The sequence below is a fragment of the Lissotriton vulgaris genome, chromosome 1_1 (genome assembly GCF_964263255.1).
Source record: "Lissotriton vulgaris chromosome 1_1, aLisVul1.2, whole genome shotgun sequence".
Classification (NCBI taxonomy): domain Eukaryota; kingdom Metazoa; phylum Chordata; class Amphibia; order Caudata; family Salamandridae; genus Lissotriton; species Lissotriton vulgaris.
In genome coordinates, this window is record NC_141685.1 from 463,731,141 (window position 1) to 463,803,229 (window position 72,089).

Sequence of the window (72,089 nt, forward strand, 5' to 3'; positions counted from 1 at the left end):
GTTCAAGCCTGAACAAAGCTTGTCTGGTCATGGCTGGTTGGGACTCAAGCACTAACCATTGGATGCTATCAGCAGGGTGATTATGTAGTTGGTAATGTTCATAAAGTCTCGTGTGGGTCTTTGAGCATCGTATGTTGCTTTTATGCTCCGTTATTCTGAGCTTCACCTGTCTCATGGTCATCCCTGCATAGAATTTGCCACAAGGACAGATAAGAAGGTAAACACACTTAGAGCTGTTACAATTAGTATGTCTATTCAGTTTCCATGTGAAAGAATCTGTTAGCTTAATTTGTTTGCACTGTATAGATTGGGGACAGACCGCACAGCCTCCACAGGGGTAGTGTCCAATAACGGGTGGGAGGTCCCACACTGTCCGTTGTCCAGCACCTGGTGGTTTCTTAGGACGTGTGTGTATCAAGGAGTCTTTTAGGTTAGTTGTCCGTTTAAATGCGAACCTAGGCTTGGGTAAATCAGTACCCCTTGAGTTGAGAATGCCCCAGTGCTTATTCACAGTTTTTTTAATGAAGTTAGAGTTTCTGGTGAAACTGGTGACACATGTTATTAGGTCATCGTGTTCTTTTTGATGTACTTCAAGCAGGGCCTCCCTATGGTTGTTAAGGGCTCTCTTACTAGAGTCTCGTATCAATTTGGTGGGGTACCCTCTGTCATGTAGTTTGCGTTGTAGGGTGTTAGCTTCCTGCCTGTAGTCATCCCTTGAGGAGCAATTTCTACGTACCCTCAAGAATTGGCCAAAGGAAAGATTTTCACGTTGTGCTCTGGGGTGATGGCTGTTAAACAAAGGAGGCTGTTTCTGTCCGTCTCCTTACGGAACAGAGTGGTGCTCAGACCGGCTGGTCCCAGCAGTATCGTGAGGTCAAGAAAGGGCAGGGCTGTCTCTGACATGGTACCTGTAAATTTCAAGTAGGGATTCTGTTGGTTGATCCAGGTGCAGAACTGATTGCAGCTCTCTCGGTCCCCCCTCCATAGTACCTGAATGTGGTCGATATAACGACGCCATAGTGTTAGATGTTGTCTGAAGGGGTTAGAGTCGGGATAGATAATCTGGTTCTCAAAGGCCGCCATGTAAATGCAGGCAATGCTAGGGGCAAAAGTCGAACCCATAGAGGTACCCCTGATTTGATGGTACATCTGTGAACCATATTGGAAGAAGTTTTCTGTCAGGGCGATACTCGCGCAGGCCATGATGAGTGATATAGGGGTAGGCGAGGACCATTCTTGCTGCATAAGGGCAGATTCCACGGCCTCTAGTGTGGCTGCTTGGGGAATATTAGTGTATAAGGCTTCCACATCAAGCGTAAGAAGTAGGTCCACCTCTTCTCTACCTTCGATCGACTCAATGAGGCGCAAGGCATCTCTTGTGTCTTGTAGGAAGGAGGGTATTTCCTTTACAATGGGTTGAAGGAATACGTCACAGAACTTTGATAAAGGTTCTAATAATGAGCCAATGCCCGAGACGATGGGTCTCCCTGGGACTGGGCTGGTCTCTTTATGAATTTTGGGCAGCGTGTAAAAATAGGGGACCACTGGGTCCTTCGTCAGAAGGAACTCTGCCTCATGTTTCGAGATCCAGCCATTGGCTTCGCCTTCAATGATAAGGCTAGAGATGTCTGTGATTAGTCTATTGGTTGGATCTGCTGGAAGGGGTCTATAGTGGGTAGTGTTAGCCAGTTGGCGCTTACACTCCGTGTCATAATCGATGGCGTCTTGTATGACAGTTGCTCCCCCTTTATCGGTATCAAAACAACAATGGTCCTAGACCTATTAATTGTACAGATTGACGCGTCCACGGAACAGGCGAGGTCTGACCGGCTGCACCGGCAGACAGTGTATAGAATCTCGAACCGAGGAATAGGCACCCCCACTTTGAGCACGCCAATGCGCTGACAAGCTACCTGACCCAACCACTGGAGCTATCTAGAGTCTGCGAATTATCCCAATTCTCTAAGGTAACTTTTACCATGGTGCTTATATGAAACTTTGAATCCTCATCGAGATGTGGTGACAATGGAATCCACATAATAAGGAGTACTGATAGGAAAGTTGGAATTCAGGACCACTTCTTCTTGTTTTTCATCCTATTGAAGGGGTTATTATTATCCCTTGGTTGCCCACGTTCATTCTCCAGTCCTGATGAAGACTTGCACTCCCAAGGTTCAAATCACCGGTTGGGCATAAGACGAGTCGAAACGTCGACAGTATCCCTAATTACCCTTGGACCAACTTAAGAACTGTATAAAGTGCAAAATATCTTTCAGATATACGTCTAACTAAAAAATGCTCTAAAAACCTCCAAAACAGTTGGCCAGGGTCCAAATATGACTGAGCAGAAAGTCTGTTATTGCTTTGTAAATAATGTGAATAGTTTTTTCTACACTCTTTAATTTTGCTTTCTTTTCCGTTCACTTGCTTTCACACTTCTGATCACCTCTTTCGCACAAATCTTCTCTCGGGCAACCTTTGTGTTTTTATCAATTTGGAAATGAAATGAAATATCTGTGTATAATATGAACTGTAAAAACTCAAAAAATATCCTGAAAAATGATGAATGAGTTAATAAATCAAAAGTAATCTCTTGTTGGTGGTTTAGGTTTTTGTGTGGTACAAAAAAGTTTTTTTCTAGTACAATAGAGCAGATGGACTGTGGTTGCTCTACCTAAAAATTGTTGAGACTATTGATTTAAGTCAATCTGTACAATTAATAGGTCTAGGACCATTGTTGTTTTGATACCATTAAATACCCAGGTCCATACCTTATGGGTTACCCCATTGTCTTAATGGCTCCCCCTTTATCGGCTTGTTTTATGACGATGGAAGTGTCATTGCCAAGGGATAAAACTGCTTGTCTGTCAGCTCTGCTCAGATTATTGTAACTATTGGAATTTGGTTTATTCTCCAAGGACTTAAGTACAGCCTTCTCAAATGTCAACACCTCTGGGGGCACCATCCCATCTGTGGGGGTAAATGTGGAGGGGTTGCGTAGCCCCATATCAGTCTTTTCAGTGGATGGCTGGTCCTGGAAGTAAGCCCTAAGGCGTACTTTGCGAAAGAGTTGTTTGATCTCGCACATTTCTGTAAAGCTGTCCGGGATGGGGGTAGGGACAAACCCTAAACCCTTTTCAAGAGTAGCCATTTCAATGGGAGTAAGGATTCTATTGGAGAGGTTGACTACTAGACTCTTCTCCCCCTCGCTGCACTCCTGGTTTCCATCGGGGCGGATGTCGATGGCTGGCCTTGCCACTGTACCCCTCTTGTGCCGCTCCGTTTGCGCCCTTTTCCTCTGCCCCAACCTCTGTCGTGAAAAGGGTTCTGGGGGTAGAATTGTGGGGGTCCTTGCGGGTAGAAGGGATATTGCCAAAAAAAATAAAGTAAAAGACCCTACAAACCATTTCACCATTACAGAAGGTTTTTGCTTTGTTCTTTGAGTTACCTCTTCCTGTGATAAGAACCTGGGATTTCTTGGCATTTACTTTCAAGTCAGGTTCTGCATAAAGGTACCAAAAGCATTCAGCAGTCTTTGTAGGCCTACCCCGGTTTGCGACAAGAGAACCGCGTCGTCCGCGTATAGGAGAACTGGTATAACCATTTTCCCCACACGCGGAATGTCTGAGGGAACCTCCCCCAGGGTTTGTTCTAGGGCATTTATATAAAGTGTGAACAGCAAGGGTGCTAAAATACACCCCTGCCTAACGCCCCTGTCTGACCCAAACTGCTTAGTACATCTTCTATCAGTGTTCACTCTGATTTTAGCCGTAAGGTTTGAGTGCAGATCTGCTATAAAGTGCACTAAGGGTGCATCTACCCCCATTTCGAGCAGGATGTTCCACAGTTTGGATCTATTTACAAGGTCAAATGCCGAGGAGAGGTCCATGAACCCCATATACATGGATTTGTGTGTCTATTTCACAAGTTATTACCCTGTGGGCCAAGCCACGTTCCATAAACTTCTCTTATAGTTTTTTCTATCGACATTGGAGAACAACATGCAACTCCTGTCAGTGGGTATGCTTCTGGTGCCAATGTCAATCACATTTAACTCTGCTAGGTCTTTCAACAGGATTTGTGAACACTCAACACGAGTTACCAGCTGACCTAAACAGCCTATAGTTGGTTGTAAAGCGGTATTAAAATCCTGTCCCAGTAGCAATCAACCCAGTACATGAACTGAGATGAGGGGAACCAAATCTAAAAAAACTTATCCTTGGAACTGTTTGGAGGATATATGTTGACTATTGTTATGTCTTTATTGTTCAGTTTGCCTGAAATCATTAAATAACGCTTTGAAGTGTCTCAAAAGGTTACAGTTGGAAACAAAGAAACACCCCTTTTACAGAGTATGGATACTCCCGTTGTTTTCATTTGGGCTGAAGAGTGAAACTGAACTGGGTATAACAGGAACTACAACCTACACTTGAGCCGGGTCAGCTAGCATGTCTCTTCTAATATTGCTAAATGTAGCTCTTGGGTATTTAGCCATTATAACAGTGATTTTTACTTTAACAGATAATTGAGACCTTGTGTATTTAAGGTTAATAATGTTAGCTGAGCCATTCAAGATCCAAAGCCCACTCTGCGTGTTGCTTAGTATGACCACCAGTTAGATTCAAAATGTAATTGATTCATTTGGATGCAAAATGCCTGCCTAAAGGGAAAGTTCCCTGAAGAATGTTACTTTTTCCTGTACCTGTAAGGAGAAGAGGGTAAAACTGAACATACAGTTAAAGAAACTACTATAACCAACGGTATAAAGAAACAGTAAAATGGTGTGCTATAAAGCCTAAGGGAAAAGCTACCTGTCCATCTGCCCAGACCCCACCAATGAGCATTAGAAATCTATCCTTTTATGGCATGTGTACATCAACACACTATCAATGACTATTTTAACGCGCAGTCGGTGTTCTAAGTAAAACGTTTAACATAGAAAGGCAAGCTTAAACTGTTAACTTTAGACCATAATGAAATATCTTTTTTTTTTGTCAAACACATCGCTTTATTGGTGTTTAGCATATTTTTTGTATAGTACATTAAAAGCAGTAGCCAGGCCTTAATACAAAGCATCGCATTGTTAGAAATAACAAAGTTGAATTTGTATGTTCAGATCAAGTCCAAGCGTAACAAACCTAGAGGAGAAAGTACAATGTCTAGTAATATAAAGGCATGGGGTGTCCACACCTTAAGGATACATATGTTCAACCTGTCTTTCTTTTACGACAGGATTTTACTTTAAACCTTCCAACTGGGAAGGTACCACTAAAATAAAAACGAAAACCCACCCCCCTCCCAATAAACAACATGGGTGGTGGCGGCTGTGTGGAAAAGGGGAGTTTCATGGTCCATTCAGGCGGTATACATTTAAAATTGAAAGAGAAGCATACCCCCAACTGAGGGCGGACAAACGGCCAGAGGCAACCTTCGTGTAAAAAAAAGCAACCAGAGGGAATTATATCTTTTTTAACCCAATAAGTGATTAATAAAACTTGTTATAGTAAATGTTAGACCAAGCATCCTTGGCGCAGTTCTCCTTAACATTTTGTCTTCAATTCTCCCGTTTTGCTGACCTCGTTTTTGCTGGCTTTAGGAATCTGCACGCTTTATCACTGCTAACCACTGCCTAAGTGCTTGTGCTCTCTCCATAAAACATGGTAGAATTTGCTTTAACCCAAATTTGCCTATTTAATTTACAGTAGGTCCCTAGAAAAGTGGCACTACATGCGCCCAGGGCCTGTGAATTAAATGGTACTAGTGGGCTTGCAGCACTGATGTGCCACCCACTTAAGTAGCCCTTCAAAAATGTCTTGGGTCTGCCATTGAAGCCTGTGCGTGCAGTTATAAAACTGTCATTTCGACCTGCCAAAATACACCCTTTTCAAGGCCAAACCTTCCTTTTTTAGTACATATCAGTCACCCCTATGTTAGACCCTGAACAGCCCAGAGGGCAGGGTGCAGTGTATTTACAAGCTTGCACATGTCCTTTTAAGTTTTACATGTCCTGGTATTTGAAAAACTCTTGAATACATTTTTCACTATTGCAAGATCTACCTCTCCCATAGGGTAACATTCCAGTTACTTGCTGTTACTTCCAATTTGGAGGTGGTCGACAAGTCATGTTTGGTGTTTGAAGAGTTGTAATTAAAAGCCCTCTTTAATGGTAAAGTCTGAATTTTAGTCACAATTTTGAAAATGCCACTTTTAGAAAGTTGCCATTTTCTTGTCCTATTTGGTGGCTGTTGCCTGATTCACATAACTAGGTGCAGCTGGTAGTGGGTCTTTGTGTATTGCTCCTGGACAGTGAGACAAAGGGAAGATATGTGTTGGCAGGATAGGTCACTCTGAGTTAACGAGGGGAGCTGTTGCCCACCACACTTTGCCTGAGCACTCTCACAAAGGGGTTGCCTCTGCCCCTTTGGGACCCCAAACAAGCTGGAGCCAGGAATGTGAGGAGGAGGATGCCTGAAGCCTGCGGGGGGGGCTTCCTCCATTACATAATGAGCAGCAGGTATAAATAGTGAACCTCAGACAACTCTTCATGTTTCGACCTGTGACCTCTGCCAGGAAGGACTGCTGTACTGCTGAAAAGTCTGCCACTCTGCATACTGCTACCCTGAAAGACTGCTGCCCTACTGTGCTGACCTGCTGCTCTGCTGCCCTCTTGCCTCGATGAGTAGGACTGGACCTACATCTCTAAACCCAGGACACCAGAGTGACTCCAGGAGTTAGTTGGCTGGGCTGCCGATCAGAACCTTAGGGACATAACAGGCTTCCAACAACCTTGACCAAGGCACATGGATTCTGCCATCTGTGAGTCCTGCCTATCCAAGTCATGCCACCCCATTTTGGTACCCTTGAAAGCAGGATAAACGCATCCCCGCACCTAGGCGTGGCGCATCTCCTGCAGAACCGGCAAATGACCTTTGTTATTCGATGCATCGACCTCGGAACTGACCCATTGCCTGCTGTGTGAACTTCCCTGAAGCAAGGACTTCGCATCCCCATCGCAGGCCCTCGGAGTCGACACATCTCCATGCAAGGACATCATCTCACCCAACGAAGCCCATCAGATCCGCTGCTGTGTGACACATCTCCAGGAATGGCACTGACAATTTTCAGCTCCTGGAAATGCTGCTGTGCAACACCTCTCATCCAGACATCACATTGTCTTTTCTGTATGGCACGCATCCTCAATATGGATTTCAAATAAAACCTTTTTTTTAAATTGCGTATCTCAGATTCCACTGATTGGATTTTCTATGGTTCTAATTTGGTGTAGGATTTCTCTTGTGATGTCTTTTTCCGTTATTACTCTTTGAAGTGTTGCAAAAATACTTTACAGATTACCTCTAAGACTGCTCTATGCCAAGGTACTAGAGAGCTGAGCACAGGTTAATTTGGGGTTTGCTTGTAACTTCTCCCTAACAAGGATGTGGTTGCTGCTTGATTAGTTTTTCACTACCCCCCAACCAGTAACCCAATTTCTTACATTGGTGATCAGCGGTGAGGATTAGGACTTGTGTTTGTGCTGTGCCATATATTGTGTTTCAGAAAAAATCCCAAATAAATAATCTGAGACCAAATTAAGATTTAAATTTTTCCTCGATTGTCCTTTTTAAATTTTTCCAAATTGACCCTCATTCTACTTGAAAACACACTTGCAAGAATAAAGTTTGAGCTGGCCAACATGGATGCCTACATGGTGGCCCAGTTCAAGCAGTTCTGCAAGGAGAATGGACTTCCAGCCAAGAGCAATACCCGAAACATGGAACAACAAAAGGCACTTAGAGCCTTGGGGGGAAGTCTGCCAGTCACTGGCTACAACAACAGAAGGAGATGATCATGTGGAAAGGCAAGGAAAGAACCTGGATACCAGTCCTGAGATGCAGTAGTCAGCAGAGGAGAATGACTGGTCTCCCAAGTTGGAACTCCCCGCCAGAGCGGATAGCAGTCTATCTTCTAATGGCATGTCCTCAGAGGAGCTGGTGGACAGTAAGGCCAGAAGGGAGTCTAGGTTGCAGATGGCCCAGTTAAAAATGGAGGAAAAGAAACTGCCCATGGAGGAAAAGAGGCTAAAAGAGCCTTGGAGAAAATCACCTGTCCACAAGAGGAGCCTCAGAGAGCTGGTGTAAGAGGTAGGCAGGAAGAGTCCGCCATGTTGGTGGCAGCGTAACAACAGTGCCCTTTGGAGACAAGAAGGCCCACATTCCTAAAGGTCTGGTGGCTGCTTTTGTCGTGAAGAATGACATTGACAAATTGTTTAACACATAGGAAGTAGCACTGCAGATGCATAGGATCCCTGAGGTGGATTAGGGGTTAGCCTCTGCAAGAACATATCCAGTGAAGGGAGGGACACCCTACTGGCCCTAGAAAAGGGGTACAGGATGAGGTATTCCCCATGAAGGGACATCCTTGTCAGGAAATATGGTCTTACCCCTGAAAAGAATAGCTAGACGTTTAAGGTGAGCCAGAACATGGCCCATCAGTCATGGGTGGATTGTGTAGATTCCTTAATTTAATTTAATTTAATTTTTTAAAATGTATAAAGCGCACGTTCACAATGCAGTTTCATGGCGCTAGAGGAGTACCTGGGCATGATGAGAGGGGAGGGTTATAGGCCGAACGCCTACTGGAACAGGAAAGTCTTGAGGGCCCTACGAAACTCCATGTAGTTGGAAGAGAGTCTAATGTGGAGAGGGAGAGTGTTCCAGAAAGTGGGCGCAAGAACCGTGAATTTCTGGCCTCCTGATCTAGATTTCTTAAAACGGGGGATGACTAGTAAGGATTTGGTAGATGAGCGAAGATCTCTAGTAGGGCAATAGTTAGTGATGGCAGAATTGATAAATGTAGGAGCCGTGCCAATCCCAGCTTGGAAACTAAGGCAGCCAAGTTTGAAGAGGGCCCTTTGTTTGATGGGAAGCCAATGGAGGGAAATGAGGAGGGGTGACGAGTGATGAAATTTTGAAAGGCCATGTACCAGGCGGGCTGCCTGGTTCTGCACCAGCTGGAGGCGTTGAAGTGCGTAGGCGGGAGCACCATTATAAATGATGTTCCCGTAGTCGGTTTTGGATAAGACCATGGCCATAACAATAAGTTTAAGTGCAGAAGGGGAGAAAAAACGAGATACTTTCCTAATGGTGCGAAGCGTGAAGAAACAGTAAGACACCACAGAACTAATATGGGAATGCAGAGTCAATTGATGATTAAGTGTGATGCTGAGAGTCTTAACGGAATAGGATGGAGTAGGGGGTAGACCAAGAGGGGGGGGGCAGAATGAATGGGGACCAAGGGTTGCCACTGCCTCCAGTCAAGATCAGCTCAGTTTTATCCGGGTTGAGTTTCAGATGGTTAGCATTCATCCAATCCCGGATAAAAAGCATGACCGACTGGTAGGCAGTGACACCGGATGAGGGAGAAGAAAAATTAAAAATGAGTTGGAGGTCATCAGCGTAGTTGTAGACTGTGACCTCCATTTGCTATAGTGCAAAAATAAGAGGGAAGATGTAAAGATTGAATAAAAGGGGGGAAAGAGAGGAGCCTTGGGGGACACCGCATTGCACCCTGCGCGGTGGGGCAGTAAATTCTGCTAAATGAACGGCCTGGGTGCTGTCTGCTAGGAAGGAGCCTATCCAGGTCAATGCTTTCCCTCCTATGCCCGCCGCCTCGACACGGGACAAAAGGATGGAGTGGTCCACCGTGTCGAAGGCGGCGGACAAATCAAGGAGGACAAGGGCCTGGGGGTATTAGTATCGAGCCCCTCCCTAAGTTGGTCCATGACCGAGATGACCACCTTCTCGGTGGAATGGCGGGGGCGAAAGGTAGTTGCTGTCCTCAAGAAGGCGCTGAGTGCCTGAGTGGCATGGGACTCAGCTACCTTGCCCAGTTAGGGGAGGAGGGAGATCGGAAGATAGTTTGCCGGGGAGGAGGAGTCAGCCCCCATTTTTTTTAGAATGGGGAGAATAATGGCGGTCTTGAAAGTAGCAGGGACGGAGCTGTGCGTAAAACAATCATTGAGAAGAGTGAGAGCAGGAGATGAGCATTGGAGAAAGATCTGGCAAAGAATGCGTGCCGGGCAGATGTCAGCTGGAGAGCCCGACTTAACGCGACTGAGTAAAGGGGGCAAGGATTCACTGGTGAGTGCAGGGATGGAAGTGAGGGACGCATTATTTCCAGGCACTTCATGGCTGGGCAAAGGGCAGTGATGTGAAGGATTATTAGGGGTTGTATAACTTGATTGCAAGTGAGCACATGTTCAATCTTTGTCTGGCAGATCTCCGCCAACAACTGATTGATAGTACGCTTTCTGTCCGCAGGGAGTTGCTAAGAAGGCAGACCGCTGGCTCAGTACCAGGGTCCACAAGAAGGTGTCTGGGGGGGGAGCACTACAAAAGCAAACCAGGGAAGGGTTCTGTAGAGCACAACACGAATGCCCTACTTTGGAGGGCCAATAGCAGCAGGTCAATGCCCAGGCAGGTGGTGACACATCTGGTGATCACCTGATCTATTGGGAGAATGTTCTCCAGTGGTACAGGACCTTCCTACCGGAGCTGGCTCTGGCAGGCCTGCTAGGGCTGAATAAGACCTTAAAATAGGCTGCTCACCCACTTTTATTGACCCCGAAGGAGGATGGCTTCAGATACGCTCTGCAGGTCATGCCCCACTTGGCAGGCCAGGAGTATCTCAGGAAGGAAGCGCAAGGCTACCCTGCAGCCACTTCCAGTTATTGCTCCCCCCCTTCAAAAGAGTGGGCATCGACATTTTTGGGCCTCCAAACCTCAAGACAGCCCTGGGCAACAGGTTCATCCTGGTCGACCATGCAACCCAGTACCCGGAGATTATACCTCTGCGGACAGTGACTGTGTCTGCAGTGGCCAGGGCACTCACAGGGATCTTTACCTGTGTAGGGTTCCCCAATGAGGTAGTATCGAGTCCTGGTACCAACTTCATGTCTGTAAACATGAAGTCCATGTGGAAGGAGTATAGGTAACCTATAGGTTTTCCACACACTACCACCCACAAATGAACAGGCTTGTTGAGAGGTTCAACAAGACCCTGAAGGTTATGATTATGGATATATCTGAGCCCCTGAGGCGGAGGTGGGACGTTCTCCTGCCATACGTTTTTTTGTGTACAGATATGTACCACATATGAGGGTTGGATTCAGCCCCTCTGAACTTCTACACTGACACCATGTGAGGGCCTCTCAGCCTGGTGAAGGAGGGATGGGAGCAAGCTCCGAGGAAAGCCCCCCACCCCCCCCCCGCCAGGATATGTGGTAAGATACATGCCGCACTCTATATCCAAATGAAACGCTTCTGGAAGAAGGCCAAGGAAAATCTAGAAGCCAGCCAGGAGGTCATGAAATAGTGGTATAACCAGAAGGCAACTCTGGTTGAGTTTCAGCCTGACCAAAAAAGTGTGGGTGATGGAGCCGGAGGAGCCCAAGGCCATGAAAGACTACTGGATTGGGCCCCACAGGGTGGAAGAATTCAAGAGTTAGGATGGCAACCTGGTGTACCTCAAGACCTCCACAAACCCTTCGGAGGTTTACATGTCAATCACCTCAAATCCCACTTTGAGAGGTCTCAGGTAACCATGCTCCTGATCACAGATGATGGGGTGGAGCAGGACATCAAACCTCTCCATGATCTCCTTTCGTCCAAAGAGCAATACAAGATGGACTGCAGTCAATTGTTGAGACAGTTCACCTCTCTTTTCTCCCTTACCCAAGGACTCATTACATGGTGTCCATAATATTAATACTGGGGACAGTATGCTTGTGATGAGTAAAATCTACACACTATCTGCTGAAGTGGTAGCCAGCAAAAAGAAGGAAGTCTCTAAAATGCTGGAGAATGTGGTCACGCTTCGCCTCCAGGTACCACCCCTGAGTTCCGGTTCTACGTGGATTGTTTGGAGCTCAATGCTGTCACCAAGACTGGCGCAGGCCCTATCCCCTTAGCTGATGAGCTCATAGATCGGTTGGAAGCTTCCAAGATCCTCAGCATGTTTAATTTAATGTCTGGTACTAGCAGACTGCTTTGACAAAGGGGGCTACATAGAGGTCTGCATTCTCTACCCCCAGAAGGCCACTTCCAGGTCTGCGTGATGCCCTTTGGCTTGAAGAATGCCCTTTGCCACCTTCCGGACATTGGTCAACCTGGTCCTGGCTGGATTAGAGAACTTCAGTGCCGCCTACCTAGATGACATTGCAGTCTTCAGTTCTAACTGGTAGGACGACGTGCGTCACCTCTGGGAAGTTGTTCAGGCTCTGGAGAAAGCAGGGCCGACTATCAAGGCCAATAAGTGCCAGATAGGTCAAGGTTCAGTGCTCTACATGGGAAACCAAGTGAGAGGAGGCAAAGCGCAGTCCCTCCAGGAAAAATCCAAACCATTCTGGTATGGGAAACCCCCAAAACCCAGACAGAGGTGATGGCCTTCAAGGCCTCAAGGTTGTTGGAAGTATGTTATGTCCCCGAGGCTTCTGATCAGGAGGCCAGCCAACTAGCCCTTGGAGTCACTCTGGGGTCCTTAGTTTAAATGTGCAGATCCAGTCCTTCTCACTCAGGCAAGAGGCTGCAGAGCAGCAGGTCAGTGAAGCAGGACAACAGTCTTTCAGGGCTGCAGTCCCGAAGAGGCTTTCCTTCACAGATTCCCTATGCCTTTAGCAAAGCTGCCAGCCATGGCCAGTGCTCTTTTTGCTGCACTATTTTTATGGGTATCAATGCCAGTTTCCAAAGACCATTTGAATTTATTATAAACACCATGTATTTTGTTTTCTCTGGACCCTTTGCTGTTCGAAGAATGTTGATTTATTATCTTGTCATAATGATTTGTTTTAGCAAGTAGGACAGTGCCACAGGCCTGGAAACATGCCATGGTCCGAGCATTGTTAAAAAAAAACACTCTTGATACGACAAATTTTAATAACTATCGTCTGATATCACTTCTCCCCTGGGTAACCAAGATCTTAGAGAAACATATTAACATCATTGTAACTCAGTTCTTCGAGCACAACCATCTGCTCAACGTTTCCCAGACAGGCTTCCGCCGAAAAAACACGGCACGGAGACTGCCTTGCTGGCTGTGACAGAAGAGACAAGGCGGATACTCGATCAGGGAGGGTCAGTGGCAGTGATCCTCCTTGATCTGAGTGCCGCCTTTGATACGGTTAATCATAAAATACTCTTAAACCGTCTCCTCGACATGGGAATATCGGGAGAAGCCCTGGCTTGGTTCAGGTCTTTTTTAAGTGATCCAACCTTCCAGGTCTTCGAAGGTACATCGGTCTCATCTAGCAAGCGACTGGGATGTGGGGTGCCGCAGGGCTCTTCCCTGAGCCCTACGCTCTTTAATGCTTACATGAAACCGCTGGCTGGGATTGTGCGTCCGCATGGTATTAACATCATTACCTATGCGGACGACACCCAGCTAGTGGTCTCTCTTGTGCAAAATAGCAACCCACTACCGCAGTCCAACTTAACAACATGCCTGGAACAGGTCGAGAGTTGGATGACAAAGTCCTGTCTGAAGCTCAATGACGATAAAACGGAGCTTATGCTCCTAGGCCCCCCAACTCCTTCCACCTTAGAGTTGTTATGGCCTCTGAGCATGGGCACAGCCCCCACCCCTAGAGACAACTTCAAAAGCCTTGGGGTGTGGATGGACAAATCATTGACCTTCGACACGCAGGCAACCAAAGTCTCAGCGACCTGTTTTGGCCTCCTGAGGATGGTTAAAAGAATCCTTCCACTTCTTCCCTTTGAGGCCAGACAGACAGTTATACAAGGCTTAATTCAATCTCGCCTTGATTTCAACAATGCTCTGTACCTGGGGGCGCCGGAGTACACTTTACAAAAACTGCAGCGCATCCAAAACTGTGCAGCTCGCACATTGCTTGGTACCCCTCGCAGAACCTCAATAAAATCTGGCTTAAGAGCGCCGCATTGGCTCCCCATTAGAGAGAGAGTCAAGTTTAAATCTATGTGCATTGCACATCAGGCCTACTGGAAATCAGGCCCAGAAATCAGCCACCCCTTGGTATTGCCATACCAACCCACCAAAGTCCTCAGCTCCTCACATGCCTTCCTAGCCCAAGTCCCGATGATTCACAGAGCGAGGGCTGGAGGTCGATCCTTTGCTTACAAAGCCCCGAAACTATGGAACACCCTACCCCTCAATCTTAGAGCTGACTCCAACCTGTTGAGTTTTCGCAAGCAGCTCAAAAACTTTCTTTTCAATAGGGTCCCCCTTGCTCTTTTTTTCCTGAAAGCGTTGGTGGTAGTCTTAGCGCCTGGACGCCTCAGGGCAGCTGTTAGCGCTTAATAAAACTGGTTTTCATTCATTTTCATTTCGTTTTCTTCGTTGTATGATGTAAAATTGTTCCACATGGTTGCCCACATCCTTTAATGTTTCTGATGGAGAGGGGCTGATGGGGGCGTGGCTAAGGCGCCGATGTAGGTGGAAGCGGGACTCCGGAACTCCTCCGCGCCCGCCTCGCACCACCACATATCCTACACCCCGGCTCGGACCCCGAGCCCACGAAAGTATCCAGGAGGGTATCAGGAGCACGTAAGGGGAACCTGGAGGTCTGGGGGCCCATGTAACTGCCCTCACAGAACTTTTGACGGAGAGCGAGGCACCCGGAGACACGAGCGCCCAAAATGGCGGCCGCCGACCCGGCCTGAAACGCCTGGCGGCGGAGCACCTGGAAGCGATGAGGAGCCCTGGGACGCTGCGACAGCTGGCCGTTTGCCAGCGGAGGCCCCCTTGCACCCATCGGAGGTGAGGAGCACTGGCTGGCGCCACAGTGTAAGCGGGACCGGAGGGCGAGGGACGGCCGGTTTGCCTGACCCCAAGATGGCGCCGCCTGAGTGCCAGTGACTGCCCTGGCTGCCGATTGCGGAGTCCCTGGGGCCTCGTGGGGTACTGAGCTCACCCTCCAGACGGTGGGATAGTCCGGGGGCCCCCCCGCTGGGGGAAGCGCGGAGCCCACATCACCAGCAGGCCAGTGGCGCACGGACAGCGACGGTGAGGAGAGTAGAAGCGGAGGCACAGGCTGCCTACTCCTAAGAGGCACCTGGTCTGCAGGCGGGAAGAGGCGGCTGCCTGACCAGAGACGCCCGCGTATCGAGAACCACACCGGGGCTAGTACTTGCAGGCGTGAAGTCAGCCTGGGATACCCAGACGGGGGAGACCTCACCAAGCGATCGAACGCAGAGCACTGGTACCCCACAGTCCTGGTGGAGCGGGACCTGATCCTTGGGCTGCTTGTTGACCTGGACCTCGCCTGACGCGGGCCCAGAGGCACGCAAGAGCTGAGGGCCTGTGACGGAATTGGGGTGGAGAGCGGGAGCACCGGCGGCCACCGCAGGGGCACAAGAAGCTAGCTGCCCGCCAGCATGGTGCGGGGAGGCAGAAAGAAGGGCTTTGAAGCCCTGAAGCTGGATGACCCAGGCCACCTCGTGGAAGAAGATACACCGGGGCCTGGCGCGGGGAGCTCGGCCTGCCTACGGGATCCTTCCCTGGGGGACATCATGCAGGTGATCGTGGCGTCGCGGGAAGCCCTCGAAAAGCGCATGGATACCATCAGATCGGACCTGACCTTGCTGAAGGACGACCATAGGAAGCTGAAGGAGCGAGTGGCGACCTCGGAGGTAACCCTGAAAAGTCTGCCTGGGGACGTAGCTGCTCTAAAGGCATCATTGGCGGAGATGGCGCAGATGGTACGAGTGCTGGAGCTCAGGGCTGAGGACAGCGAAGGGCGCTCTCGGCGCAATAACCTCCGCCTCGTGGGGGACCCCGAAAAAGTGGAGGGGCAGGATGCGGTCTCCTACCTGGAGGGCTGGCTGCAGACTGAGGTAACCCCAGAAGGACTTTCCCCGTTCTTTGCCATTGAGCGGGCACACAGAGTCCCTGCGCGCCCCCCCAAGCCGGGGAGGCCGCCGCGTCCGATAGTACTGCGTCTCCTGCACTTCAGAGACAGGGACCACATCCTGCGGAGGGTGAGAGACCTCCCGGACCTGAGAGTCGACAATAGCAGGGTCATGGTCTTCCCGGACTTCACTAGGGACGTGCAAAAACAAAGGGCCTCCTTCCTGGCGGTCAAGTGGAAACTGAGGTCGCTGCAGCTGCCCTATGCTATGCTGTTCCCGGCGCGGCTGAGGGTAATTGCTGGGGAGCGCACCCACTTTTTCCTAACACCACAGGAGGCTTGGAGCTGGTTGGATGCCAGAGGGGAGTCGTGCACAGATCCCCGCCGGAGACCTCACCCAGGAGACGTTCCACGGAAACGACGCCGACACGACGATCTGGCTCCCCGTTAGGATGGCAGCAGGAACGAGCTAAGGCGGTGCTGGCAGTGGCGGCCATCAGCCAGGGAGATGCCAACCCCTCCAGTAGCGCATCGGAGCAGTCGAAGGTCAGTGCTTCCAGCCCTGGCTCCAGCAGTGGGCACGAGCTCTCAGAGACGGACCTGCCGGTGGTGACTCCCCAAACAGCAGACGGAATTCTTGGCTGATCTAGATCGCAGGACACTGGCCGCATATGTAAGGTACTGTGGTGTGGATGGGGGCCGCTTCCGGACGCTATGCAGTGAGGTGCGGATACCCCCTGGGACTTAACACTGAGATCTTGGGGGAGGGAAGAGTCGGGAGACCTCTCCTGAGTGTTTTTGGGGGGGGTGGGGGGCTTCGGGCCTGTCTGGGGTCGGCGTCACGGCCACCCTAGCCCTATTCTACTGTGATCCACTTTTGCTACTTGAGTTTGGATGGGGTTTCCATGTTGGTTATCTGTCCTGGGGTGTGGGAGTTGGGGTAGTTTGATTACACAGGTTAGGGGGGGGACGGGGTGGGGCTTGGGCGTGCTGGGGGGGTCACTGAGGGGGTAGATAGAACACAGTGGACTCTGCAATGGGATCCGACTTAGGCTACAAATGTCTCACATGGAACGTAAGGGGGATGCATTTGATGCATAGGCGACACAAGATCCACTCCTATTTAGTCAGGCGGGGCATTCACATCGCCTTCCTCCAGGAAACACATCTGCTAGCTAAGGAAGGGAAGGCGCTGCAACGACGTTGGAGGGGGCAAGTCTACCACACTGGCTACTCTGCTTATGCTAGGGGGGTGGCCATTTGGATACGGGCGGGGGTACCTTTCCAGTGCACACAACAGGTAATTGACCCGGAGGGGAGATACATAATGGTACGAGGCAAACTAGATGGGAGGGACCTTAATTTGGGTTGTTTGTACGCCCCGAATGTGGACCAGCCTGCATTTCTCTCCCTGCTGTCCAACAAACTGGCCCCGTTCTTAGTGGAACCCTTGCTCCTGGGCGGCGACTTTAATAGTGTGACTGACACTGCCCTAGACAGATCCCACCCTCCCCCTACCGAATGCACCAGCTGGCAAATTGGCACTTGCGCACTCCGCCTGGCAACGCCAGTGGGGGCTGGTCGACTCGAGGAGGGCTAACCACCCGTCGGACAGGGACTACTTGTTCTTCTCCGCTCTCCATGAATTGCACGTCTGCATAGATGCCTTCCTGTGTTCCCAGGACGTGCATGCAGAGGTGTGCCACAGTGGGTATCTCACGCGCTCGATCTCTGACCATAACCCGCTTCTCGTGCGGATGCGCTGGTCGCAATACCGCCCGAGGATCCCAGCCTGGAAACTCCGCCCGAGGCGCTAGACGACCAGCTCTTCCGAACCACAATAGCCTACTTCCAGGTAAACGCGGGCACGGTGGGCTCAGCCGCGACGGAATGGGGCGCCTTCAAAACTGTGATGCGGGGTCAATGCATTGCGACGACATCGGGGGTGCGGAGAACGCTACTGGAGGATATCGCGAGGGAGGACGAGAAATTACGGGGGCTGGAGAGGGCAAGGCCCGAACGTCCAACACACACAAGGCCCTGCTGGAGGCGCGCGAGGCGGTGGCGGCGACAGTGGAGCGCCTCCGGTGCTTTGACTACAAGGCCTACCTTACATGCGTGCACTCGGAACGCGACAAGTCAGGAGCTCTTCTGGCCTGGCTGGCCAATCCGACTCGCCGGAGCTCGGTCATCCTTGAGCTCCGGGACCACGCGGGGGCGGCGCGATTTGATCAACAGGGGATCAATGAGTTATTCTATGATTACTACACGGAGCTTTACCGCAGCAGGGTCCTCCCATCGCTGGAGGAATTCCAGGCCTTTATGGAGGATCTTGAGCTGCCGGAGCTGGGCGAGGAGGTCGCGAAGCGGCTCGGGGACAAGATCGAGGAGAGAGAGGTGCGAGTCGCCATCAAGAGCATGGCGAGGAACAAGACGCAGGGCACCGATGGATTCCCAACGGAATTTTATCTCACCTATGTTGATCTCCTTGCGCCCCGGCTGACGTGGCTATACAACGAGTCAAAGCGGCTGGGTCGCCTACCTGCGACCACTGGTGAGGCGCTGATTGTCCCCCTGCTGAAACCGGGCAAGCAACCATGGGAAAGAACGGCGTATCGCCCACTATCCATGCTCAACCTAGACTACAAGATTTTAAGTAAAATCTTGGCGACGCGTTTGCTCCCCCACATGCCCATGCTGGTTCACGCGCACCAGTCGGGCTTCATCCCGACCCGCAACACGGCACTTAACGTACGGCGACTCCTACATGTACTGGAGGCTGACACCTATGACGGAGACGAGGCAGTGGTGTTTGCTGTCGATATGGAGAAGGCCTTTGACAGCCTAGAATGGCCTTATCTCTTCCATGTCCTGCGCGCGCTGGGCCTTGGCGAGGGCTTCGTGAAATGGACAATGCTGCTCTACCAGAACGCGACGGCGAGGGTCAGAACTGGGAGGGTTATCTCTGAGATGTGTGTGGTGGGCAGGGGCACCCGTCAGGGATCTCCTCTCTCCCCCCTACTGTTCGCCCTGGCTGTCGAACCCCTTGCGGCGCGAGCCTGGCTGGGCCGGGCGTTTCGGGGACTGGACGTCTATGGACAGGTGCACCACATCGCATTGTACGCAGATGATCTGCTGATGTTCTTGGCGGACTCGGCTGACTCCCTGCGTGGAGCTAAGACCCTCCTACAATCGTTGAGCAGAGTATCGGGCCTCCGAGTGAACTGGGCGAAGTCCCACCTATTCCTAGCCCGCCCACGGAGAATATGCCCACAAACCACAGAGGGTGTGATGTGGGAGGAGAGGAGCCTGCGATACCTTGGTACCTCGATCTTCCATGACAGGGCGGATATCCTTGAGGGAAATATTGGGTCGGCAATCAGGCACACTAAAGGGAACTTTGACTTTTGGAGCACGCTCCCATTGTCACTCATGGGAAGAGTGGCGCTACTCAAGATGGTGACCTTGCCACGACTGCTTTACTTCTTCGGGACCCTCCTGATCTGGATCCCGGCGAGCTACTTTTGGCGGCGGCGGACGATGGTTATTGGCTTTCTGTGGGGGGCGGGCAGGCGCAGTGTGGCGCATGACACGCTTCTCCGCCCTCGGGCGGATGGGGGGTTGGCAGTGCCAGACTATGAGCTCTACTACCTATCGGCGCAACTGCAATGGCTGACGCAATGGGTGGCAAGAGCCAGAAGAGGGGAAGACGGATCAGGAGAACCGGCGGGCCCGGTCCAGGTGTTGTCCCGGATTGTCCTGGGACTCCCGATGGGAGATTTCCACCTCACTCAGGAATTCGCAACAGCCCGAAAATGCTGGAACAGATATCGCCGAAGGGGCGGTATTACGGTTCCGTATGCACCTGAGATTCCACTCAAACTCTGCGGGGCACTACCGCACGGAGGCTCGTGGCGCGGGCTGGACGGTTGGGACCTGCAGGGGCTGTCGTCCATGGGTGACCTTTACGAAAACGGGGTGCTGTTGCCCTTCGACCTCCTGAAGGACCGCTTTGAGTTGGCGGGGGGACTTCCTCCTTCACGCGGCGCTAACGGCGGCGATCGGCAAACATTGGAAGACGGGCATGATGGAGCCGCCACTGTCTCTGGGCTGCTGTAAGGATTGCAAGAGAGTTCCACAGGAGCGTCAGGAATCCGAAGAATAATCCACAGCCCTCCCCTACGGCCTCCCGACTCTATCAAACACTAGAGTACGAGAGACACGCCAGGGGAACACAGGGAGACAAAACAAGGGAAGATGATGAAGAATAAATGATGTGTTGGTACTCTTCTGGATAATCTGCGTGGTACATCAATTGGGGAACTGACAACAGGCAGCCTGCAAAGAAAAGCAAGTAAGCAACTAGCTATTGGTACCCTACAAAGAAAACATTAGCACTCCTACAAATAGAAACAACACGTACCGGAATCCTTACTCTTTGTAGAACATGTCTATATACGACGTCTAGATATGGAACATCATCTGGCTCTGTGACAAGGATAATGTAAGGTGTTAGTGAGTATGCATGAAACTCAATAGTGATTCTATGATCTAAGCAATACACTTCTTACTTTAGCTGTTTTGTGGACTTCATGAAGCATTAGGCACTAACGAGTGATATGTAAGAAAACCTTTAGCCACCTCTTCTGATGCAGGGTATCTCTAGATGAAAAGCAATACAACATGCATAAATTATATGTATAACTAGATTAGCATAAGTATTAAAGAGCGCAAAAGCGCTGTTACCGTGATTCCCTGTAGAGAAGCTGCAGATAGTACCCACTTGGATCCACGCAAGAGTTACTCCAAACACAAAGGCAATGAATCAGAAGTATAATAAGGTTGGGAAGATTAAATAATGAAGGGGGCAAAAATTGAACGAAGATAATCTAGCTATCTAGCTAAAGGGAAAGGGGGAAAGGAAAATGTAATGTCCAAAAAGGAACAACAGTGATCCAGGCTGGTTGTCCGGTAAAGCGCCTTTAATTCAGGCACAACGGAGAACAACCGGAAAGGCAGGAAAAAAAACCCCTGCCGCCGGAACACAACTTCAAGGGCAAATTTAGGAAGGGTTCACGAAGAACGTGAACTCAGGACACTAGGATTACGAGGCGCCAAGCCTGAACGCCCGTAAAACTAATCGCCACTGCTTCGAAAACGCGGGGGCCGGTAAGACAGACTGCCGACCAGCGCTCCAAACAGGAAATCCCAAAAGCAAAATACGGACGTCAGGCAAAGAAGGTCAAGACGGAAGCAAACACGAAGGGAGCTTGACGCAAGAACGTGAAGCGTCTCTCCCAGCTTCCTGATGCTCTAAATAGCATTCGTCTTAAAGGGACAGTGTCTTTTGGGAATCTCGAAGCATGACAGCTGCCAGTATGTAGTGATGATGGCGGGGACGGTCAAGGCTGTCACATGCCTGTATCGGCGCATGGTCTCGGAGTCCATCGCCCCACTGCTGGCCTTGAAGGCGAAATGGGAGGCTGATCTGGCGACTGAAATCCCTGAGGAGGCATGGAATGGCATACTGGAAAGGGCCCGAAACGGGACCCGCAACGCAAGGTTCCAGCTGGTGCACTTTTATGTCCTACACAGGGCCTACCTGACCCCTGACAAACTGCATAAATACTTCCCAGCCCACCCGGCGTCCTGCCCACGTTGCCCGGCGGATTTCGCCGATTTCCAACACATGTTCTGGTCCTGCCCTGAGCTGGGTTCCTTCTGGAGAGAGGTAGTGGATGTTCTGAGGGAGGTAACGGAGAGGGACTTACAACTCACCATGGCACACTGCATCCTACACTGGTTCCCACACACATCAAAGAACAAGGTTACTAGCAAATTTCTGGACCTGGGGCTCCTCCTGACGAAGCGGGCCATTACGTCCCAATGGAAGGCGACCAGGGGCCCCACGGTAGAGCGGTGGAAGGTTGAGCTACATAAATGGGCCCGGTGTGAGGGAGAGCTTCGTCTGCAGGCCGCACTCAGGGCAGGCAATGACGTGGCTCTGAAGAGGGCAAGGGCATGGGTGGGGCTGGTCCTGGACCTCACGCTTTTGGACATGGACGAGGAGGACACCCCAGCGCATAGCCCGGCTCCGGCGGAGTGCCCGCCTGATGTGGGGATGACTTAGGCCCCCTCTTTTGCTCCCCTATTTCTATTGTGACGACTGACAGATGGTTGTTGATAACTCCTGGTGGTTTACTTCGGATTTGGTTTAGCCGGGAGGGTTGAGGACTCGGATTAGTGGTACTCTAGCACCCCTGGGGGGGTGGGGGGTGCGGGTGGGGGCGGGGGGGCGGTTCTGGGCAGGGGAAGGGGGGTAGGCGGGGATGGGAGAGTTGGGGGGGATAGGGGGGCTGGTTGATCAGTAATGGTAAAGAGTGACTCTTGGTTCTATTGGACATGGGGCACAGAGGAGGGAGCGTGAGGACTGAAAAGCAGCACTGCCATTTCCCAAACACCTGGTAGTTATTGACCAACGCAGTATTCTCCAGCGCAGCTCTTTCCCCATGATATTGCCGCTCAACCTCCGGGGTGTGAGCTGAATGGCTGTGTGGCACGGGTGTGGGGAAGTTGCATATTAATTGAGCGCCAACGGAAATGGCATGAATGCACTGAATGTATCACTTACCTTGCTGCAATAAAAAGATATTTACAAAAAAAATGGAGAGGGGCTGATCACTGTTAGCACAATTCTTGTCACTCAATTTATTTTCAGACTGGTGAACATAGGTGGATATTGTTCTGGTTTTGGTAAAGTAAATGCAATGCCCCAGGTTTCAAGTATCCTTCAAATGGCTATAAAGTTTTGTAATTAAACTGGCTTCCTCAAAGTGAATTTTATATTTTATATTTTATCACCTGCTTGTGCAGGCAAATATACCACATTTGCTAACAAATCATTAGATAATTTATTTTGGCTGGGCAAAAGATTTTATTAGTTTTAGTATGCCCCTGCAATTCAGGTAGTCCTGAGGTTCTCTAGATGTGTAGTAGGTTCCTAAGGTTTTAAAAACAGTGGTAGAATGTTTTTGATTTTGATCGTATGGGTTGTTCACTATCTAATTCCTAGTTGCAAAAAATACCTGGTGCAGACAAATTAGGATATTTTGTGTCACTTGATTGATGTTGCTCTGTGATTTCTTTGTCATGAGCTGTACTTGCAGTAGCGGCTGGTGTGGGGGCAGGATGGCGTTTGGGATGAAGGAGAGCTGGAGAGGACAGAGGGAAAATGGGCAACAAATATTCATTTTTAAAAAAATACAAAGAACTTTTCTGTGTCCTCGCTGCAGTGCAGGCTCTGGATGCAGTATCCTTCTTCCTCTCGGTGCTCTCCTTGGCGCTTAGTCAGGTGAAAATGGAAGGACTTCCACCCTAGCACAACAGAAAACCCACAAATCCTGGACCTGCACTGCAGCTTCAGGATTGGTTGGAGCAGGCAAACCCAGTACTCATTTTGAGGATGGGGGACTGTGGCTGCAATCCATAAGCTGTTTTTCAGCCTTGGGATTGCAGGCTTTGAAGTGAGCAGGTCTGATTGGTTGCCTGTAGGCAGCCGGCCAATCGGACCTACGCACTGGCAGGGTGCTGTAATAATTGTGCAATTGCACTAATCAGCCCGCCCCTTGCCATCATGCTGTAACAGTGCGAGCCTGGGACACATTAATAAAATTGTTTCTATTACCATTTCCATAAAGGAGGAGCCAGCGCTGTGTACTTGGGCAATAACCATCTAATCCAGGAATGCTATATTTTGTCTCTGTAAAAAGTACGATTGGAAACCTGGTGTTTTTAGTAGAAATATACTGGTTTACCCCTCATTTAAAAAAAGCACGACAAGATCTTAAGAAAGCAGAAAGAGCATGGAGGCGATCTTATGATCATACTGAGAGGCTAAATTTCAAGACGCTGACTCGAGCCTACCATAAATCCATTTGGGAAGGTAAAAAATCCTATCTGGAATCTAGAATAAATGAAGCGGAGCATTCTTGCAAGGAAATTTTCAGGGTGGTAAAAGATTTCACTTCTCCTTCTGCTTATACTCCGACCCATGCTCACTCTGAAGCTTGGCTGAAGGAATTGGCTGTCTATTTTGTACAGAAAATTACCACTATTCAAGAATCTCTCCAGGCCACTTTTCAGCAGCATACGATGAGTCTGGGGTGTCCCTTGCCAGACCATGGTCCCTTCCTGTGTGATTTTCCCCCATTAGATCATGAGAGTTCTCTTGATATCTTGGCAAGTCTTAAATCCGGATCTCCACAGGATCCTTGCCCTGCCAAGTGTCTAGCAAATATGGCACCTGTTCTAAATGACATGGTAAATCCCATCTTGAATCTGTCGCTCTCTTCCGGGGTAGTTCCCAAAGCTTGGAAGAGCGCCATGATCCTGCCACTCATTAAAAAACCAGCGCTCGACCCTTCAGTCCGTGCGAATTATAGACCCATCTCCCTACTCCCTGCTCTGGCGAAAGTGACTGAGAGGTTTGTTCACAGATCTATTTCTAATTTCATCGAGGAAAAGGGTCTGTTGCATAGCACTCAATCTGGCTTTCGTGCAAATTTCAGCACGGAGACCGCGCTCCTTGAAGTCACAGATGCCATCAGGGAGGAGTTGGATGTTAGAAAAAAAGTGGTACTGATTATGCTAGACCTGTCGGCGGCTTTCAACACCGTTCCCCACGCACTTCTTCTTTCCAGACTCTGGGACTTTGGTCTGCGGGGAACGGTGTGGAATTGGCTTAAATCCTTCTTAGCCGACCGCCGGCAGACAATCTGGGCGCCTCCCTACTCCGCCGAAATGTCACCGCTTGAAGTGGGGGTTCCTCAAGGTTCCATCCCGAGCCCCCTCCTTTTTAACATCTTTATGGCCCCCCTGGCGGTGACGGCGGAGTCTTTCGGCGCCCGGATTGTCACCTATGCTGATGACACCCAGCTCCTCTTTGTAAGCAACAAGGATGGCCTGTTTGACAGTGCCCAGGTCAAGGGCTGTTTGAGCGCTGTTTTTGAGTGGTTTGGACGTCATGGGCTGAAGTGCAACTCCAACAAGTCGGAGTTGCTCTTCTTTGGCTGTACCTCTGAGCCTAATTGGAAACCCTGGTGGCCGCAAGATATGTTTCCTCCCACTAGTTCGTCTTTGAAAGCCAAAAATTTGGGAGTTATGATTGACAACGATCTATCTTTCGGACCGCATATTTCATCTCTTACTGGGAAATGTTTCGGCATCCTTCGGATGCTTCGTAAATTCCTCCCTCTAGTCTCTATTCAGCACAGAAAAATCATTGTCCAGGCACTGATTGGCTCTAGGCTGGACTATGCTAATGTTTTGTTTCTGGGACTTCCCAAATATCTGGTCAGGCGTCTGCAAATCGCCCAGAATTCTGCAGCCCGAGTCATCTTTGGTCTTCCAAGAAAAGCCAGAGCCACTGATCTTCTCTCAACACTACACTGGCTTCCAATTGCTAAAAGGATTCTGTTTAAACTTTGACCACGACTTTCAAGGCCCTACATGGCATAGGCCCCAAATATATTTCCAAACGATTGTCCTGGTATAACCCCCCCAGATCTCTCAGATCTTCGTCCCTATCAAAAATGAGTGTTCCCATTATCAAGCGTGCTAGAGCAGGAGGACGGTCTTTTCGCTACTTAGCTCCTCATGCTTGGAATGACCTCCCAATCTCTTTGAGACAGACTTCTAGCCTTCTGTCCTTCCGAAAGGCCCTTAAGACATGGCTTTTCCCTTAATTTGATGCTGCTTCCTGTGTCTGCACGTCCTCTTAGTGTTATGTTCTCCCTTCTTCGGTTGGGTTTCCTTCGATAAAGCGCCGGGATACTCCGTGGAGTGGCCGTGCGCTATAGAAGTATAAAAATAACATAACATAACATAACATAACATAACAAATATAGGAATTTGTAGTTGTGTTGGAAATCACTGTATCATATTTTGTTCAACTTGATTATTTTTAGTTGCTTATTAAGAGTTATATGTCTTCTTTTGGTTTTTCCTACATGAACTGACTGGTTTACTGGGTCCCAATGTTTTAATATCCATATCTTGTTTGGGCATGTTTACTGATTTGTCATAGTTTCTCTTAAATAGTGAAGGTGTCATTGATATTTGAAAATTAATGTCAAGTGTCCCTGGAATTTCGTTGATGCTCATTATTAGTCTTTTTTATCTTACCACCTGGGGGAATATTGTCTAGGTGTAGTTTAGAAACTTGTTTTAATTGGTACCAATGATAGTCTGCTATCTTGAATTTGTCCCGTGGTTGCCTTGCTCAACAAGTATAAGCTAAATGTTATTGGTTTCTCGCTTGCTGAACAAAGAATGGATAGTTGAGTGATACATTTTTTTAGGTTGGTGAGTTTTGCTCATCTTGAATCTTTAAGGTTTTATTGAGCTCCTTTAATTTTTTGTGTTTTTTTATAGCCAGTGGATGGTTTCTAAGCATACTTGGATCCATTTGCTATGTTCAGTCTATTGCCTAATGAGTATTGGCAATTGTTTTTGCCTCTCATATTGATGTTAATGCGTTTGGTTGATTGGGACGTGATGGGCCATTAAAATAAATAATTGCAGTTGTGATAATATTATGTGTTTTTATATGCTGGTGTTTGAGGGCCTTGTACACTAGGTGATGGGGTTTTGTGATTAACTGATTTTTTAAGGTCTTCCACCAATAATTTTAGAATGATTGGTACATTTGATAATTGGTCAAGTAGGGGCACAGGCACATGCACTTTTGTGTGATTCACTGTGCCCTGTTTCCATTTTACCAAGGTATTTAAGTTTATGGCAGGACCGGAGGCAAGGATTATGCTCTACTTTCTTGATTTCCAAACTCCAGCAGCTTTAAACATAAAAACTATCTTTCCCATGGATCCTAGGGAAAGGTCAACAATAAGGTGAACCAATCAATCCCGAGCTCCTTGAAAGGCACTGGGCTTCTGTGATAATTCCTCTTTCTTTCTAGCTCTCCGGCAGTTAAGTAACAAATGTTTTCTCAATTATACATTGATGTTTAGCAATCTATTTCTTCTGGAATAGTGATTGTGCTTGTAGTACTGTTGCGTGGCGATTCGCAGCAATAGCCTGTGCCACGGGAGCACCTCTCATCGCTCTATTTGCGGCACCTCCTCAAGCCCCGGGGCAAAGTGGTATCGGTCGGTGGCCGTTAGAGGGTGCGCGAACAGCGCGAGCTATGTCTCGTCGGTCCGCGGGGGACGCGTGCTTCCTGTCAGTTTCAGATCTGACAGCGTGCGCCCCCGCCAACCCTCTGCCCGAGCTGCCTTGAAGTCTCTACGCCCGTATTACCGGGTATGTATTAAATCAGGCAGCCGACGCCTGTGTCTGAAGCGGGTCAGTAGTTATATTGCCTCATTTCCAATCGGAGCAAGATGATCCCAGCAGGGTAGTGTCTGCCTCCCTTAGGCTGCCACCGGGGCCCAGCCCAGGCGTCCAGAATACCCACACTAAGGGTGAGTCCGCCCTGTGGGAGCTTGTGTGCCCCAATATTTGCGCTTGTACGACCAAACTTAGGGCTTTACACAGCCGCCCAATAATTAAGAGCCTGCGGCTCGCGAAACTAGTCAGCAGCGTGGACACTATTGAGGTCCATTCCTTCTTGTCATTGGTTAACTGGAGGCCCCTTGCAAAGTAATGGATGGTGATTATGTCGAAGAGGAGTCCCTACAGGTTTCCCGTTAGATGACGAATTCTGTGAGGCAGTGGATATCTCCATCCATCAGGCGGTCACGGTGGCCGTGGACCCCTTTGAACGATGCTTCGTGGAAATCGCCTATGCAATACGGCTACAAACCCCCTCCAAGGGGCACCCCCTCCCTTACCCGTGCCCCCAAGCGTAAATCTGAGTCAGCCATCGACCTTGGCGCCTTTGAACACCTTAAAAAGGCTTTCCTCGCAAGCCCTTCTCTTGATCCCCCTGATGCACTGAGCGAGGTTTCCCCTTGTCCCCAAAGGGCGGGGGAAGAAGGGTAAGAGTCTTCCCGTTAGTACACAGATGAAGACAGCCCCTCTAGGCCCTGGCACCCTCCTGTGAGCGGCGCAGAAGCCCCTTCAGACATGCTGGTCCCTGAGTACCTTCTGTACGCACAATCCACGGAATGGATCCCTGGAGATAAAGTCGCCCAATTTGTGGCAAGTAGTCTCAGGAAACCCCTGGAAAAAGAGCCTGCCATAAGGCGGAATGCCCACGTCCCGCCCTCCCGAGTAAGGTGGCGTTACGCCGGAGATAGATCCCGGAATGGCCACGTTACTGCAAATACATCTGTGACCCCAAGAAAGGGATAGATAGGTCCTGGAGGGTGTGCCAGGATAAATTCCTGGATGCCTGTGGCCCACTTACCAAGTTTCTGGACTCACTGTGCCATAGTGTTTCTGGGCAACGCTAATTGCGCCCCCTCATAGGAGAGGCGGCACTCCCTACTGTTAAAGGTTAACCCTAAACTTGGGGATCTCGCTTTCTCAGAGGCAGGCGCACTGGCTCAGGGGACGCTCTTTGGGGGCCGTTTGTCAAGGAATTGAGCAAATTCGTGGCCACGTTTACTACCTTAGACAAGGCACAGGCCTCGATACAAAGGGTCTTCTACCAAAGGTTTTTGTAGGGGCCGGTCGTGGCAGGGGGCATTCGTCCGGCAGCTTCTACACCAAAGCTCCCACCAGGAGCTTCAAGAAAACGCAGGAGCAGCCCAAGCAGGGAGAGTTCTTCCAATCCAGAGGAATATACTGGAGTCGAGGCTCCATGGGCAACGCCAGTGGTCACTTCCAGACCCAATCAGGTAAGAATCTACCTTTCCCCTCAGTTGCATGTAAGGGGCAGGTTGGCATTATTTGTGCACAATTTGGAGGCTATTACCTCAGATTTATGTGTTCTCCAAACCCTCCGTATAGAATTCTATGGGTGCCTGGTTCAGGAGGTTGCCAAGCCCTCTCGTTGTCTTCGCTGAAACACAAACCGGCCAGGTGGACAAAGAGGTGGTGGACCTACTGCACAAAGGGGCGATAGCCCACGCCTCCCTCCACCCACAAGGTTTCCTAAGTAACCTCTTTTTGATGGACAAGTCAGATGGGGGTCAGCGCCCGGTCATAAATCTAAAGAATTCAACAGCTAATTTGTTTACTGCCATTTCAAAATGGAGGGAATCCATCTGCCGCGCGAACTCCTGCGCCCAGACGATTGGATGGTGTGTCTAGACCTAAAAGACACATACGTGGTGGTCCTGATCTTCCCCCCTCACTGCCAGTTTCTTAAATTCCTGTGAAAGGGCCAGGTATACGAGTACACTACCCTCCCTTTCGGGCTAGCCTTTGCGCCTTGGTGCTTCACCAAGGTCCTCAAACTAGTGGTGGAGTACCTCCGAACTCAAAGGTTCTGCCTCATCGTATACCTCGATGACCTACTCCTCTTAGCTCAAACCCCGACGTTGCTGGAAGAGCAATTACAGAAGGCGGTAGCCTTGTTGCAAGGCCTGGATTTCGTTATCAACAAATAGAAGTCCCTCCTTACACCAGAAACGCAAACTACCTTTCTCGGGTTCGTCATAGACTTAAGTTCACCCGCCAGGAAGATCTCAAAGATTCAACTGGAGCTCAGAAGAACCTTAGCCCGGCCTACTACTTCTCTCCGACAGGTAGCCAGAATAGTGGGGCTCCTGTCATCCTCCATTCAGGCCATCTTCCTGGGCGCTCTACACTACAGGGCCCTCTAAAGACTCAAAGCCTCCCACCTGAGGAAGAGTCTACAGCAGAGGTCTTCAAACTGTGGGGCGCGCCCCCCTGGGGGGGCGTGGATGGCTTCCCAGGGGGGCGCGAATGACTTTGCATTTGCATGTAAATGAAGATGGCCTGGAAGTGCGGCGATGTTTATTTGCTGTATTTCCAGGCTGTCTTCATTTACTTCGAGGTTATGTACAAAAGTGGTTCTGTTGGGTAAGACAAATCACTTTGAAAAGCCACTAAGTGCAACTCAAACGTTTAGAAAAAACGTTTAGAAAGAACTATCTGAAACACACATGCGCTGAGGACATAAATACTCAAGCAATCTACCAAAAAACTTCATACAGACAAGGCATTGATTTCATGCGATTGTTTTATATATCCGAATTCATTCATGTTACATCCGAATTAGTTAATTGAATGATGACATTAGATTCATAAGGAAAGACCGTCAAACAATGGTGAAAATTATGTGACAATTGGTGAAAAGTGCTTGGTGCATGAAGCAATGTACAGTGAAATCAAGTAATATATATATATATATATATATATATATATATATATATATATATATATATATATATATATATATATATATTACCTACTGGCGGTCGCCAGTAGGTGTATATAGTTAGGATTTTTTTCCTATGGGAATTCTGAAAATTCTATGTCAAATAACTTTGGCGTTTTTGGACGGAATTGGCTGAAATTGTCAGGAAAATGGCACATTTTGTTTCTGAGCAGCTGAGAAAAAAGGGGGGTCCCAAAACGCAATTTTCCCATTCATTTTTCCATAGGGCGGTTGGAATCACTTTTAGCTTGAACGGCTGAATGGATTTACACGAAACTTGGCAAAATTGTAGATATGGTTTGCCCGACGTGCCTTTGCTATGTCTCAATATATGTGCTCCAGTGGATTTTGAGAAATTAATGTTTTAAAAAACAGATATATCTGTAACAGCGCTCCGGTTAGCGCTCCGGTTCGCGTACCTGACTTGTAACGGAACTTCGCGAAGCGAAGCTGATTGGCTCTCCGGTGTCTGTCAACATTCTAAACAGTCCGGAACGGCCGCCATCTTGTCTCTCGGTAGGATCGAGAGACAAGAGGTGGAGAAAAACGAAGGGGGAATTTAATGAAAGGGGTCAAGGTAGATCCCTCCTGACCCCCTAGGATTGATGAGGGGGATATTAAAGTGCCCCGCGGGGCAAAAAAAAAAACAATGTTTTGCGATTTTTCGCCGTAGAGGCGCGTCCTGGTACGCGAACCGGGTAGCTTACCGGTAGCGTAACGGGAGTTCGCCATTTTGTGTTTTGGACAAATTTTATCACAAGGAATAACAATGTGGGAAATGGGTGTAAGGGGGCACGGGAGACGTATCTTGACCCCCTAGGTTTTCGGAGGGTAGCTGAGAAGGCTCATATATGTCGGGAATTTTTTTATTTTTTTTATTTTTCCGCGCGGTTAGCTGCCGGTACGCGAACCGGGAAGCGAACATAAGTGAAAATTAGTGAAAAAAGGTACATTTGAAATTTTTAAAAAGTAATTATAGTTAAGGTAGCTCTGAAAAGAGCTTTTGCGTTCTGTGTAAGTTCTAGGTACTTATAAGTAGATACCAATACACAGTCTTAAATTTTGTATGAAAACTCTGTTTCCCTCATCTGAGAAGTGCACACCATCTCCTCTGTAGATATCTTGCATGTAATACCGCAAGTTATTGTTGTAGATGGCACCCATTCCATGGTCTCTCATTTAAGCTGAAACAGACTTATTTACATGCTTCCTCGCTTTCTCAATTTGTGGACAAATTTGATTGGACCACCTCCATTTCTGTCTTTGGCATATATTGGAATATACCAAGGCAGTTTTTTTTTTTTTTTTTGAAAACCTTTATTTATCGTAAGCATAGTACACAGCGTCTGCCTACAACCACTGCGGGCCGGCCGCTATGACAATGAACAACATTTCAGGCCACCTTGCGCTGCGGAAAAAGTCAGAAATAACAACACTACCGTGTATTGGCATGGGACTTCAGGAAAAGGATAACGTAGGTTTCATTTTATGATTTTGTTGAAGTGTCCTATAGTCAGACCAGGTAGCTGAGAGGGCGAGTCACATAACAGGATATCCACAAGTGGAACAGCAATAATCGGGATACTGGCGTAAGACATTGCAAACAGGATACACAAGCACTGAATTGCATTTCGCCCCAGTCAGTGCCTGCCCAATCGGTATATCACCTCAGGAGTTGCAGTCTAGCTTGTCCGTGGTATAGCAGGATGTGAGAGGGTTCATTCTATAGCATAAATGGAAGGATCCAGTGACATACAATAAAGCAAGTCTTACGTGGAACAAGTCGTAAACAGGATATTCGCCCTCAAATAGAAGTATGGGTGGGAAGGAAAAGCAGGATATGTAATCATTCAGTGGCTATGTATTAAAATCGATATCTTATCCATAGAATCAATAAACAATGCGAAAAAACATGAGCACAAAGCGCAAAATTCGTCCCAGAAAGAACAAAACCCTGACCCCCCCGTCTGACCCAAGATATATAAGAAATAAGAAAGAGATACAAGAGAAAGAAAAAGAAAAAGGCCATAGAAACAAAAAGAAACGAAAATCAAGCCCCAGCCCTCAACCCCCCACCCTGCATACCAGCGGAAGGCTACGGCCTACCCCCCCCCCATAGGCATGCCTGTCGCCCCAGCAAAAGAACCCCGAATATGGGAAAAGGAGGAGGGCCTTCGCGCCGGCCCCCAATCCCCCCCCCCTCCCCACTCCGTCGCATCACAAAAATAAGTGGAAGCCCACCAGGATGGGAAGCGGGCATCATTGTACGTCCATTTCAACCCCCCCAAAATCACAGTAGCTGAGTCCTGCATCTCCACCGAGACCATTTACACAGTACAAGAATCAGTCAGTGCACATCCCTGGCCAGTTCGAACAGAAGTAAACAAACTCCCCGACCCAATAGTTCCAGAAGCAGATAAGCCTGGTGAGCAATTCTGCCTTGTATGAGCCACCCAGGCGCACAGCAAAGGAAGCAACACAGTATTGTCACCTCTACTCCAGGGTATGCTTTCCATCATCGGAAGTACATGGCGTTGTTGTGTGATAAGTGGCACACTATACGTGAAAATATAGAGATCAGCAATCGCGCAAACCCGGCCGATGAGTTCATTAGTCACATCATCCAACACTGTGTGCCCCTGGGAGTCTCCGATGTCAAAGGAGTGGGCATAGCCATGCGCCAGGTCGAGAGTATCCTCATCTGCTCCTGCAGGTCTCATTTCAGGAGCAATGGCCGCCAGTGAGTCGTGGACAGTCAGTCCTCGGTGGGTCAGGGAGGAGCGAAAGTCGTGGATAGCCAAAAGGACATCTCTCAGCGTGAGCTCCATTGCTGCGCTGCCGGTATAAGCCGAGCTCCTTGTCTCTGGGGACCCCTCGGATGGAATTGAGTACATCGGATCAGGTAGACGGGATACGTTTGTGTGCTTGTGGTGTACGGGTGGGTTACGGCGGAGCACACCAAAAAGCTTTCAATCGTGCTTTAGCGCCCACCCCATACGGGCCGTATCCAGGAGAAGGAACACATCTAGACGCCTGGTATAGCTGATGAGCGATCACTCCGAGGCCCAGGTCACCCCCGGACAGCCCGCAAAGAATGTCCGTCACAGGCGGAGGGCTTATCTTCGATCTCCGGGACAGCCACTACAGAGGGAGTCAGCAAAATGAATGCGGCAAGCATCCGGGTTATTGCACCGTGCACAGCCTGTGTCTGCCCTTCAAATCAGGGAGCTGTGATTTTCGTCCAGATTCACCGGTCCTCTTTGTCCGGCCAGGGTTGCTGTTGATCACCTCCTCACCGGCCGCGCCAACACTCGGGGTCCCGGCTTATGACCGGCTCAGGCCGCGATCTTCGCGACGACGTTTCTCAGCCATCCGGGGCGGCCGCCAGCCCGGAGTTACACGGCCAGGCACCGCACCATCTCAGCTATATGGGGGTGCGGTTGAAATGCAGGATGGGCGTCAGGATGCTAGGGAAGGCGAGGGCGAGCGGCGGAGCCGAGCGCTTAGGCGGCCATCTTAGTCGTCGCCGTGGCTCCTCCTCCATACCAAGGCAGTTTGAGGGAAAAGTGCCATTAATTGCTGAAATGTGTCCTTTAAGAGCATTTCCAGACCTACCCCAGTCAAAGTGCCCAAATCATTTCCTCCACAGTGCACTATTATGAGGTCAGGGTTTGGCAAATGTAAAAAGGTTTTCACTAATGGTATCAATTGGTGAGATCTCAATCCTCTTTGGCCAATCCATTTGATTTCCACATTTTGTAAATTGAGGTTGTGTAAATTTCTGTTTTCAGCATACCTGTGAGCCCAGTGAATGTAACTATGTCCAACAATCCAGACAAAAAACATGGTGAGAGGAGGTTCTGCTGCAGTCAGATGAAGTGTGGGAATGAAATGGCAGTTGAAACAGTAGGAGTTTGTAAAGAAAAAAAATGTGGAGTTTGTGTGCTAATGATTCAGTAGCAGTGATTGGTGGATTTCCATTGCTGAAAACAGAAGGTTAGGGTGCATGGATGTGTTCTTTGAAACATGTAATTTGAATGGTTAAGAAAACATGATTTTAAGAAACATTGCAGTGAATTAGCAGGTGTACTGAGAGTTCAGAGTTCATTTGAAACATTGTTGTGTGAACTTGTAAACATGAGAGGTCTGGCAGGAGGTAGTTGCTATGGAAAAAGGCCAGAAAGGGCAGAGGGGGGAAGGGTGTTGATTTGAAAAATTGAGGGAAGAGTTTTGATTGGGTCACATGAGAGATATGTGTGATGAATTTCAGCATTTCAGTGCCTTTGTTGGTTGCAGCCTCTGGAGTGCATACCTTTTGCTCTGGTAAAGAAAAATTGGTGTGTTTCTGAGACTGTTTTGAAATTCAAAAAGCATTTGCTAAGGTAAGAAAAAAATCATTTAATTTAGATAGAGAGTAGTATAGTTTATTGAGAAAATAAGGAAGTTAGCTGTACATTTAAAATGTTGTTTTGTGTCAAGTGTTTTCATTATTTTTTCCAAAAAGATTTTGCTTCTTTGACAAATTATAATTAAAGATAATGTGAAGTATTAGTACTGACAGGGTGTGCTTGTACATAGGAGGTGTGCTGTGTTTTCAAATTATGACCAGAAAATCGTTTTTTAAGAAAAAGACAAGCTTTTTTCATTTATGAGAACGATAACATGGGGTGTGCTTTTTTAAATAAATATTTCACTTCCCAACATGAATATGGGAGAATTATTTGCTTGTTTCTTGGTTTAAAAACTCGTTTCTTGAAGTCATTTAGGTTTCACAATATGTTTTGCAAGAGTTACATAGTCAACATGGGGGCATATTTACAAGGCTTATGAGGCACATTCACGTCATTTTCCCCATTTTAAAAGTGACTTTTAAGGTGGTGCAAGGTTCTTGTAAATACACCCTCATGTGTGCTTTGCAAATTTAAGTCATTTTCCCCTGGTACATGTGCCTTGTAAATACGCCCCTATGTGTGCTAGACAATTTTAAGGTAGTTCGCCCAGGAATCTGGGAGGCTAATTTCCTTACATGATGTGTTTAAAAATCGTGCTAAGGTGAGAAAAAATTCCTTTAATTTAGAAGGAGATTAGTATGCTTTTTGGAGAAAATAAGGAAGCCAGCTAGGGTGTGCTTGTACATAGGAGCTGTTTTGTGTTTTGAAATTATGACCAGAAAATCGTTTTTTAAAAAAAAGAAATACTTTTCACATTTATGAGAAGGACAAGGGGTTTGCTTTTTTAAATAAATATTTTATTTCTCAACATGAATATGGGAGAATAATTTGCTTGTTTGATGGTTTAAAAAGTCGTTTCTTGAAGTCATTTAGGTTTCACAATATGTACTGGTAGAGTTTCATAGTCTCTATGATAATTATGATATACATTTAGGACTGTTTAGGGGGCATGGATATGCTGAGGCTTCTGTAATTGTCATTGGAGGAGAATTATGTACATTGCACTGCTGCATACAGTCCTCACCTTCTGCGTACTCTTGGATATGCTAGACTATATCTGCCCAATGAGATACCTAAGCTGAGGAAACATAGGTGATGTGATTGTGAAATGAGCAAAAATATTTGCACCTTTTTCAATTACATCACCTGTGTTTCCTAACATTACTAATCACATTGTGCTGATGAAGTTTAGGCCTGTCCAGGGAGACAGAGGAGGTCTGGTCTTTGTTGAAGTGTGCAGTGGTCATGACTCACTTCATCTGTTGGCCTGCACATGTATTATGTCCTCTGTACTCTTCAATAAGCCAAAATTTCATCTGCAACGCTGAGTAGGCCTCACCTCAAACAAACTTTTGTGACTGCCAGACCTGCCTTTTTGCTCCTAGATATTTCTTGGTTTTACCATGGCAGACAGACAATTCAGCATACTTCTGCATAGGCCACACCTTATGGTGGTGCAAGGGCCTTGTAAATACGCCCTCATGTGTGCTTGGTAATTTTAAGTCACTTCCCCCTGATGCAAGGGTCCTGTAAATACACCCTCATGTGTGCTTGGCCATTTCAAGTCACTTCCTCCTGGTGCAAGGGCCTTGTAAATACGCCATCATGTGTGCTTGGCAATTTTAACTCACTTCCCCCTGGTGCATGGGTGTGGTAAATACGCCCTCATGTCTGCTTGGCAATTTTAAGTCACTTCTCCCTGGTGCATGGGTGTGGTAAATACGCCGTCATGTCTGCTTGGCAATTTTAAGTCACTTCCTGCTGGTGCAAGAGCCTTTTAAATACGACCTCATGTGTGCTTGGCAATTTTAACTCACTTCCCCCTGGTGCATGGGTGTGGTAAATATGCCCTCATGTCTGCTTTGTAATTTTAAGTCACTTCCCCCTGGTGCAAGGGCCTTGTAAATACTCTCATGTGTGCTTGGCCATTTCAAGTCACTTCTTTCTGGTGCAATGGACTTGTAAATACGCTCTCATGAGTGCTTGGCAATTTTAATTAACTTCCCTCTGGTGCATGGGTGTGGTAAATACGCCCTCATGTCTGCTTGGCAATTTTAAGTCACTTTCCCCTGGTGCAAGGTCCTTGTAAATACGCCATCATGTGTGCTTGGCAATTTTAACTCACTTCCCCCTGGTGCATGGGTGTGGTAAATACGCCCTCATGTCTGCTTGGCAATTTTAAGTCACTTCTCCCTGGTGCATGGGTGTGGTAAATACGCCGTCATGTCTGCTTGGCAATTTTAAGTCACTTCCTGCTGGTGCAAGGTCCTTGTAAATACGACCCTATGTGTTCTTGGAAATTTAACTCATTTCCCCCATGGTGCAAGTGCCTTGTAAATATGCCCCCTTTGTCTATGTTGTTAAATTACTGTAGATGGAATTGACATATAGTGTGTTAATTGTTTGCCTACTGTTATTGGTTTACTGTTTGGTAATAGTGGTTAATATCAATTTTTTAAATATTTTTCCACAGATTTAACTGAAGATCTTTAGAAAACTTTAAAAATGCCCTCAAGGCAGCGAAAACTAAAAGAAGCAAAGCGACTTACACTCCATGTTGGTAAAGATTTGGAACAGTCCTGTAATATGAAATTGTATCAAGTTGCCAAAAAAGCACCGGGTAAGAAAAGAAAATCATTTTTAAAAACAATTTGTAGACAAAAAAATAGCAGTATTGAACATGTTTTAGTGCATAAGAAGAGAGACAATTTAAAGGAAAAGGAAAGGCCCGTAAAAAAAGTTTCTGCTAGAGCAGGAGATAAGTCTGTGCATGCCAGTAGAAGGGAAAATCGATTTAAGGACATTCGTAGGCGAATGTTCCGCAACAGGATAATTGTCAATTTGTTAAAAAATTTTAAGAAAGGCCAACAGAAAGTGACATTTTATAAGAAAAAGAAAAATGTAGAGAAAATTATTGATCAGGCTTTCGAAATTAAGCGAAAGTTATTTATTTTGGTAATCAATAGAATTAGGAAACTAAACAACGTAATTTCTGATTTCAAATCAAATAGTAGATGGAAGAGAGTAGTTAATCAAAGTCATTTTTGTGAAGTATTCTCAGGAGAATGGATGCATAGTTCAAGTTGTGAGGCATTTTTCAATGAGGAGAGTTACTATCAGGACAATGATTTGGTGCATGCAGTTGACACCAGTGGTCGAGCATATGAGGTAAAAGATGGTTGTCCGGTTGAAAAAGAAAAACTTGTGTCTGCAGATGCAGAAAAGGTGTTAGGTGATGAGATTTTAGGAAGACGTCCTAAGGGACCAGTCTACACCTGGAAATGTAGTAGCATTTGTAGTGTGCAACAGGATTCCATCAATTTGTTTTGTGATTTTGTACGTACATTTAATAAGAAAAGTTTAAAACAGAAAATGAAGTTGTTGCAAGAATTAGATCCTTGCAGAGTGAGAGAAGTAACAGGTTTGCATGAGCATTCCCTGGCTTGTCTTTCCAGAAGAGTATGCCAGAGTGTTTTTCATCATTTCAGGATGCTAGCAGTGCATCATAATAAAGTGAGGAAATTAGTGAGCATGTTGTATTATGCTAAGAGTCCAGCAATTATGCTTAAACAATTGAGCAGTGCTCTTTTGCATGGTTCAGAACAACATGTGAAAAATATTTGTGAAGAAATTGAGTTCTGTTACTTTGCTAGTAAAGAGAACAATGTTGAAATTGACCCAGTAGAAGAAGGTAATGTGGAAGACAGTGTACAGATTTCTAATATAGATAAGTTTCACAAAGAAATTTCCATCTTTCAGGTGAAATCAAGTGAGGGGCCTAATTTCACTTGTGTGTGTTGTCTCGGACGACTAAGTTAGTGGATTTATATGCAAAAAGTGAAATGGAAAAAAATAGTGAATGGAAGGATTTTGCTACATACTTGATGGTAGAAAATTGTTTTGATTTGGGATCGGACCAACGTATGTGTACTTATTGTTTTAACAAATTAAACCAAAACCGGATGCCTGCAAGAGCGGTTGCTAATAATCTGGAATTGGTTGACATTCCTTCTGAATTGAAGGATTTAAATACTTATGAATCTATTTTGATTCAAAGTGTGCATCCCTTTCAGGCTATTGTACGAATGGAGCCAAAGACAGGGAAATTGCCTCCATCAGATTTACAGAGAGGATTAAAGGGAAGAGTTGTTTATTTGCCTTTAGATTTGAAGAAAAACATTAATACAATTGGAGTAGAGAAAGTGGAAGAGGAACCTCTGGTTATCCTAGTTAATGGGGTTCCGACAAAGAGTAAGAAAATCTGGCAAGATTTAGTGGATGTTAGGAAAGTCAAAAGGGCAACATTGTATTTGATAAAAAACAATGAGTACTACAAGAATGTATGTGTTGCAGAAGAGGAAGTAAGTGAAGAAGAAGACAGCGAATTGTGTGCTGGACAAATTGAGAAAGTAGAATCCTCTAAAAATGAAGAAATATATGAACATTATAGTGTTCATCCTTTGCCTTCCAAGGAAGTCATGGGGAATGCTATTGAGTTGTTTCAAATGAAACAAGCCAAAGGGAGTCCCATTAGTGTTTGGGAGGAAAGTTTGGAAGCTCGGTGTTTTCCACAGTTATTTCCCACAGGTCGAGGAGGACGATATGATGAGCGACCTGATCAAATTCCTGCTTCTGAATACCGGACTTTACGATTGTATGCAGAAGATCCTAGGTTTCGTCAATGCATTCCCTATTTGTTTCATCTACTGTTTGAAAGTGATCTGTCTGACTGTCTTATGCAGTGAATCACATCCTGAAAAGTGGTTTACAACTGCGAAATATCTCAGCAAGGGACTTTATGGATAAAGTCAATGTGCAAGACAGTATTTTGGATTCTCACCTGATTAACCTGATGGCATGTCAGCGTGGTACTAATGAGTATTGGTACCGTCGTCATGGTGACTTAAAATGTATGCTGAGGAACTTAGGAACTCCCACATGGTTCCTCACTCTCAGCTGTGCGGAGTATGGCTGGGAAGACTTACTTGAATTTCTACGAGAGGCAAATGGAAACATTGAAAATATTGAATTCAAGACACCCGGAGAACTGTGCTCTTTGGATCCAGTGAATGTATGCAGGTACTTCAATCATAGATTTGAAGCTATGATGTCTTTCATCACGAACAAGAAAAATCCACCTCTTGGAGAGGTGTTGGATTTCTTCTGGAGAAAGGAGTATCAAGCACGAGGTGCTCCTCATATACATATGCTGCTATGGATCAAAGATGCACCCAAATTTGGAACAGATCCGGATGACTTAGTGATGAATTTCATAGAACAGTATTCTACATGTGCTGTTCCAAACACAAAGGAAGACAAAAGTCTAAGAGAACAAGTTTTACGGTTTCAAAGCCATGGTTGTGGAAAGTACTGTCGTCGTAAATTCAGAAACAAGAACAAGTACTATACAAAATGTCGTTTTGGATTTCCACGATTGGTGATATCTAAAGGAAGAGTGAACAATTTGATGTCTTCGCTGCAACATACTTTGACGAGGAAATCACCCAAAAATACATACAATTTGAAGAGAAGCGAAGAGTCCAAGAACATCAATGACTACAACCCAGTGATTTTGTCCATGTGGAATGCTAACATGGATATACAGTTTGTGGCTGACAACTGTATGGCTGGGCTCGGTATGTGACGTCTTACATCACAAAAAAAGAAAAGACAGAACTCAAGGATATGTGGGAGGACATTTCCCATGAAAAGAGCCTCAGTAAGAAGTTGTACAGTTTCAGTCTGAAGATGTTGTCGCATCGAGAAATCGGAGCTTACGAATGTTCTGACCGGTTATCTTCAGCAAGTCTCTATGCCAAATCTAGGAGTATCATTTGGGCAAGTCTTGGTCTTGCTGCAACGCATAATCGAGTTCTGAAACCTGTACAGGAAATTGAGTATTTGGCGGAGAAGGAGCCAAGCAGTACAGATATTTTGAAGACCAACATGTTGGATACATATTATCCAAATAGAAGCATTCAGTTGGAGAATGTTTGTCTGTATGAGGTTCTACAAAATTACATTTTCAAGAGGAACATCACAGAAGATATTGATAAAGGAGTGTATGCTGTAATTGGAAGAGAGGGATGTCTGGTCAAGCAAAAAAAATGTCTATTGGTAAATCATCGAAAATTGGATTGCGAATCTCCAGAAAGAAAAGAGTTTTTCTATTTAGCTCTTTTGCAACTTTTCAAGCCTTGGCGTGCAGAAGAGGAACTGCTTGGAGATTTCCTCTGTTACGAAGACTCTTTCAATGCAGCCAAGGAGTCCATAGAATGTCCTGTTTTCCCAAAATATCTAGAAATGTTGAATGCAGAAATCGAGCAGGAAGCAACAATAGCAGCCGAGATTGCTAGAGACAGTTCTCAGGACAGTCAGTGTTCTGTTTCATTGAGTCAGGATCCACTAGGAGGACCAGTTATCGAAAATGTAGCTGCCACTGCCATGATTGAAGTGGAAAGAGCAATGGCACATGCTCAGGAGGATGTGGTTAACTTAGAAGATTTAGAAAGACAACTTAATGTTGAGCAGAGGAAAATATATGACGAAGTTACCAACCAAATTGATCATGGATTAAGTCATGAGAAGAAAGAGTGCTCATTTACGTTGTTGAAGCCTGAAGGACTGAGTCATCGCTGTCTTGTGTTGTTACTGCTCCAACTGGTCTGGCAGCACATAACATTAAAGGTATTACTTTGCATCATCTGCTGATGCTGCCAGTGGAGCATGATAACAAATTACAATACCACAAGTTATCGGGAGATGCTTGTGGTGAAGTATCTAGAGTCCTGAAGAAGATGAAACTTCTTATCATTGATGAAGTAAGCATGGTTTCCAATGTCATGCTTGCCTTTGTGCATTTGAGAATGCAGGAAGTTCTTAAAACAGAGTATGATGTGTTATTTGGTGGCAAACACCTCATTGTTTTCGGTGATCTTCTGCAGCTGACACCAGTGAAAGGACAACCAGTGTTTAAACTGCTTACGCATGAAGATACCAGGAAGTGCCTAGGGAGCATTGGCAACGTTAACATATGGTTAAACTTCAGTTATGCTGAGCTGCGTGAAAATATGCGTCAGGCGAAGGATGAAGATTACAAAAATATTCTACAAGATGTTAGAATCAGGAAAGTGACTGAGCGTGCGAAAGAAGCTTTACATGCACGATTACTGTCAAATTTGTTTCCAGAAGAAGACGTTCTGCCAGAGAATATTTTTCATAAAATTACTGAGAAGAAATTGGGAATATGTTTGATGGCAACTCTTGCAGAATGTTCCATCTTCAACAACAAAATGTTGAATTTAGAGAACCAAGAGATTGTGAAACTGGAAGCTATTGACAGAATAGAGCATATGGGTGGCACAATTGTTTTGTCTGAGAATTTGAAATCTAAATTGGATTCATTAGAGAAGACTATATCTAAAACTGCTGGTTTTGAAAAGACTCTGAATGTGTGCCTAAATTGCCGTATCATTTTGAGAAGGAATTTACATGTTGAAAGAGGTCTGGTAAATGGATCAATGGGTAATGTTGTTGATTTTGAGAAATACAGAAATAGGGATGGAATTGAATTTTTAAAAATTAAATTTGATGGCATTAAGGAAGTACAGCTAATTGGTCGTTGCACAGCTAGGTTTTTGCTTGTAAAAGACTTACATGTTCGCCGTAAGCAATTTCCTGTTTGCTTGGCATATGCGGTGACAATCCATAAATCACAAGGTTTAAGTGTAGACAGTGCTTTGGTGAATATTGGCAGTTCTGTGTTCAAGGAGGGTATGGCTTATGTAGCATTGTCACGAGTCAGAACTTTATCGGGTTTGTACTTGATTGAGTGTGATGTCACAAACATTTGTGCGGATCTAGATTGTGTTATGGAATACAATAGGTTAAGAAGAGAGTATGCGCCACATTTGCCTCAATATCCTTTGTTTGAGAAACGTGTGGTAGGCCGGAAACGAAGAAATGTCACTAATAGAAGGGAGGTTGTAGCAAAAAGACCAAATGTCGATGAACCCAAAATTGTAAGCAGAAAGAAAATGAATTCTGTTGAAGATGTTGTTGGTTTTCAATTTGAAAATAGTTCTGGTGTGAACTGCTATGCTAATGTAGTGGTTAATGTTGTCTTTTCTCTAGAAACTTTAAAAGAACAGATTGTGATCAATTTGGATCAAAGTCTTTGCTGTTTGTTGAATTCTGTGTTAGAGAAATGTAGTGCTGATAGAACAAGAGTAGAAAGTGTGTCTGAAATTCGAAATCTGTTAGACAAATGTTCAGGTCAAACACAATTCTTTCAAAATATTCAGCAAGATTGTCAGGAGTTTTTAATGTATATGCTTAATGTATTGCAAGATGAAGGTGTATAGGTAGATCATCAAGTATTACTAGTGTAGACTCAGAAAGATTTATATATTTAACTTTGCCAGACACTAAATCAGTATCCTTTAATAAGCTAGTAAAAGCAGCCGATCAAAACATGGAGTGTAGCCAATGTAAGTCTGCAATGCTGTCCACATAATTTATACAAAGATATGGCCAGTATGTAATTTTAATGTTCCAACGATGTAGGCCTGATGGAACAAAATTGACAACTTTAATCAAAAATTTTGTGGCTTCTCAGTTGTCAATATCAGGAAGGACTTTTCTAACTGCAGCAATTATATATCATGAGGGTCCTTCAACAACATCAGGACATTACACAACTTATTTGAAGTCTGGAAATGGCTGGTCATTCTGCAATGATTCTGTTTTAACTTTCAAAAAAAGATTGCCCTTTCACCTTCAAAATTCTTACCTGGTGTTCTTACAACCAAAATTTTAGGAAAGGAATCTTGGGATTTGTTCTGAGGAATTTCAAGAGGTTGTAATAGCTCCTACACTATATAGCCTTGTGGATAAGTGTAGCACAGAGCGAAAATTGTTTTTTTTAATAAGCTAATTCAAGCAGCAGATCAAAAGAAGGAGTAGAGGTGATGTAAGTCTGTAATGCTGTCTACATTATTTTTATAGAAACATATCGGTGAAATGTCATTTTACAATTCCAACTATATAAACCGGATGTAAATAAGTTGTCAAGTCTAATTAAAAATGTTTTGGCTGCACATTCGTCGATTTCAGGAAGAACATTTGTAACTGCAGCTATTATATGACATGATGGTCCTTTAACAACTTCAAGATATTACACAGCTTTTTCGAAATGTAAAAAAGGCTGGTCTTTCAGCAATGATTAGAATTTGACTATGAAGCAATGTTGCCTTTTGACTTGTTTTCAGAAGTGAGAATTTAGGGTAGGTAACTGGATTATAATGATTCTAGGTGTTGCTGTAATTTAGTGTGTTGTTTTAAACTGCTTTGTATGTCTCATTTTTCTTAAAACGATGGAGCTTATCTTTCAGAAAGTGGCGGGCAGAAAATAATAACAGCACAACAGAGTATAAGCTGTTCATAGGATATCCTTTGACGTCATGGAAAGTAAGTTACTTTTGAGGAGTTTTGATTTCTGATTGATTATATTATATGGGTTTTTTAAACACAATCATTTTGATTGTGTTTTTTTCCCCGCTGTTATATGATGAATACCTTCAACTCACTGTTTTCAGTGAAATTTGATATATTCTGAGAACAGCAAAAATAAACCATTTAATATGTATAATTAATTCTGTACTTTGAATTGTGATTTTTAATATGTACTCATCTTGTCTCATGCTCACTCATCTTTTACTACTTTCTATCAATTTTAAAATTTTTGTTCTCTCATTCACAGATTGAAAGTATAAAAATAACATGTGACTAAGTTAACGATAATTATAAGGTAAGTGTTTAGTACTCATTCTGTTACATCTCTTTTACATTTAACTTTTATTAGTTCCACTGCTTCATTTCTTTAACCCTCAGTTTCCTGCCTTTGCTACTTCCCTCATTCCTTTTTCTATTACTTTTTTACTCTACTCTTTCCACTCCTGTTCTCAGTCCCTCTTTAAACAGTATCTCTGTGTTACTCCCTCTAACTGTCTTTCTTTTAACATTACTCTCAGTTTACTTACTCTTCTTTTTTTTTAAAAATAAAAAAAATTGAGTTTGCTTCCGGTTCGCGTACCGGCGCGCGAACCGGGAAGCGAACCAAAAGAAATAGAGGTTGTCAGAGTGCTTAACATTCTAGCAATTTCTTATAAAGGGGAGGTAGTTCTGAAAAGAACTTTTTTTTAAATTATTTTTGTTGTTTTATATTTTTTTTATTATTTTTCTGAACATTTTTTTTTTGTATTTTTTGAACGGTTTTATATTGTTTTTGTTTTTTTGATGGGGGGAGAAACGAAAATGATTTATTATGAAGGGCTCAACAGGAGCAACAAAAAAAAAAGATAATTTATTTTCTGGGGCGTTTTGGACATTTGTGATTGTCAATTGCTTTATTGATTAAATGTATGCTACTCTCCCTGAAGCAAATCAGTTGGCCACAAAAAATGCATACGTGCTTCACATTGCCAAATTTCATTTGGATATTTGGGACCATCTCCTTCGCCTCTGGTCCCGTCACTGCCTCTTCATTGGATGTACTGGCCACAGGTCGGGGGTTGTCCAGCAGATCACGTACTTGCGCAGCACTGTAATTTATAGGGTGCCACCTTTCCATGTGCCGATGCATGGTATAATTGCCATAACTGTATTTCTTTTCTGTTCCTCTGGACAGTTCATTTTTACAGATCAGACAGGTAACGTACCGGGCATTTACCTTTTTTTGTCCCTGGGGAAATGTAAAAAATTGCCATATATAATTTTCTTTGACATGGGACCTCCTTGGCTGTTCAGGTAAAAACCTCCTTCTCCCTTGCTCCTCTTCCTCTTCTTCCTCCTCTTGTTGTAGGATAACCTGAGGAGGTGGTCCTCTCTTCCTAGGAGGTGGTGGTGGTGGTGGGGGTGCACCAGCTGCAGCTATTAATGAAGCCATTTCTAAGGTATTCAAAGTAGGTCTTTCTCTCATAAAAATGAAAGTCAGAGTGAGGAAAAAAGGTGGGGCTTTCATCATTTGGGAAAAAAAATGTTCTAAACCAATGAAAAGTGTTATTTTTAGGTCATATGACCAAGCCTTACATCATTAGGAAACCAAAAGTAAAATGAACCAACGAAAAGTTTTATGAACAAGTCACATGACCTGTTATGCTTACGTTACGCGTCCCGGAGCGCTTCCGGGGCGCTGCGCTTCGCGCCTCGGTTCGCGTTCCGGAGCGCTTCCGGGTGCGCTACCGCGGCGCGTCATAAGACGCATTACGCGGTAACGCGATACGTTGCGCTTACGCGACGCGTCACGATGTTGCTTTTTAACGCGGTAGTTGCGCTAACGGAACGTTTACCTGTTCGCGGACCGGGTCGCAGAACAAAATGAAGCTAACGGGAAGCAGCCCGGTTCGCGGACCGGCAGAGAAACCAAAATTTTTTTTAAAAAAAATATATAAATAAAAAAATTATATTGCAAAAATATAAAATATATTTTTGCATTAGAATAAGAATACATTTTACAGCTTTTGATATTTGCTATTAAAAAACCATTGAAATTCACTGAAAAAACCATAGGTTATAGACAATATATAGCTAGGAATTAGCATTTACAAAACCTTAAAAATTCACTGAAAAAACCATAGGTTATAGAACATATATAGTTAGGGATTAGCATTTACAAAACCTTATTTTACTCGCACAAAACCATTGAAATTCGCATATATAGTTAGATGCACTAACTATATATCGTGCACCCGCATTCCACTGCTGATGATGTCACATATTACATCATTTATAACATGGTCAGTGACATCACTGATGACATCACTGATGACAACATCCAGTGACTGCATGTTTCTGTAGAGTTAAAATATGTCTTACATATTGAAGAATGAGTGGATGTATAAGTGTCTGGATGAAGGATTTAGTAGGTGCATGACTGATTGTATGAGTAAGTGATTAGATGTGTCTCACTGAGTGCATGGGTTAGTGACTAAACTGTCTTAATTTGTACATCATTATGTCTGTTGCTCTGTAAACTGCTGCATGTGTTGATCAGTAGCTATATGAGTAACTATATGGGTTATTGATTGGTTGCCCAAGTATTTATATGGGAGACTGAGTGTGTGTGTATGGGTGGCTGGGAGGTGTGTGACTCTGTGCATAGATGTGTGAACAGTTGATTCACTAGATGTATGGGTTCAAAAGTGCATGTGGAATTAGCTGTATGGGCGGTTGACTGTGTGCATGAGTGTATTGGTGAGTGAATGGATATCTCAGTGCTACATGTCAAAGTAAGTACATATGTAAAACACAGTACATGTGAGAGTTGACATATATAAATAACTGTGCATAAGAGCCAGTGAATGTGTGAGTGGCTGTATAGATCATTGTGAACTTGTATCAGGGATTGGATAAGAGAGTAAATATGTGTTAGTATATGTTTGAATAAGTAAGGTGTGTATAACTGTATAGTTGAGGAAATGGAGGTGTGATTAATTCTTTGCATGACTGACTAGGTGTGTGAGTAACTCCATGGATGAGTGACAGTCTGTGAGTGTCTGTTTACACTGAGTGTATGTAAGGTTATATTAGAGTCTGAAGAGGTTCAACGTATTATCACATGAATGATATCATCAGTGATATGATCAGTAATGTCAAATGAGATGTCATCAGTGATGTCATCAGTGATATCATTTGAGATGTCATCAGTGATGTCACTGACCATGTCATGAATGATGTAATATGTGACATCATCAGCAGTGGATTGCGGGTGCGCGATATATAGTTAGTGCAACTAACTATATATGCGAATTTCAATGGTTTTGTGCGAGTAAAATAAGGTTTTGTAAATGCTAATCCCTAACTATATATGGTCTATAACCTATGGTTTTTTCAGTGAATTTTTAAGGTTTTGTAAATGCTAATTCCTAACTATATATGGTCTATAACCTATGGTTTTTTCAGTGAATATATATATATATATATACAATTATGTACAGGGGATAAATTGGCCAGAATCTATTTCACAACCACGGAGTCATAGTGTTCATGAAGTGGCTCCTGGAGTTTCTGGACCACAGGTGAGCGTCGACGTTTCAACCCTATTACGCCCCAGTTGGTGGTCGCGGCGGGTCTTTATCAAGACAGGAGGGTTGGGATAGGACAGTATGTCAATCAGGAGTGCGTTTACCACTGCCCAGAGACAGCACGTTGATTCCCGTCCTTCCAGTGACCGCCCTTCCAGTAATCATACTCGGAATTGACCTTGCGGCACCCCTTCAGGCAGAGTTAATTCCTCCTGATTGACATACTGTCCTATCCCTGCCCTCCTGTCTTGATAAAGAAACAAAAGACATTTATGTATTTTTATTTTTGCCCCATTTCAATTCCTGACCTATGTGAGGATTGCTCAAGAATGTATTGAACCAACATCCTGCTAACAGCAACAGTACCAAAATAAGTACTTCAAAACCTATTAAATATCACCTAGTTAACAACTGGCTGTATTTATTATGATGCATAAACATCAATAATTTTCAAAGCACCCGATGCCACGTTCCTTGCCCCAGCATCAATAAAAATGCCAGGATAACTTCAGTGATTAATGTTTTTTCTGGGGAGAGACTGGAGCTTTGTCTGGAAGTGGAAGTTTCTTTTGACTCATCATAGCACAGAAGGTTAATATGCCTGCTGCACAGAACATGTCCGATTCAGATCACAAAGTACATCCACTATAAATAGGTCAGTGGGTTATGGTTTTTCTCAGAGAGATCTTTTTGTTACTTGCAGTTTAAAATACTAATATATAGCTGAGTGCTATTAACTGTCATCAAAGAGCTGCATGCAAACTGCAAGGAATATATTACAGCTACATATTTTTTTGTCCAGTTTTTCCTTATCCTAGTATTGCAAAAAGGGTTCATTTGGGTAGAAATCAAGTCTTCTTATTAAAGAAAACCGCTCATAATGGTGTTACATTTTAAATTCTGAATTTGTGCTTTTCCAGACCAAGGACTCTTAAACTATACTGCCTACCAGTATGCATGACATGTGACTCCTACACCTTGAAGGCCTCTGTCTTATGTAACATTTCCAATACACGGATTAACACTTGTATGATTGTCTCCATGCAACGTATGTGTGATGTAACGTGTTCTGACACCTTAAACTGGTATGAGTGGCGCTATAAATCTAAATTAATCTAAAAGACAGTGGTAATGGAGACTTGGGGGGCATTGTCAAATGGTGGTAGTGAGGGAATCCGTGGCGAGGTGGTCATTAGGTGGGGGGGAGGGAGGCGTCAACAAACATTGTCGCACAGGGCGCCACCAGGACTTAGGCCGGCCCGGAGGCCTTTATTACAGAAATTTCCTTAGTACCGAATCTTGTGGTAGCTGTTTTTTTCTGCTTGGATCATGATTATAAGAAAGGACAGAACAACAGTGTTGATAAATTCAATTGTTATTTCCTATGAGGTTTAAATGCACACCACACAGGGAGGGACTTGCAGGGCACTGGGTGGATTGGTAGGTACTGCCCTCTTCACCCCGGGAGATTTGGGAGTAGTAATTGCTTCACAGCAATGAAATCACAACCGAGCAGTTACTCTAGGGAAGCACTAAGCCTACCAGCCAACTCTGGTACAGGGACAATAGACTTCAGCAGCAGGTTAAGCACTGGGAAAGAGCTGCAGTCAGAGAAAGAGGTATTAGTTATAGAGGTCAAGCTCATCAAAAGGCACCAAGGACGAGTTTAGAGGTATCAGGGACAAGAGGAACGGAAAGTAAGAGGAGAATGGTGGAATGAAAGGAAGGCAGCCTTGGGTCAGGGGCAGATAGGCTGGTTCGGTGCAAAGAAATATTGGAGTCAGGAGAAAAGGCAAAAGGGTTCCTCACTAACGGAAGTTGTCAAGATGAAGTTAAAAAAGAAATTGTTAAAGGGGGTGGGAATTGTTTAGCGGCCAAGGGAATAGTTAATGTTTGTTTGAGTGCTGTGAGGACATATTAATCTGAGCGGCAATAAGCAGATGGTTGTTTTTTTGTACCTGAGCTCAAACGGCCTTATGACAACAGCAACAAGGTGTCCTTGGTGATCCCATCCCAAGGTATGTTTGGGAGATTAAATGGCTGCTGAATCCACGCTCAACATATTTAAAAATCATGGCAAAAGACCACAAAAGAAGTGAATTGTGCAGCAAAATAAACCGCAACATACATAGAACTAGGTTCACTTAAAAACACAAGTGTGCAACAAGAATGTATGTCTTCCTGTACTGCACACTAAAGCAGAACTATCGAAAATACATAAATCTGTCCTCTAGAATAGAAGTTTGTAAGTACTAGTTTACAGTACTGAAGAATTGGATATGCAGTACTATGCAGCAATGATGGATTACGTAGCAAATGCGGTAACATAAGTGGCCTTTTTTTCTTTAAAAAAGGCCATTCATTAGTGAAGCAGGTACTGCTGCCCGGTGTGTAAGTGGTTACTGCTGATTATCAATAATTAAGCAGATGCAGCAGGACTGGGGCCCTTGGGTTTAAGGGGCCCACTGCATCACAGTTATCACTGTCTACCTTTAAAAAAGAGGCATGGGAGCTTATTTTCCTTTTTAGCATTAGGACCGAGGGCACCTTTGCAGAAAAAAGGGAGACATAGTGTGGGAGCTTTATGTCTTTTCTGAAAGGGACAGAGAACATTATTCAAAATCGGAGTGATGGGCAGGCATGGTGAGGAAGAGGTGAAAGATGTAGAGGAGATAGCCTTCTACTCAGGACTGCTGTTATCAATAATACAGCAGGTGTAGTTGCATTGGGGCCCAAGAGTGGGAGGGGCTACAACACCCCAATAATGGGGAGCAGTATTTTTGGGACCACACATGTTTTTGTTTGATGCATTTGCTGTTTTATAAGTATCATACTTAGTGTGGTTTATGAGTTATAGAAAAAGTATTCCTGAAATCATCTCATAAGCCCGTCCCTTGTACACAGCCATGTCCCTCCCGCTCCATGAATCATTGCCTTAAAGGTTTGTAGGGGGGCCTGACCTTAAAACATTTTGCTTAGGAGGGGTCAGAGCAAAAAAGTTTGAAGACCTCTGGTCTACAGTACACAGAGCAGGTCCCACTCACAGAGGAAGTTAGACTAGAAATGAGGTGGTGGTTAGACAATATGGAGGCCTGGAACTGGCGGGTCACATTTGGTTCAGCTCTGGACATAGCTATATAGTCGGATGCCAAAAAATCAGGCTGGGGAACTCGCTGTGGGGACTCCTGTACAGGAGGAAAGTGGTCCGCAGACTCCTCCACATCAACTGCCTAGAGTTATTAGCGGGCTCCTTCGCCATCAAGTGCTAGATCAAAGACAAGGTCAGCTGCAGCGTACTCCTCAAGATGGACAATATCTCGGCGGGCAGATATATAAACCACCTGGGCGCCACCAAGTCCAAGGCACTAGCGGACATGGCCAAGGAATTTTTGACATTTTGCCTCGACCGCAATGTACCGATGTCGGCAGAATACCTTCCCAGGGCGTCCAATGTGATCGCGGACTTGTGCTCCAGAGCATGGACAGATATGAGCCTTTGACAACTGTATCCTTGAGTCTCAGAGACTACAATCCCTGTGGGGTCCATTCTTGGCGGACCTTTTTGCCTCCCACCTAGAACATCAACTTCCCAAGTTCTTCAGCTGGAAGCCAGACCGTCTGGCAGCAGCCACGGATGCCTTCCTCCAGGATTGCTATTATTCTGTGTTTAACCCCTGTTCAAAGTTAGCAGGAGAATAATTTTACTTACTCTTTTAGGGCTCGGTGGTGTGCGGGCGCCATCTTCCATTGGGCTGGTCAGGCGACCTAGCTCGGCGCCACACCCCCGCGCTCCGCCCCTACTTAAACGCCCCCAATGAGGAAGCGCAGCAGACGAGCGCAGCCGGCGCGAGGAAGTCGCGCCGAAGTGGCGCCTAAGTCAAGCCCGTCTGCGGCCGGACGGGGCTAGGGGCGCGTCCTCATGCCCTTCTTATCTCTTATTCATCTGAGGATTTAACAGCCATACAGGGCCATTGGTCGCTGCCCGACTCCATCATTAGCCACATTTCCTCTCTTGGCCTCGCTCCTCCATCTCCCCATTTCCCTACCCCTCACTTGATCCCCTTGACACAGTTTTTTCCTGATTCTGGCTCCTTATCTTCTTCCCCTCCTTTGTCTATTATCCTGCTCAACACCAGGTCAGCGGTTAGACACCATCAGGAGCTGTTTGTGCTACTCGACTCTCACAAGCCTGACATGCTATTTTTAACCGAAACCTGGTTCTGGGAATCCTCTTTGCCTTCTCTTCTGGCTGCTCTCCCCCCCTCCTATGTGGCTCTCCGCGCAGACCGCCCGGCGGGCAAGACAGGGGGCGGCGAGGCTCTCATTGCCCGGTCAGAGTATAATTTTCAACTTCTTCCCTCCCCTCTTATTACTCCCACTGAGCATCTTGTGGTCCGCTCTCTTACTTTTTTTCCCCCGCTCACTTGTTTATTAATGTATCGTCCGCCTCAGTTCTCACACCTGTTCATGCCAGCCCTTCAGGACTTATTGGCCACCTTGGCGGTCAATTACACCTCAGTCCTAGTGTTAGGGGATTTTAATTATTGGCCCACGGACCCCCTTGAGTGCACTTCCTCTAAGCAGTTTACAGAATCACTTCAATCCCTGAATTTTGTTTCTCACATACAAGTCCCCACGCACATACACGGACATGTGCTAGACCAAGTTTGGTCTCTTAATATTTCCGTTTCTTCTATGTCCGTGTCCCCATGTCCCTAGTCAGATCACGATCTAATCTCCTTCTCCCTCCACCTTAACCCTGTAGTAAAAGTCCCGCTTGCTAAAAACACCTGGGCGCGGAATTGGAACCGTGTCGACCTCCCTCTGTTATCATCTTCCCTCCTGAACTCTTCACCTAACCTGGCGGGCTTATCTTCCTCATCTCAAGCCACCTCCATTAACACCTGGCTTGCTGGAGGCTGTGACTCGGTAGCCCCCCTACGTCGGATTTCAACTAGACGGCCTAAGGAGTCAAATCGGTGGTTCAGTGAAGATCTGAAGGCAAAAAAGCTGACCCTTCGGCGGGCTGAGAGGCAATGGAGAAGGGACTATTGTCCTTTACAGAAATCCCACTACACCACACTATTAGGTGACTATAAAAGAGCCATACTAGGCGCCAAAACTGACTACTTCTCAGCAAAAATGTTGGTGGCGGAGAATAAAACCCCGGGAGATTTTCACAATTATTCACGACCTGGCCTTCTCTGACAGGGCTGCACTTAAACTTACCCCTACCCAGTCCTTATGTGACTCTTTGAATTCTCATTTTTTGGAAAAAATTATTAACATCAAAGCCAATATTCCACTCCCCTCCCTTACTTTTGTTGAACCCCTTCCCCCGACTGCCCAGTGCTGCCTTTCTTCGATCCCCCCTCTCACCGAAGAAGTGTTCTTGGCAATACTTCCCAAAGTAAAGTCAGGCTCCCCGGCGGACATTTGCCTGGCCCGTATTCTCCAACAGATTTATTCTGTCTGCACTAAGCCCCCGATTACTTTTCCTAACAGTTCCCTCGCCCAGGGGGTTGTGATCCCAGCACTTAAATCTGCCACAATAGTGCCTATCCTGAAAAAGCCTTGTGCGGATCCTTCCGCCCCAGTTAATTATCGCCCTATTTCACTGTTGCCCTATTTGGCCAAGGTGCTTGGGCGCCACGTAGCATCGGTACTCAGCGCCCATGAAGAAGTGAATGGGGGCCTAGCGTCTCGCCAGGCAGGCTTCCGGCCTAGGCACTCTACCGAGTCCGTCGTGGTGTCGGTCCTGGACAACCTCAGGGAGGGCATGGACCAAAACAAACATCAGGCCCTGGTGCTCCTCTATCTCTCCGCCGCTTTTGACACAGTGGACCATTCCATCTTGCTTTCACGTGTCAGAGCGGCGGGAATCAGGGGCTCGGCCTTGGTCTGGCTATCGGCCTTCCTGAGGGACCGCACCCAGGCGGTCCGGTTGGAGGATTTCTCGGCCACCCCACTTAAGGTCACATGTGGTGTTCCCCAGGGTTCTTCTCTCTCTCCTCTTTTGTTCAATCTTTATATCTATCCCCTAATCTTTGCGCTCCAGCAGCTGGAGGTCACCGTTTATAACTATGCGGACGACCTCCAGCTCATCTTTAATCTATCTTCTTCTTCCCATTCTATTTCCAACTTTCAGACTATTATGATTTTTATTAGGGACTGGATGAACCACAACCATCTGAAGTTGAACCCGGATAAAACTAGAGTTGGTTCTCACGGGTGGTTCTTCCAGTCCCTGGAACTCTTTATTTTGGCCTCCTTCCTTTGGTCCCCCTCCCACTCCCTCTCCCTCAGTCAAGACCTTAGGCATCAAAATTAACAATCATCTTACCCTCCACTCACAAATTAGCTCTGTTGTTTCTTCCTGCTTTCTTACTCTTCGCACTATTCGCGCTATTTCTCGCTTCTTTTCTCCCCCGTCCACTTATACTGATCATGTCCGCCTTGGTGATCTCCCGGCTGGATTACGCTAATGCCCTGTACAACGGCATTCCGGCGTACAGCCTACGGAAGCTCCAACTGGTCCAAAACCAGGCGGCCCGCTCTCACCATTCAACCCCTTTATTGAAGGCGCTCCACTGGCTGCCTGTCAAGGAGCGATCCCTTTTCAAATCAGGTTGTATGGTCTTCCAGGTGCGCCAGGGCTCAGCTCCCGCATTCATTGCCTCTTTGATAAGGGAGTATATCCCCGCTAGAGAGCTTCGTTCATCATCTCAATCACTTATGCAGGTACCCCGCTACAAGCGCAAAAAGTGGGGAGGGGCCAACTTCTCTTTTTTGGCACCCTCTTTTTGGAACTCCCTCCCCGACCACCTACGGTTGGCAAAGCACTACCCTCTTTTCCGTAAAGACCTCAAAACTTTCTTATTCAATCAGGCCTTCTCTCTGTAAATTATTCTCATATTTTTCTTTATTTGCACCAGCACCTACTGCCTCTCCTCTGCTATTTTAGCCTCCATAGCGCCAAGAAACCGCATGGTGAATGTAGCGCTTTACAAGTATTTTAAATTCAAATTCAATTCCAGGATAGGTTGAAGGACGAGGCTAATGCCTTCCCACTGTTTGCCATGATAATGCTCCTATAAGCTCAGGTCCGCAGACAGCAAACGAGGGTGGTGCTGATCACAACCTTTTGGAGGTCTCAAGTATGGTTTACAGTTCTTCTGGAACTTTCCTGGGATTCACCAATCCTTCTACCCCAAGATTAGAATATCTTCCGGGATCCCCAGGTAGGTCTCCATCCTCTGATCCTACAGAACTGGATACCCCTCTTGGCCTGGCAGATTTCCGGCAACGTTGGAAACTCCGTGGCCCATCAGGAGAAGCTCAAAGGATTTTGGCAGCTGCCTGGGCAGAGGGCACCAACAAGCGCTACAGATCAGCCTGGTTCTAGTGGGTGGGTTGGTGCCTTAGGAGAGATCAAGATCCCGTGGAGTGCGAAGTAGTGTACATCCTGAATTTTATGGCCTACCTGGCTTCTAAAGGCTTGGTATACTGTACTATGAATTCCTACAGATCTGCGATTTTGGCAGGCTATGCCCCTGTCCAAGGGGAAGCTGTGGGTGAGCACTTGTTTGTTTGCAAGCTCATAAGAGGTATTCATTTGTCACTCCCACCACAACCCAGAAGTTATGAGACATTAGCAAGGTGTTATTCCTCTTTCTCTTTAAGACGTGGCAAGCAAATAAATACCTGTCAAGGAAAGAGTCATCAGCAAAACTTGCCATGCTCTTGTGCCTGGTCTCTTGTAAAAGAATTTCTGATGTGAGGGCCCTAGACCCCTACGGTCAGTGCTTTACCTCTAGGGGGGGATCACCTTCCATATTTCTCGACACACAAAGTCAGGGTCCAGGCTTCTTAAACTGTGTGTGTGGCGCTGTTTGAAGGCTTACAAAAGTATGACAGATGAGCATCGCCCCCACGGTGAGAACTAATTATTGATTTCTCGCAGGAAACTATTCAAAGCGGTCTTTTCACCCACCATAACTAGATGGATTAGGTGGGTCAGGCAAGAGGCGGGCATTGACATCTCCGGCTTTGGAGCCCACTCAGTCAGGAGAGCGAAGGCCTCCAAAGCGTTTTTGCTCCTCTGTCAAGCCCCTCACTTACGAGGGAGTTTTTACTGTCATTTAATTCAGCAACCACCATGTGTCACAACATATTAGATGCTGCCACATGGGAGGGTCCGATCTAAAAATTGCCCCGCTGAGTAGTCGGCTCGGTGGCCTCATAAATGCTAGGTCCATGGGTAAACACGCACTGCACATCTACGATTTATTAACTAATGAAAATCTTGATTGTCTTTTTGTGACGGAAACACTGCCATCCAGATATTGTGAATGCCCTCCCCCCGGAAATCTCATTCAGAGATCGAACAGATTAGAGCAACATGGGGGAGGCCTAACAATAATCTATCGTAGCACCCTCAGGTGTTCCATAGTTCAATTACCTGACTTAATAGGAGCAGAGGGCGTCAGTTTCTGTCTCCAGCTACATGACTGCTTTTCCTCTGCGGGAGAACTCCTTTACCGCCCACCCGGACCCTATAAAGACTTTCTAGTTAACATTGGAGAAGTAATCAGCACATTAGCCCTTCGATTCTCCAACCTTGCAGTGTTAGGCAAGGTTAATCTACACTTGGAATCACAAAATGACCCAGGGGCAACTTGCTTCAAGGAGATAATGGATATACTTGGTCTAGAACAATGCTCCTTAGATACCACACATAGTGCAGGCCATAGGTTGGACTGTATTTGCTCTAACCTGAATACTCTTAAGGTTAAGCCCGCAGTTGAGCAAACATGGACTGATCATAAATGTATCCTTTTGAAATTCTGTCAAACAAGTAGCCCCCATCTAGGGTAAATAATACCAAGACCCAGATGGAAGGAATTAACATCTCACCTAGATTTGCTCTCGGAAGCACTGAAGTGTAGACCACACCTGCTAGGAGATCCTATCACTGATACCCAGCTTTTTGGCTGATGGATGTGTGCCCTGAAAGATCGGTTGGCACCTCCAGTTCCACATCAAATCAGACCAAACAAAAGGCCCTCGGTCAATTGGTATTCGCAAGCTCTAAAAGAACATCAACGCTAGGTCAGGAAATTAGAGCGCAGATGGTGTCGAAATTACGAGGACACAGAGCTAAACAATTTTAAAGTAGCCCTTAGGAAATACCATGCTTTGATTAAAGCTACCAAAAAAGCCTACTATACTTAGGCAATTAATAACAACAAGGGAAACCAGAAAATGGTTTTTAAATAGTGAATCAATTTAGAAATCTTAAAAGCATACAAGGAGAGATTTCCCCCTCTCAGAGTCTCTGTAATGACATTGCAGATTTTTCTGAAGAGAAAGTTTGCATACTACAAGATTTACCCCCGCCTATCCCTACCTTCACTAATAAAGATATGTCGGCAGATCTGGACACAACTTGCATGCGTATTTTTAAACCAATCTCCCTCGAAGAATCGCACCAGGGAATTCTATCCATAAAATCCGGTCCCCTTTTGACCCTTGCCATCCAGTATTATTACTTACTTTGATTGATACTGTGAACCCTAATATAAATAACATAATAAATTCCTCTCTTTCCATGGCTAGCATCCAAGCTGATTGGAAACTTGCAGCGGTAAAGCCCCTCCAAAAGAAGCAAATTCCGGACCCTACTACCCTATCTAACTTGCGCTCCATCTCTATGTAAGCGGACAGAAAATTGTAAACAAGCAACTCACAACTTACCTGGAGAAATCAAACTTGCTCCATCTCAATCAATCTGGTTTCAGAGCCCAACAGTCTACAGCACCTGCTTTATTGTATACGGCTGAAGATCTCAGAGCCGCTATGGATCAAGGCAAAAGAGCAGTATTGGTATTGTTAGACCTGTTGGCGGCCTTCGACGCGACTCACATGCCATCCTCTTAGACCGCCTTGCTTCCTTTAGCCTCACTGGCACTGTCCTGGCATGGATAAAAAACGTCCTGCAGGATCGCAGGCAAGTGATCACACTTGGCCAATATAAATCACAAGAGAAGGCCCTTCTCTAAGGGGTACCGCAAGGATCTAGCCTCAGTCCGACTCTCTTTAATGCCTATATGGCTCCATTGATTAAGTTGATATTGTCGTTTAATATTGATACTATCTCTTATGCGGATGATAAGCAGCTAATCCTGGTATTAGAGAACAACTCCACACAGGCAGAAGATAATCTCCGCAAATGACTCACTGCTACTTTCAGTTGGATGAATGCAAACCATCTTAAGTGCAATTCTGAGAAAACTGAAATTCTACCTCTAGGCCAAGACCACCTTTTCTCACCCAAATGTTGGTGGCCAGCAAATACCACCCCTCCTCCAAATAGAGTAAATGTGGTTAGGAATTTGGGAATCAAATTTGACACTACTTTGTCATTTAAACAGTAGTCGCTGGCAGTTGCTTGAACTTGCTTCCATATTATTAAAACTTTAAAGAGAGACTTTGATCCGATCCCCTTTTCAGCAAGGCAACAGTGGCCGTATCCCTTATTACAGCGAGGCTAGACTACTGAAATAGCCTTTATGCAGGTACCAATAAGTCAGTCCTGCACAGACTACAAATGGTCCAGCATGCAGCAGCGCGACTAGTACTGAGGTGGCCCAGGAAATCATATGCATCAGCAGCTCTTAAAACACTTCATTGGCTGCCAATTCACAAACACTTGCTTTTCAAGATCCTCCTCATCACCTTTAGGGCCTTCCACTCCTCAGGCCCTCAATACCTTCACACACGTTTTAAACGATATGTTCCTTCCTGAAGTTTAAGATCATCAAAGGCCAAACTGCTAAAAATACCGGCTTTTAGGCTTGCAACAAAGGGAGGAAAGTCACTCATAGTGCTGGGATCAAAGGCATGGAACAAACTCCCTCCACAGCTTCGTGAGTTTACTTCTGAGTCCCAGTTCAGGAAAGTTCTGAAAACCTGGAATTTCAGCGCATCTGATTCTCTCTGCAAAACTCTGATCTGAGGTCCCTATCAAAACCATCAGCATTCACCCAGGTTTCGTAGTTCATTCCTTGGTTTCTGCTTAGCTCCATGATGCTCCTTGGAGTGATAGCTTCTCTTTATAAATGGATCATTACATTACATTACATTGTATGCAGCTTCCCCATTTAATATTAGACCTGCACTTTTAGACAGTGCAATGTCATGTGATTAAATTCTGCTAAAGGCCCACAAAAGTGGACATTGAGAATTTGGCACAGGATAAATCATATTCAGTTTTATTGGAGCCAGGTAGTGGAGGTAGCTAAACTGTGTAAACTGCTGAATTGCCTTAAATCGACTGCACTCTTTGATCTAGCCTTTGTCCTTACACTAATGATAACATCATTCTTTGGGTAGACTTTGTGACATGAGGGAACGTATTCTCTACTGGCCCCTGACATGCACATATACTGGAAGAAATGCTATGGATTTATACCAAAGAATTATTTCCTCATGTACACCCCCCCCTCAAGACCACCTTCATGGCCTCTCATTCGGTAGATCTATGAGTCGTCGACCCCGAGTTATCTGTAAAGTAACGTTGCAGGGCCTCTTCTGCAGTATGTGCATAGGAGGGGTCAGTGAGTGCCTTGGCTCTGGGCGGGCAACCAGGCCCACTTTTTAGAGTGAGTAATAGCGGCGCGAGGTCTGAGAGGTAGGGAGGCAGATATGATATTTCCTCTGTGGCTGCGGATAGACCGGCTGTGAGGCAGCAGTGGTCTATTCGGTTAAATGTGAGAGCCGCTGGGGTATAACATGAGAATTCTCCTTTGGCAGGATTGCAGGCCCTCCATTCGTCCCGGAGTTGTATGCCCTGCAATATTGTAGCTAGCGATCTTGACATGCGAGGCTTGGTGTTGTCTCAGTCAGTTCCCTGTCTAACACCGCATCAAAGATGCAGTTAAAGTCTCCGAAACGAATGAGTTCGGCCCCCATGTATGGTGTCGCCATTTTTAGGAGTGCTGGGAACAAGTTGGGACAATCCATGTTAGGAACATAGACATTAATTATACAAATCTCCTTGCACTCCCATCTCCCATGCAAAATAACAAACCTCCCATCTGGGTTCAGGACATGGTGTAAATGTTAAAAGGGGACACCAGGTGCCACCCACACCAGGGTTCCCCTTGCAAAGCCCGTGTACGAAGTGGCGTACAGATGGCCCATCCACCTCTTCTGTACACTCAGGATAGTGTTCCCCTAGACATGTGTTTCTTGAAGCCCAGCAAACGCTATTTTATATTGTTTACAAAATGCGTGCAATCTACAGCATTTTTCTAGCCCGCCATCCCCAAATATTCGAATTAAGTATCTTTAGTGTTTGTACTGACATGATTGCGTTGTCATGCATGAGTCATTTCTGTCTCCATTCCACGTAGAAGGCCAGTTTGTCTTCCCGACATCTTGTTTGACATGTGTGCAATTTCCCACGACCCTAAAATCCCCTCAACAACTAGAAGAACAGTAACAACTGAACAATTCCCCCCACTACTCACCATGGTCAGTAGCATTAATTCTGATGCATACATTGTGACCCATACAAATAGCAGCACATACCGCCCCACACCTGCCCCCCACCTGTAAAAAAACATTAGAGTTCCCAACACAAGGTTCCAGAGGCAGGGAGCTAGTCTGGCCTGGCCATGCCTAATAAACGGTATCTGTTGCTGTGCTAAAGAACTGGCTTCGTCCGGGTGGGAGATTGTTCTCTAGCATCCCAGGCGGGCCTGAACTCTGTTGGGGGGCATCACTGCCCCTGTGAGGGCCCTTGCCTCTACTGTGATCATTGCTAAACAGGATAATTATTATTTACATACAGAAAGGGGGGAAAAACAGCCCCCATTTGTAAGTCTATTCGGAACTCCACCTGGCCACAGCCATTGAATTTACACTTATCTGTACAATTGTCTCTCAGGTACCGTTCATTCGTGCCCGATGCCTGGGTCGCCTGCACCGGCCTCTAGGTACGGTGTCATGTCAATGGAGTCCTGGACTGTCTCTGTGTCTGAGGCCTGCAGTGTGCTGTTCTGGAGGTGTCCTTTACCGCTATTGGTCCAGTGGAAGCAGTGGCGGGAACCAGGCGTCCCTCCCAGACCCTTTACATCCAGCCAGTTGCTCGCCTAACCCACTGAGAAGAACAATGTGCGGCCCTCATTTTCTCTTGATGTTTAGCTGGGCGCATTTAGCTGTATTTAAAATTCAGGTCCAGCTGTCTCCGTTTGACCGCAATGAAGGTTTTCCTCTGCTCCTGCAATCTTTGAGTGTAGTCTGGGTAACCCGAAATAGAATGTCCCTCAAAAAAGATGCGCCTTCCTCTACGGGACAGCTGGAGGAAGGGATTGCTGTCTCGGATATTGAAGAGCTTCGCAATGATAGCTGGGGGGGGGGGGGGGCATTGCTCCAGGCCTGGGTGGCGCTACAAGCGCCCTATGTGCCTTCTCAATATTGAAAAAAATGGATAATCTGTTTGAGCCATTTCCTGTGTTATCCACTCCTCAAGGAGCAGTTCAGCTGAGGGTCCCTACACTTTTTCCATAGAATCCTACAAACCTGAGACTCCCCCCTCCTCGACCGTCCTTCAGAATCCTCTGCTCTGTCATCTAATCTTATGCCTAAATTCCACCAGCGTGGCGCCGAGATTCTTGACCTCCATCTTTAGACTGTCCACATCTTTCCCCATGACTGATACTCTATCGGAGACCTTCCGCAGGTTGCACCTCAGGAGATTCACATTGATGGCCATCACATCTATTGTTTAGACCATATCATTCCTGGTCGACTGATTAGCCTGGATGACGTCTGCCAACGTGGGAGAGTCCTCAGTCGACTGCTGAGCGGCCCCCTTCCCTCCTGCAAGATCCTCCTCTCCAGCCTCGGCGCAGTGGGGCATGAGTTGAGCAAATTTCAAGATTTTATTTGCCTGAGCTTTAGGCGCTTTATCCTCCACCATGATTGCAGGCGAATCGGGTTGCCTTCTGGTGCTCAATGTGCCCCCAAGTAGACTGATCTCCAGGCCTTAGTTCAGCAATTCCTGAGGTAATACTAGGTTTCCCCGCCTTGTAGGCCTCCTGTAGGCCACTGGTATGTGTCTCCTGGTATGTGTCTCCTGTGCTAAGGATCCCTCCTGTGCATTTGGGCCCCACTCTGGTTGTCCTCCGTCCCAGGGCCCCACGTTAATGATGTCTTCTCAGGATTCACTTGGGGTGCAGTAATCCAAGTCGGGTCCTGACCAGAACCCCGAACCAGCATGTGCACCACGGTAAATCTGTTAGTCTTCAGTCGCCCGAGTTGCACTGTGTACTGTCAATGTGGGGCGGACTGCCTCTGCCCCAGGATACCTCAACGTGGACAGGGGATGTAGGCCCAGCCCCAGCACCTGGCCTCTCGTCATTACCGGTTGTCAGCAGGTAGGCGCCCTCCACCCATCCAAAGGGGCCCCCCAATCTCTCGTTTTTATCGCCCCCCCTGGTCTCTCGTTCTGCCCTTGTTGCTACCAGGCCCACAGCTAGGCCCCCACTGGAGTGAGTCCACCCGGGGCCCCAAACACCAGATTTCCAGTCCTGGGGTGGGACCGGCTGCCCTGTCATCCCGCAGCGGCCCCGCCGGAATCAGCCCCGTATTTCTCCCTCTGGGGAATCAGCGTCTTTTTGCCTCCATCATAGGCCTTTGGGGGGGGGGGGGGCACCAACCGTCTCTCTTCAGCACGCCCATCAGACATCGGGCGTAGCGTGCCCCCTTCAGGACAGGGAGCACCTCTCCCCCGGAAAGGTGCGCTAACCTAGTCAGGTGCTGCGGTCTGCTCTCGGCCCCAGGTCCAGTCTTTCCACTTCCACCAGTCAGCAGGCGGGCAAGCGCTTTGCAGAGGTACAAGTTTGGGGCCCCGTAATCACCCACCTGTCCACCCACCAGGGCCTGGGGCGCTCCGTGGGTGTTCTCGGCCTTGAAGTAAAGCCCCCTCCTCCAGGACCCCCGCCCGGGGTCCCGGTCCCAGGCCCCTAGAGTATCAGCTCGGCGTTGTTCACTTCTCTGTGCGGCCAACGGCGGTTACGGCCCAGCCTCTGAATACCACCTCTCATGGGGGGTGAGGGGGAGCAGTTACTCACCTCCGCCTTCGTTGTATCTCCGGGTCAGGGCCCCCCCCAGTCCTCCGTCTTGCATTCGCTCTCCCCTGCCAGCAAAGATTGCGCCTCTATCCGAAGAGGGACGCTATACCGTTTCAGCAGTCCCGGAGGCATTCTCATGGGTATGGCGGCTGTCCGTGCTGTGTGAGGTCTCACAGCACCTTATAGGCTTGTAGGGTTTGCAGTAGGGGCAAGATGTTACAGGATTTTACCATAATTAGGGCAGCTGCGCAGAGCTCCGCTGAAACACGTCTACGCGGCCATGCTGGCAAGTCATGCACCCTTTGGTCTTGTTTTATTTATAGAATTATTATCTATATTTCAATACTAGTGTGGAGTTGTTTTGATTGTGTAACTGTTTGATGTATTGCACAAATACTTTACACATTGCTCTGTGCCAAGCTACAAGACAGTCAGCATAGGTTAATGTGTTTGACTTACCTTGAATAGGATTTAGGTTCCTGCTTGGACAGGATGCATACCTCTGCCAACCAGAAACCCAATTGCTAACAGTGACCTTAACTTCCACCTGGAGGACCTCACTTACCCAAACACCAACAATTTCCTGGAAGACCTAAACACACTTGGATTCACCCAATGAGTGAAGGACCACGCCACTGTACATCTCCTCAAGTCCGTTTTACCAATTTCACTGTTATTATTATGTACACGCACAACCCCTTCCCCTGGACCGATCATACCCACATTTGCTTTAACTTACCCTATCAACGAAAAACCGTAGCCATTATAACCACCGTCCACAACTGGGACAAGATCCAAGAGGAAACCTGGACCACAGAACTTTAAACCTGCCACTCTCCATTCCTGGACAATCTCCCCCAATCCATCATCAACTTAAATTTCTGGATCACCTCTTGCAGAGAAACATTGACCCAGCTCAGGACCATCACAACCCCATTGACTAGACCACAAGCCAGCTAGTACATAGAAGTATGACCACTCTCCAATTGTCATTCCACACAAATAGAACACCAAAGTGGATACACCCAGGACAAAATAGACAGAAGCACCAACAGACCTGTGCTCAGGATTTACCATCAGAGACTCAGATCTATTAACCACTCAGCTCTGACTGAAGGAATTGCAAACAGCTCCAACAACTTCAAAGACATATTCTCCATAGTTAAGTAACTCACCACCCACACCACTACCATCATCCCTCCTCTGGAGGTCTGCAGGCAGCTCTCCCACAACTTCAGCAACAAAATCAGCATCATTTAAAACAACTGAACCTGTCCAACCTTGCCGCCCTTCAACCCGAAGTAATAGGCACTCCGGAAACTGCAATGACTAGCTGGCCCATCATCACCTCTATGTAACCTTCCGCCACTGCTCGATCTACTCAGGAGCTTCACCAGAACCTGTCACCAGTTTATCCTCACCAAACAACTCAAGCCCGTCTGTGCCACCCTCACCACGATACTCAATGACTCACTCACTACTAACCAGATACCTGCAAACACACCACCAAACTCCCATTACTGAAGAAATCTTCAATGGACCCAAAAGTTCTGGTCAACTACAGACTGATCTCCTTGCTATCCTACCTAGCTAACATCCTGGAAAACATCAACACACAAATCTCTGACCACCTCATTGACAACCACTTCATGGACCCTTCACAATCTGGATTCAGGCACTATGAAAGCATCAAAACAGCCCTCATCGTTGCCACAGACAATATCCACCTTTTAATGGACAAGGGAGAAAAAGCAGCACTCATCCTTCTCAACCTCTCTGCCCCATCCTTATCAAGAGCCTCCAGGAAACAGGCATATTCAAATCCACTCTCCCAAATCTCAGCTCTTTCCTCAGTGGATGCACTCAGTTTGTCAGCCTGGATCTGAAAACTCGTATCTGGACAACTCTTCTGCTTTCAACGTGATCTGCGGAGTCCCACGCTCTTCTAGGTCTACATGGTACCTGACACCAACATCATCAGTGAGCACGGCCTCAGCATGTCATAGTCCAATGACATCCAGGTAACTCTCTCCCTCTCCGATGACACCTCAACACCCAAAGGAAATTCACCATCTGCATCTCTGGAGTCACCAAATGGATGAAGACCAACTGTCTGAAGCTCAACTCAGACAAGATGGACGTAGTACTCTTCAGAAAAGCTGTGTACTGCATTCTGGTGACCACCTGAACTAAGACATCCAACCTGCTGATCCAGTCCAGGAACCTAGGGCTAGTAATTCTCAGTCTAATCTCAATGTCTCGTCAAGTCAATTTGGTTGCCTACTTTCATACGCTCAAGCTCCTTGAAAAATCTTCTTATGGCTCTAGCTCACGGGTACTCATAGTACAGCCCGCGGGCCGCCAGCGGCCCGGCAAGCCTTCCTTGGCAGCCTGCGGACCTTGCACACATCGTATCTGTGTTTTTTTTTTTAGAGAGTCAGCAAACACTGTCGGTTGCAGCAGCGCGGACTCTGAGAGACTCTGCTCTATGGGCGCCAGGTGATTCCAGCGATAGTCAGAGTGGAGATGCAGGGAGCTAAGAAGAGTTGAAATACAACAAAGCCTCATTAACAAGTAAATGGTCTTTAAAAGACCTGTGAAGTACTTGGGTGCGGATGTGTGTGTGCCCAGGAAGTTGTCTCAGCCCAGGTTGCCAAAATAGCGGGTTGAGGTGACAGAGGGTGCAGAGGACAGCAGGGTGTGAGCCAGGCGAGGTGACAGAGGGGAGCGAGGAGTGAGAGCCGGGTGAGGTGTGCGTTAAGAGCCTGTGAAGTGATGTTTTCCGCCAGCCTGTAGTCAGAGGGTTAAGCCAAGGTCAGGGAGCTCAGGCCTGGTCTCTGCTCTAGCTGCACAGCGCACAAATGCTCGCCGCCAGGTTGGCGCTATATATAAATGATGCATGCATACTTACCTGGACAGGTGACTGGCGCCAAAGGGGGGCTTTGATCTGACAGCTCGGGGTGAGAGTCAGAATTAAAGGCAGCGACAGATGTGACCCTAGGCCCAGTGGTGGGACACAAACCTCCTGAAGCAGGAAATTCAGAGAGAAAACGAGTTGGCTTTTACATTACACGGGGGGCTGTTTCTAGGCTGGTGACGGGGACGTGTAGACACAGTACGCGTGCACTGCCCGAGGCACAGACACAGAAACAGACAGAGACTGATGGAGATAGAGACAGAGACAGATAGAGGTGACAGAGACAGATAGAGACAGAGGCGCTTACAGACACCTGTACTTGCCGTGAGGGGAATGGCTTCTGAGACCTTTACTCCGCCGTGAGGAGAATGGCTTGGGTGCCTTCCTGAAACGCCTTGAGAGGAACGGCTCCACGCTCTTGTCCACTGCCGTGAGGGGTAACGGCCTACAACTACCAGCAGCCCCTGCTTGGCGCGGGGGAGCAGCTTCACACCAGCGCCATCATAAGCGCTGCTGCCATCCCGCAGTGCGGGACACGCTTACAGACTCCTGTACTTGCCATGCAGGGAACGGCTTCTGAGACCTTTTCTCTGCCGTGAGGGGAACGGCTTGGGTGCCTTCCTAAAACGCTGTGAGGGGAAAGACTCCACACTCTCGTCCACTGCCATGAGGGGAACGGCCTACAACTATCAGCAGCCCCTACTTGGCGTGGTGGAGCAGCGTCACACCAGCGCCTCCAGCCCCATCATAAGCGCTGCTTCCCTACCGCAGCGCGGGGCGCGCTTACAGAAGCCTGTACTTCTGTACTTGCCGTGAGGGGAACAGCTTCTGAGACCTTTTCTCCGCCGTGAGGGGAACTGCTTGGGTGCCTTCCTGAAACGCCGTTAGGGGAACGGCTCCACGCTCTCGTCCACTGCTGCGAGGGGAACAGCCTACAACTACCAGCAGCCCCTGCTTGGCGCGGGGGAGCAGCGTCACACCAGCGCCTCCAGCCCCACCATAAGCGCTGCTGCCCTACGGCAGCTCGGGACGCGAGCGGGCAGAGCCCGGGCCAAGGGCGGCCCGTCTGCGCCAGTCAGGGGCCAAAAGAGGCAGTGCAGGGCCACCCCCCTTTCACCCAAGGCTGTGGATTTTCGTCTAGCATTTGGAGATTGGCCACAGGTACTGTTTTCTCCCTGTTATTATAATCTTAGGAGTTTACAGACAACATTTGTGCTCCATCGCTAGCAGTCCATTTCTAACATTCCTTGTTCCAACAGCTCAGGGATGTACTAATATTGAACTTGGCCCAATAAGACCTATGGACTCTGACTTTGTTCTCTGACCTGGGGCCTTGTATTGCTTACTGCATTTTAGCGTCTCCTAACTGTTTTTACGTACTAATATCATTATGCACTTTGCACTTTTAATGTAAATACAAGGGTCTGCCGAGTTTTTTATTTATTATTCTTATTGGCTTTTGTCTCAGCATTTCCCCTTTTGTATACAGCACCAAGCACTTTGCCCTTAATACTGTGGAGCACTTGTGCTAATAGCTCAGTGTGTTCAGAAATAGTCAATATGAACAAGCGCAAGCCAAATCTGGGGTAGGGTGTGGCTGGCACTTTAGATACTTTCATTCTGAGAGCTGAATCAGCTCTTATCAATGAAATTAAACTTACTGAACGTAGATTATCTCTTGAGCCTCACCTCTCGCAAATTAGACTCTCCTTAACCCCCGCAATTTCAGACTCTTTGGTGGCCTCAAATCGGGATGCATCTCCATCCCGGCTGAGTCAGTCCCCAGTTGTTGCTCTAGCAACAGCGTTAAACTCCGTATCTTGTTAATCCAAGGAGCAAGAACTTAGCTCTGTTAAATCTAAAGCTACAACTAGAGGGCAAAAAGCAAAACTAAAGTCAACTTATACTAGTGAATCCCCCGTTATGAAAAGGAAAAGTCAGGGACCAGCGAAATCAAATAAATCCGCCCAGGGTACATATGGAAAAAATGTACTAGCTGTCCCTACCACAAATGCCTGTCAAGTGGGTCCTCCTATCCTATGAATCAGATAACACTAGGGCAGGTTGCTGACAACACCCGGGAGGGGAATTTTTGGGCCAGGCTTGAAACTATGAGGTCCACTCTAATGGACCTAATCTTTCAAAAATTGAGTGCAGTAGAAGCTAGGCTACTAAAATTAGAGGGGCGGGATATCTGTAACCCTCTGGCATCATTGACAGTTAGGGACAATACTATAAAGACCTTGCAGCTACAAGGGGCACAGGTGAAAAAGTGCAAGTTCATCTGTGGGGCCTACTGTAAATAGTCAGGTACCAGGCAGGTCCAATAGCACTAGGTCTAGGAGTGCAGACATACCAGTAACCCCCCACAAGACTTCTTTAAGAGTAGGGCCCGCAGTGCCCCCTAGAGCAAAGAGATCAGTAGGACCAGAAGGAAGGGACTCGCACCTGTCAATTTTTCCAACTATTGACCTCCCGCCTGAATCCACCCCATACATAGTGATTCTGGGAAATGTTCCTCCACTCTCGAAAGGGGCTAATGAAGACCACGGGCAATTGATGAATAAATTAAACCAGTGGTTTACACAAAATACCATTTTGGGTGCCTGCGTGGTTAGAAACATTCTTATGGCACGCAGGGTCAGTTGGATAGGTAGCTCACGCAAAGTGGGCTCTGGAGACTGTGCGATTGTAAATTTTGATAATTACCACACTGCAGGCCGTATTTTGTCTAGGGATATCAGCCTCACTCCCCTACTGGGGTCCGTTATAAGGACTTTACCCCTGGGCTACTTCTACAGGCCAGTCCCATATCGGGACTTGCTTGAAAATGTTCCCAAGGTTCCTTTTTAAGGTGGGTGGTCAAATAGATTAGCATACGGGCAACAATCTATTTCTATGGCCCACCCACCCTCTGAACTAGATAGACAGCTCAGCACCAATCCCTCATTACTGTTAAACAATAGATCTGTGGATCTAACAGGTTTAGAGGATTGTGATTGACTAAGGTAGCTCCTACCCCTGGAGCCGGAACAAGTTGCTCATGACCAGTCCTTCATGGAAGAAGCGGCAAGGCCCCCAGATGTTAGATCTAATAATTTTTTACTGTGGAACATTTCAGGGTTGGCCAATAAGCTCCAAGATCCACGGTGGGTGCAATACGTGAAGCAATTCACGGTAATCAGCCTCCAAGAAACATGGTCAGTAGATTGTGATCTATTCTTGGAAGGATAAAGGCTTTTTTTGTCCTGGCTACCGTCTCGACAAGTGGAGTACCAAAGGGCGGGTTAGTTGTATTTATTTCTGTGGCCGTTGATTGCCTGATCCAGTTGATGCCAACCACTCACTGTGGAAATCTGGCACTGTCCGCTAAAAGGGGGGACACCAGGTGGGGTATTGTCAATTTTTACAATTCAGTGCCTGTCTGCATGAGACCTGTAACATCACCACTTTGGGAGAATTCCTGGGTCACAGTTTACATAATCTCGTGGTCTCCGGGGATTTTAATATACACCCCTGTGGCAACCCAACAACATCCTGTATTTCCGAGGTGGGTTGCCCACGTAGGTGGGGTTTTCATTTTGAACATCATGCTCAGGGGGAATTGCTGAATAACATGTTAAATTATTTGGACATGGTGGCTTTGATGTTGTTAACTGAACCGCATACCAAATTTTATGTACCGACTTTCAAAGGGCACGGGAAGGGGTCATTTATTGACTACATTTAAATTTTTTCTTCGATGCAATCTTCCTTTCATGGTTTTAATATTGTGGAGAGTGAGTTTAGTGACCACATTCCATTAACTGTTTTTATGATGGGCCCATTAACAAGATTGACTGAGACAAACGGACGGTAAGCGCACATTAAATTGGTCTCAGGTGTCCCCAGAGAAATTCTATAAGGAAGTAAATGTATCTTGTGCACACGAATTAGAAATTTGCTCAACTAAGGGTTTCACCCCAAATGAGATCCTTGGGGCATATGAGTCATTAGCGCAAACAGTGGGTAAAATTTTAGGTGTTCCGGCAAGAAGAAACACCATGTAGGGCCGTAGATGGTTTGATTGCCACTGTTCCCAAGCATAAAAAAGGTTGAGGGAGGATTTGGCAGCCAAACCAAGACTTCAATCTGAGGTATGTGCTCGCCGAAAGGAATATAAGCTAGCCAAACGGAAGGGTGCTTTGAAAGAGGACGCTTGGAGGGAGCTGATTGATTCAAGCACTCTCAGGAACAGTGCCAGGTTCTGGAGAGTCGTGAATCGACCCCTCTTTGATAAGGAAGGGGTGAGTGCCTTGGACTCACATATCACAGAGGAGTGGGTATCTCACTTTAAATCCATGTTTGAATGCCCTCTAGAGTCTAATCCCCAAGAAAGGCGGGATACGCAGGATCCTGTATTAATTTTCGAGAGGGTGGAGATCCTGGACGGTATTATAGGACTATCCATTAACAAAGTACCTGGCCCAGATGGGATTCCCCTCGACCTATTTAGGTCGGACCCCCCGTTTTGGGACCCGATACTGGAGTCCGTTTTTAATGCAGCAGCAAGGAACGGTTGTCCCCAGTCATGGGCATCTTCCACTATAGTCCCTGTCTTCAAGAAGGGAACTAGAAATAGTACCCACTGCTACAGAACCGATTTCGCTTATTGATTCTGTGGTCAAAGTAGTAGGACAGGTTCTTTTACAGAGGTTAACAACATGGGCATAGGAACACAAGATTATGTCAGATGTCCAATATGGATTCCGGCCGGGACGCTCTACAGTTGCTTAATGTCTTAATTTATTTATGATTTTGAGCAAATATACTGTTGCTCGCCCCGGAACCATCCATCTCGCCTTCATGGACTTGTCATCTGCGTATGACTGTGTACACAGGGTCAAACCGTGGCAGTCCATGAGGGCAATGGGGGTGGAAGACAGTATAGTTAATTTTCTCAAGGACCTGCACTTGACAACCAAGGCTAATGTTAGGTTCTCGCAGGACTTGCGGGTCACCAGGGACTTTGAGATCAAGAGGGGGGTACAGCAAGGATGCATTTTGGCGCCTTTTTAATTTAATTTTTATATAAATGAACTGGACAATGCATTAAGGGCAACTGGAGTGGATTACCCCTATGTAGGGCGGCGTGGCATCCCCGTCCTGCTTTATGCGGACGATGCCGTCCTCATATCCTAGACTGAAATGGGCTTGCAATCCCTTTTAACCACATTTCTAGTTTTATGTCCGACTGGGACTTGGCAATCAACAATTCCAAGTCCTACATCATGAAAGTGGGTCAACAATTGAAAAAGAGCTTTAATGTTAGTGTTGGCTCTGCCAAGAAAAGCCTGGCCATAGCCACCTACGGCAGTGAAATTTGGGGATACACTGCTGTAGATTCCCTGCAGGTAGTGGAGAATGACTTCCTGAAACGCTTACTATGTGTCCCTCATGGAACCTCTAATTTAGCGGTCCACGAGGAACTAGGGGTTCCCTACCTAAGTGATGCTCTTGCCCTGAGACCCTTGATTTTTTGGCTCAAGTGTTGGTTGAATAAAGACCTAACTCTCAACCATCTAATATTAAGGGAGTGTATGTCACTTGATAACTTTGCCCGTATCCCCTGGCTTACGTATATTAAAAAAAGCTTTGAAGGCATAGGGTGGGGTGATTTATTCACCAACCCTGACACCATCGTCAAGAAGGATGTGGAATTTACTGAACAGCCTTTCTGACTTTTAGGAAAGCGGACAGGGTAGCTAGCCCCTGAGGTGCTGAAACCTAGGGTCCGGATGTACTTAATGCTTAAAACAACCCAGATGAGGAACCTTATCTTATGGGGTCTCTGTCATCACATGAGAAATTTTTGCTAACTAGGTTCCGGATGAACCTCTTCCACTTTTTGTTCGCTAAATCTAAGGGTTTTAGTAGTGGTCAAGCGCTAGCTCCATGTGGCTGCGACAGTCTGTCTCCCCAGGATTTGATGCACTTTTAGGTTTTATGCAAACTGTATGAAATACCCCGTAAGCACTTCCTTGTTCCCATTTTAAAAAGAATGAATATTAAACAGGCTCGCCCGGCCCTTCTGTATCTCCAACTTTTGAAAGAAGACTGTATCTTTTTTACAGTAGGGTTTTTAAAGCTTCTCTGAAATCCAGGACCTGTATGGATGTGAAATGTTGGTACAATTAGGCATGTTTATTATTCCTCCTGACAGAGGTAGAGACAGACAGAGGTAGACATCGATAGAGACAGAGAGAGATACAGAGACAGAGATTGAGGCAGGGACAGATTGAGGCAGAGACAGACAAAGCCAGAGACAGACA